We start from the raw sequence: 63,276 nt of genomic DNA, 5'->3' as shown, positions 1-63,276 counted from the left end.
AAATAGATACTAGTGGTAATATATACATGTAAACAGGAGTAATAGTGACCAGTAGCAGGATAAATAGATACTAATTGTAATATATACATGTAAACAGGAGTAATAGTGACCAGTAGCAGGATAAATAGATAGATACTAATGGTAATGGCAGCAGCGTAGGTGTGAGGGGGAGCAGTAGTAGTTAGACATTTATGGCCAGGGGATAGAAGCTGTTTAGAAGTCTATTGGTCCATGTCTCGGGTGGCTGGAGTCTTTGGCAATTTTTCAGGCCTTTTCTCAGACACGGCCTGGCATGTACGTCCTGGATGGGAGCTCACCCCCAGTGATGCACTGGGCCGTCTGCATCACCCTCTGTTGGGCCTTCCGGTCGAAGGCGGTGCAGTTGCCATACCAGATGGTGATACAACCAGTCAGGATGCTCTCGATGTTGCAGCTGTAAAAGTTCCTACGGATCTGTTAACACACATTCTTCAAGGACCTTGATGACTGCATAGTGTTTCCTTTAAAGACATTGGTTTAGAACCAGGACATTATCCTGGGTGAGAGCTTTAGAATGGGCTTTGGTCAGAGACATGGTTTTTCTCATCTGGAGGGTCACATGACAATAAAAAATGCTTTAGGTAATGAAGCCTGATCTGAGTGTCCCATAATGTAGCTGCCTGATTTTTAATATCATGTCTATCCCATGTCCTGGCTATCTCATGTCTGTCCCATGTCCTGGCTATCTCATGTCTATCCCATGTCCTGGCTATCTCATGTCTGTCCCATGTCCTGGCTATCTCATGTCTATCCCATGTCCTGGCTATCTCATGTCTATCCCATGTCCTGGCTATCTCATGTCTGTCCCATGTCCTGGCTATCTCATGTCTATCCCATGTCCTGGCTATCTCATGTCTGTCCCATGTCCTGGCTATCTCATGTCTATCCCATGTCCTGGCTATCTCATGTCTATCCCATGTCCTGGCTATCTCATGTTTGTCCCATGTCCTGGATATCTCATGTCTGTCCCATGTCCTGTCTATATCATGTCTGTCCCATGTCCTGGCTCTCTCATGTCTGTCCCATGTCCTGGCTCTCTCATTTCTGTCCCATGTCCTGGCTCTCTCATGTCTGTCCCATGTCCTGGCTCTCTCATTTCTGTCCCATGTCCTGGCTCTCTCATTTCTGTCCCATGTCCTGGCTCTCTCATGTCTGTCCCATGTCCTGGCTCTCTCATGTCTGTCCCATGTCCTGGCTCTCTCATGTCTGTCCCATGTCCTGGCTCTCTCATGTCTGTCCCATGTCCTGGCTATCTCATGTCTGTCCCATGTCCTGGCTATCTCATGTCTATCCCATGTCCTGGCTATCTCATGTCTGTCCCATGTCCTGGCTATCTCATGTCTGTCCCATGTCCTGTCTATATCATGTCTGTCCCATGTCCTGTCTATATCATGTCTGTCCCATGTCCTGTCTATATCATGTCTGTCCCATGTCCTGTCTATATCATGTCTGTCCCATGTCCTGTCTATATCATGTCTGTCCCATGTCCTGTCTATCTCATGTCTGTCCCATGTCCTGGCTATCTCATGTTTGTCCCATGTCCTGGATATCTCATGTTTGTCCCATGTCCTGGATATCTCATGTCTGTCCCATGTCCTGGCTCTCTCATGTCTGTCCCATGTCCTGGCTCTCTCATTTCTGTCCCATGTCCTGGCTCTCTCATTTCTGTCCCATGTCCTGGCTCTCTCATGTCTGTCCCATGTCCTGGCTCTCTCATGTCTGTCCCATGTCCTGGCTCTCTCATGTCTGTCCCATGTCCTGGCTCTCTCATGTCTGTCCCATGTCCTGGCTTGCTCATGTTTGTCCCATGTCCTGGCTCTCTCATGTCTGTCCCATGTCCTGGCTCTCTCATGTCTGTCCCATGTCCTGGCTCTCTCATGTCTGTCCCATGTCCTGGCTCTCTCATGTCTGTCCCATGTCCTGGCTCTCTCATGTCTGTCCCATGTCCTGGCTCTCTCATGTCTGTCCCATGTCCTGGCTCTCTCATGTCTGTCCCATGTCCTGGCTCTCTCATGTCTGTCCCATGTCCTGGCTCTCTCATGTCTGTCCCATGTCCTGGCTCTCTCATGTCTGTCCCATGTCCTGGCTCTCTCATGTCTGTCCCATGTCCTGGCTCTCTCATGTCTGTCCCATGTCCTGGCTCTCTCATGTCTGTCCCATGTCCTGGCTCTCTCATGTCTGTCCCATGTCCTGGCTCTCTCATGTCTGTCTATAGCATGTGTTTTCCCTTTTTTATGCCATGTCATGCCAGGTTCTATCTGTGTGTCCTGTCTGCGTGTAGAGACATGCCATGTTCTATCTGTGTGTAGAGACATGCCATGTTCTATCTGTGTGTAGAGACATGCCAGGTTCTATCTGTGTGTAGAGACATGCCAGGTTCTATCTGTGTGTCCTGCCTGCGTGTAGAGACATGCCATGTTCTATCTGTGTGTAGAGACATGCCATGTTCTATCTGTGTGTAGAGACATGCCATGTTCTATCTGTGTGAGACATGCCATGTTCTATCTGTGTGTAGAGACATGCCATGTTCTATCTGTGTGTAGAGACATGCCATGTTCTATCTGTGTGTAGAGACATGCCATGTTCTATCTGTGTGTAGAGACATGCCATGTTCTATCTGTGTGTAGAGACATGCCGTGTTCTATCTGTGTGTAGAGACATGCCGTGTTCTATCTGTGTGTAGAGACATGCCGTGTTCTATCTGTGTGTAGAGACATGCCGTGTTCTATCTGTGTGTAGAGACATGCCGTGTTCTATCTGTGTGTAGAGACATGCCGTGTTCCTGTGTGTAGAGACATGCCGTGTTCTATCTGTGTGTAGAGACATGCCGTGTTCTATCTGTGTGTAGAGACATGCCGTGTTCTATCTGTGTGTAGAGACATGCCGTGTTCTATCTGTGTGTAGAGACATGCCGTGTTCTATCTGTGTGTCCTGTCTGCATGTAGAGACATGCCGTGTTCTATCTGTGTGTAGTCTGCATGTAGACATGCCATGTTCTATCTGTGTGTCCTGTCTGTGTGTAAAGACATGCCATGTTCTATCTGTGTGTCCTGTCTGTGTGTAAGACATGCCATGTTCTATCTGTGTGTAAAGACATGCCATGTTCTATCTGTGTGTCCTGTCTGCGTGTAAAGACATGCCATGTTCTATCTGTGTGTCCTGTCTGTGTGTAAAGACATGCCATGTTTTATCTGTGTGTCCTGTCTGTGTGTAAAGACATGCCATGTTCTATCTGTGTGTCCTGTCTGTGTGTAAAGACATGCCATGTTTTATCTATGTGTCCTGTCTGTGTGTAAAGACATGCCATGTTCTATCTGTGTGTCCTGTCTGCGTGTAAAGACATGCCATGTTCTATCTGTGTGTCCTGTCTGCGTGTAAAGACATGCCATGTTCTATCTGTGTGTCCTGTCTGCGTGTAAAGACATGCCATGTTCTATCTGTGTGTCCTGTCTGCATGTAAAGACATGCCATGTTCTATCTGTGTGTCCTGTCTGCGTGTAGAGACATGCCATGTTCTATCTGTGTGTCCTGTCTGCATGTAAAGACATGCCATGTTCTATCTGTGTGTCCTGTCTGTGTGTAGAGACATGCCATGTTCTATCTGTGTGTCCTGTCTGCATGTAAAGACATGCCATGTTCTATCTGTGTGTCCTGTCTGCATGTAAAGACATGCCATGTTCTATCTGTGTGTCCTGTCTGTGTGTAAAGACATGCCATGTTCTATCTGTGTGTCCTGTCTGTGTGTAAAGACATGCCATGTTCTATCTGTGTGTCCTGTCTGTGTGTAAAGACATGCCATGTTCTATCTGTGTGTCCTGTCTGTGTGTAAAGACATGCCATGTTCTATCTGTGTGTCCTGTCTGTGTGTGTAAAGACATGCCATGTTCTATCTGTGTGTCCTGTCTGTGTGTAAAGACATGCCATGTTCTATCTATGTGTCCTGTCTGTGTGTAAAGACATGCCATGTTTTATCTGTGTGTCCTGTCTGTGTGTAAAGACATGCCATGTTCTATCTGTGTGTCCTGTCTGCATGTAAAGACATGCCATGTTCTATCTGTGTGTCCTGTCTGTGTGTAAAGACATGCCATGTTCTATCTGTGTGTCTTGTCTGTGTGTAAAGACATGCCATGTTCCATCTATGTGTCCTGTCTGTGTGTAAAGACATGCCATGTTCTATCTATGTGTCCTGTCTGTGTGTAAAGACATGCCATGTTTTATCTGTGTGTCCTGTCTGTGTGTAAAGACATGCCATGTTCTATCTATGTGTCCTGTCTGCATGTAAAGACATGCCATGTTCTATCTATGTGTCCTGTCTGTGTGTAAAGACATGCCATGTTTTATCTATGTGTCCTGTCTGTGTGTAAAGACATGCCATGTTTTATCTATGTGTCCTGTCTGTGTGTAAAGACATGCAATGTTTTATCTATGTGTCCTGTCTGTGTGTAAAGACATGCCATGTTCTATCTATGTGTCCTGTCTGCATGTAAAGACATGCCATGTTCTATCTATGTGTCCTGTCTGTGTGTAAAGACATGCCATGTTTATTCCACGTGACCTGTTAATCAGACAATGGCCACTAACTCCAATTCGATCAGCTAATCCCTGCCCTGGACAATGGACAGTATGAAGGATGACCACTAGGACACACACACACACTTGCATGAACACACTGACCTCTTTGACACACACCATCAGTAAAAAGATTAGGAGAACCACTGGCAGTGGAAAGATAAAACATGGCATGAGATCATGTGAAGCTGAGAAGGCTGAGGTTGAGCAGACTGAGTATTTCTACATTTAGCAGATGCTAAGTTACATGATTTTTATAGGTTCCATTTTTGTAGCTTTGTTCCAGACAGGTATTCTGTTTGTCTTTGGAAGCAGAATATAAAGGTGAAGAGAAAATAACTAAGAGTCATTTGTGGGCGTGGCGCGATCCAAGAGGAGAGTGTTGCTTACCTCCAGTACTGTGTCAGTCAGAAACCACCTCAAACAGGATATAACTTTATCTCTGACTGAGGCACTTCCTGCAAGCGGCAGCCTTGACATGAAGGACACCAGGTGAGTTAACACATCAGATACGGCAGCTTTTAATCCATTAGGCTGCCCGGGGAGCTCCTGTATCTACAGTTAATATCTCTCTCTCTCTCTCTCCAGGAGATTCATTGTGACCTCTTCCTTGATTCCTAGAAAATAGGATTATCAGTAACTCCTTGTCCTCTCCACTGCAGGAGCCTGTTCAAACCCTCCACTGATGTAAGGAATGGTCATGTACTGTAATGCTTCCTAGCATAGAGGCAATGTGCAACCTTTCATATCTGACCTATGACCTTGCTAGGTCAGACATATCACATGGAGGTGAATGGTGTCCTCTGTCTAATGTCTAGTTTACTCAGGATTAGGTCTGGGAGATGCCCCAGTGTGGTACAGGACAGGTACTGGTGGAGGCATTAGGAGGTTGTGTGTGTCTGAGCATGTGATTTTGGAACTGTTGTCCTTTGCCACTGGCTGACCTGTCAGTGACCCTGGAGGTATTCTAGACTGAGATGAAGACTTCCATCTGGCTCAGTGCTGATTCATGATGAATTCATGTTGAATCTGTCTTAGTGCTGATTCCTGATGAATTCATGATGAATCTGTCTCAGTGCTGATTCTTGATGAATTCATGATGAATCTTCAGATGTACATCACTAGTTATCTAATACTTCCTCATGCCATTCTAGTGGGCACTAGGGATGTAAAATGTGACCTTAGTAAACGGTGCTCTCATCATCTAGTCTCTAACTAAAAGCTGACTAGAACAAAGTGACAGGCAGTCTGGTGGCATGTTGGGGTTGGAATGACTCTCTTCCCTGGGGAACTGACCTCTGACTTTTAAAAATCTTTGACCTCTACCATTCTGGCTGACGTCCGGTGTCCAACCTCTTCCTGTGTACACCACACAAGACTAGTGCAGTGACCTATAAAATGACCTGTGACTGACATCTAACCTCTGACTTTGATCTTTGACCTCCTCTGGTCTAGCGCTGGTGGGGTGTTAAGGATGGGGGAACATCTGGGGAGTGTACTGCTCTATTCTGGGAAAGTGGCCATGCAAATCTAAGTTTCTGTTTCACAGAGCTCTCTCTCTCTGTCACACACAGTCATGCACTTACACACTCAATACTGCTCCACAGATGTGTTAGCCAGCTGTGTGTGTCTGGTTGACCAACCAATCACTGTGGCATACCAACTTTTTTTATAGTCTATGGGACTATTTCACCTGTATCTTCCTGAGGACATTTGTAGACATTGGAGGTTGGAAGAGTTATGATACTAGTTTGTAACCATTGTTTCTGTGAGTTAGTAAAGTGTTTATACTTGGTGATGTCATATAACAAGACCTTTAGTTCTGTGTTCAGTGGACCAGTGATGTGTGTCATTTTGTACAGGAGGTTTTTGTACAGCTCTAAATCACTGTGTGAACACACCTCCACTGTGAAGACTCTGACAGTAGTAAACTGCAGCATCTTCAGCCTGGACTCCACTGATGGTCAGAGTGAAGTCCCTCTCAGACCCACTGCCACTGAATCTAGCAGGAATCCCACCTAGCAGTTGATTTGCGTATATTATCAGGAGTTTGGGAGCTTCTCCAGGTCTCTGTTGATACCAGAACACACCCTCATTTCCATCACTCCATCTGTACACTTTAGGGTTGGTTGTACAGGTCAGAGTGACAGGGTCTCCTGGAGAAAATGTCACTACAGGAGGCTGAGTCACAGTCACCTGACCTCTGGATCCTGCAGAGGAAAAATATAAATGAATGGAGTATTAATAACAGATAATTTATATTTCATAATATTTCATGCAGGGACATTTACTAATTGAGATCCATTTCAATGATTATACAAGGTACTCAACATGTATTTTTCTATTGTAAGAGTTAGAAAACAACAGACCTTTGAGGCAGCAGCAGATCAGTGTCCAGATGAAGATGGTGATCAGAGTCATGGTTGCCGTGGTTTCTGTTGTGTTGATGGACAGATCTCAGTCCTGCAGTCTGAAACTCACAGGGCTATAAACACTCCCAGAGCACTGAAGCATGAGCTGCCAATGCAAAGCACCTCCTCTATGGAAACACCCTACCTCAGGACAGAATAATAAACTGCAAATAATAATCATGTGAATTGCTTTATATTTCTGTTGTTGACAGTAAAATGGCACAATTGTCAATATTGATATTTGTCGTAAATGACAATGTCTTACTCTGCCCATATGCATTCTGATAACATATGACATCATTGAATGAAAAAACATTTTGCAGTGAATTTGGGTGAATTTAGGCTCAAATCAGAGACTTCATTAAATCATAGTATGCTGTATAGGTACATAATGTGCTTAATTATTGTGGTTGTCTCACCTAGCTATCTTAAGATGAATGGACTAAGATGTTCTGGATAAGAATGTCTGCTAATTGAATAAAATGTAATGTAAATGATAAACATATGTATTACTTTGTATTGTATGAATCCTATGAAATGAAATAAAAACTTGATGTAAAAAAACTAGGTGGCAACAAAAGCGTTTTCTGATTGGTTGTATCTTAATCACACTCCTCCCACTCGCTCTTTATTTTCTTCTGGAACAATATGCCCAGCAGCTTAATACAACGCATGGATAATACAACAAACTTTAACCAAACTAAATGTTGTACCTTTATTTTTATTTTTTTTACCCCCCTTTTTCTCCCCAATTTCATCATATCCAATCTCGATCTCGTCTCATCGCTGCAAATCCCCAAACGGGTTCGGGAGAGGTGAATTTCGAGTCATGCATCCTCCAAAACATGACCCGACAAACCACACTCCTAAACACCTGCCAGCTTAACCATTGTGTTGGCGGAAACACCGTTCAGCTGACAATCGAAGTCAGCCTGCAGACACCTGGCCCGCCACAAGGAGTCGCTAGAGCTCGAGGAGCCAAGTAAAGCCCCCCTGGCCAAACCCTCCCCTAACCCGGATGACGCTGGGCCAGTTGTGTGTCGTCCTATGGGACTCCCAGTAGGGTGTGACACAGCCTGGGATCGAGCCTGGGTCTGTAGTGACGCGTGTTTTACGCTTGTTTTATCGCTTGTTTACTTTAACATTTTGGTTTGATTTGTGTTTGTGTAGGCTACACAGACGAAAATCAACAAGTTCAACATGGAACCACTACAACAAAGTTTGTCCACCTTTATAAGCACTATGAGGCTTTTATGAATGTCAATAACGTTGTGACAGATCTCCTAGTTACAGGATACAGAGAAAATATATTGCTTCAGACTCCAGTGATTTAAGGAATGGTAATGTGCTGTAATGCCTGAAACTTTCTGGCATAGAGGCAATGTGCAACCTTTCATATCTGACCTATGACCTTGCTAGGTCAGACATACTTGTAAATGTGTTGTAAATGAGGACTTGTTCTCAACTGGCCTACCTGGTTAAATAAATGTGAAATAAAAATCATTTAAAAAATACAGTGGCTTGCGAAAGTATTCACCCCCCTGGGCATTTTTCCTATTTTATTGCCTTATAACCTGGAATTAAAAATGATTTTGGGGAGTGTATCATTTGATTTACACAACATGCCTAACACTTTGAAGATCAAAATATTTTTATTGTGAAACTATCAAGAAATAAGACAGAAAAACAGAAAACTTGAGTGTTCGTAACTATTCACACCCCCCCCAAAAGTCAATACTTTGTAGAGCCCCTTTTGCAGCAAATACAGCTGCAAGTCCCTTGGGTATGTCTCTATAAGCTTGGCACATCTAGCCCCTGTGATTTTTGCCCATTCTTCAAGGCAAAACTGCTCCAGCTCCTTCAAGTTGGATGGATTCCACTGGTGTACAGCATTCTATAAATCATACCATAGATTGTCAATTGGATTAAGGTCTGGGCTTTCCAAGACATTTAAATGTTTCCCCTTAAACCACTCAAGTGTTGCTTTAGCAGTATGCTTAGGGTCATTGTCCTGCTGGAAGCTGAACCTCCATCCCAGTTTCAAATTGAGGTGGGGGGGCAGAAGGTAGCCTAGTGGTTAGAGCATTGGACTAGTAACTGCAAGCTTGCAAGATCAAATCCCTGAGCTGACAAGGTAAAAATATGTTGTTCTTCCCCTGAACAAGGCAGGGGCTGTTCCTAGGCCATTATTGAAAATAAGAAGTTGTTCTTAACTGACTTGCCTAGTTAAATAAAGGTAATAAAACAATATCTTAAAGACAAACAGATTTCCCTGTATTTAGCGTAATCCAGCATTCCTTCAATTCTGACCAGTTTCCCAGTCCCTGCCAATGAAAAACATCCCCACAGCATGATGATGCCAACACCATGCTTCACTGTGAGGTTGGTGTTCTCAGAGTGATGAGAGGTGTTGGGTTTGCACCAGACAGTGTTTTCCTTGATGGCCATAAAGCTCAATTTTAGTCTCATCTGACACGAGTACCTACTTCCATATGTTTGGGGAGTCTCCCACATGCCTTTTGGCAAACACCAAACGCGTTTTCTCATCTTTTTCTTTAAGAAATGGCTTTTTTTACGGCCATTCTTCCATTAAGCCCAGCTCTGTGGAGTGTACGGTTTAAAGTGGTACTATGGACAGATACTCCAATCTCCGCTATCGAGTTTTGCAGCTCCTTCAGGGTAATCTTTGGTCTCTTTGTTGCCTCTCTGATTAATGCCCTCCTTCCCCGGGTCCGTGGGTTTTGGTGGGCAGCACTCTCTTGGCAGGTTTGTTGTGGTGCCATATTCTTTCCATTTTTTAATAATGGATTTAATGGTGCTCTGTGGGATGTTCAAAGTTTCAGATATTTTTTATAACCCAACCCTGATCTGTACTTCTCCACAACTTTGTCCCTGACCTGTTTGGAGAGCTCCTTGGACTTCATGGTGCCACTTGCTTAGTGGGGTTGCAGACTCTGGGGCCTTTCAGAACAGGTGTGTATATATACTGAGATCATGTGACAGATCATGTGACACTTAGAGTGCACACAGGTGGACTTTATGTAACTAGTTATGTGACTTCTGAAGGTAATTGGTTGCACCAGATCTTATTTAGAGGCTTCAGAGCAAAGGGGGTAAATACATATGAAACTATCACTTTTCAGTTACATTTTTAAAAAACATTTTTGTTTAATTTCACTTCACCAATTTTGTGTATGTCCATTACATGAAATCTAAATAAAAATCTATTTAAATTACAGGTTGTAATGCAACAGAATAGGAAAAACGCCAAGGGGGATGAATACTTTTGCAAGGCACTGTATCACCTGGAGGTGAATGTTGTCCTCTGATGGACGTCTAGTCTAGTCAACTCAGGATTAGGTCTGGGAGATGCCCCAGTGTGGTACAGGACAGGTACTGGTGGAGGCATTAGGAGGTTGTGTCAATGACCCTGGAGGTATTCTAGACTGGGATGAAGGACTTCCATCTTCAGATGTAGATCACTAGTTACTTCCTCATGCCATTCTAGTGGGCACTGGGGATGTACAATTTGACCTTAGAAAATGGTTCTCTTGTCAACTAGTCTCTTTGGCAAGAAAACAGAAAGCTGACTGCAATAAAGTGACAGGCAGTCTGGTGGCATGTTGGGGTTGAACTGACTCTCTGACTTCTGTCTTTTTAATATTTGACCTTTACCAGTCTGGCTGACATCCTGTGTCTAACCTCTTCCTGTGCACAACACACAAGATTGTTGCAGTGACCTATAAAATGACCTGTGGCTGACATCTAACCTCTGACTGATCTTTGACCTCCTCTGGTCTAGTGCTGGTGTGGTGTTAAGGATGTTAAGGATGGGGGAACATCTGGTGAGTGTACTGGTCTATTCTGGGAGAGGGGCCATGCAAATCTAAGTTTCTGTTTCACAGGGCTCTCTCTCTGTCACACACAGTCATGCACTTACACACTCAATACTGCTCCACAGAAGTGTTGGCCAGCTGTGTGTATCTGGTTGGTCAACCAAGCATTGAGGCACACCAAACTTCTTGCTTCACACATGATCTTATGTTGTCATGATAAGGATTTTTCATCCTCAATGGGACTTTTTCACCTTTATCATTCTAATAAGGAGGGATATTTGTGGACATGGGAGGATGAAGAGTTATGAAACTAGTTTGTAAAGACCCTTAGTTCTGTGTTCAGTGGACCAGTGATGTGTGTCATTTTGTACAGGAGGTTTTTGTACGGCTCTAAATCACTGTGTGAACACACCTCCACTGTGACGACTCTGACAGTAGTAAACTGCTGCATCTTCAGCCTGGACTCCACTGATGGTCAGAGTGAAGTCCCTCTCAGACCCACTGCCACTGAATCTAGCAGGAATCCCATCTAGCCGTGTCTTTGCGTATATTATCAGGAGTTTGGGAGCTTCTCCAGGTCTCTGTTGATACTAGAACACAGCTTCATCTCCATCATCCCATCTGTACACTTTAGGATTGGTTGTACAGGTCAGAGTGACAGGGTCTCCTGGAGAAAATGTCACTACAGGAGGCTGAGTCACAGTCACCTGACCTCTGGATCCTGAGGAAGAAAAATATAAATTGATCAACGAGTATGAATAAGTTATGACTTATATTTAATTATATTTTATGAAGGTACATTTATTAATTGAGATCAATTTCAATGATTATACAAGGTACTCAACATGTATTTTTCCATTGTAAGAGTTCTAAAACAACAGACCTTTGAGACAGCAGCAGACCAGTGTCCAGATAAAGATGGTGATCAGAGTCATGGTTGCCGTGGTTTCTGTTGTGTTGACGGACAGCTCTCAGTCCTGCAGTCTGAAACTCACAGGGCTATAAACACTCAGAGCACTGAAGCATGAGCTGCCAATGCAAAGCACCTCCTCTATGGAAACACCCTACCTCAGGACAGATGATGAAACTGTTAATGCAACACAATAACAATATTAAACATGGAAGGAAATAGCTTACCTGAATCTGTGTGAAGGCCTGGAATTGACTACAGTATTTAGTTACATGTAGTTACATTTAGTTACAACTTTATTCATTAAATACTGGTGTATTTCTATTCTACATGGCTGCTTCTTATACTTAGTGAGTTTGTCAGAGATATTACACATCTCCAACATTTATATTTTATAGTCAGGGGGGAATTCAGCAAAAAGTAATAATGTAAAATATCAAACTTAAATGAATACTTAGTGAGTTTGTCAGAGATATTACACATCTCCAACATTTATATTTTATAGTCAGAGCGGAAGTCAGCAAAAAGTAATAATCTAAAATATCAGACTTAAATGAATTTGAAAAGTTATGACCTACACATGCTGTTTTTGACCGACAATCAGTGGTAGGGTTGAATGTGTGTTGTGTAGAGAGTTACTGGTGTGTGTAAAGTGCAGGAGGTTTTTGTACGGCTGTTCAATGAGTCTGTGTCACTGTGGTACACTTTCGGTGGAGGCACCAAACTCATCGTTGACTGTAAGTACAGGAGATTCATCCTTTTTATAATACATTCAATTGAACATTTATAAAGTCACAAAAAGTAATTATTCAGAAAAAGTTGCAGTTTTTAATGTTTAATTTATTTGATTTGTTTAATTTATTTGATTCCGAGTGTGTTTCCACATACCCTAATGATCATTCAAGGACAAAAACCTAATATGCCAAAAAATAATAGCTTGATGTGTTCGATGTCTTTAAATACACAAAAACAGTTCAGCAGCATTGTTAAACATTTTATTTTGTAAGCAAGTAAGTTTCATTTCTGAACTGTACTTTAATGCATCACTGACTGTAGTGTGTGGTGTTGCTTCATCGATGATATTGGAGGGAAGTAAAAGAGTGTGTAATATATATTTATATTTAACTTGCCTTTTTCACAGACTATTTTATACAATACAAATATCATATTTGTATCTTCATATTAAAGCTGCTGAATGTTCTTCAAGGTTCTTGTCCAGTTTAACCCTTACGTGTCATCTCTCCTATCCCCCCTCATCTTCTCTCTCCTAGTGGGTGTGGTACCTCCCTCCCTGACTGTCCTACTTCCCTCCAGTGAGGAGCAGGACCAGGGGAATGTGGCCCTAGTGTGCCTGGCCAACAGGGGCTTCCCGGGGGGCTGGAAGCTGGGTTGGAGGCTGGGGGCCGGGGGGGCCTTGCAGGGCAGCCAGAGTCTGGAGGTCCTGGAGAAGGATGGTCACTACAGCTGGAGCAGCAGCCTCACCCTCCCCACTGACCAGTGGAGGAAGGCTGGCTCAGTCACCTGTGAGGCCTCCCTAAAGGACCAGACCCCCGTCACTCAAACACTGGAGCCACACCACTGCTCCCAGTAGACACCCTGTACACAGAGAACACCTACCTATCTGTCATTCTATCATTCTAGATATCTATCTAGAGCTTCATCTCTGGTCATCAATCTGGGATTCTGCATCTTTAAATCTGTACCTGTGTTTTATTGCTTTTGCTTTTAGATTGGAAATGTTAACAAAATAAAATACTTTGTATTAATGTCAAACAAGGTGTCCCTGATTTGTATTATTTAAAGAAATAGAAGTGAATATCTGTGGACTTGTGGTTAAACAAAGACTAACTGAACATTAGAAGGTTGGTAGGGGGGAGGGGGGATGGGTAGTGAATAGACCCCCTTGGGACAGTGAATATCTGGGGACAGGAGCTGAACCACATCATCTGACCATTATAGACATGGGAGGAGGTTAAGGGATATAGTTGTTAGTTTTGATCATGACTAAACTATTTTGTGAATTTGAGATTAATTTGTGAGTTGTAACCAGATTTTCAGAATGGGGGTAAAGTGGTGGTTATGAATATCAGGGGACAGAGGTGCTCTATTCTGGGAACCACATTATCTGACCATTGGTGGTAAAGTGGTGGTTATTTATGCTTGGTGATGTCATATAACTAGGACCTGAGTTGTGTGTTCAGTGAACCAGTGTTTCATATCATAGTCTGTTGTTCCTCGACACCTGCAGTAGGTCCCAGCTGCAGCAGTACAGTCTCTGTGCAGTCTGACTGAGGAAGGTTTTTGTACGACTCTAAATCACTGTGTGAAGTACTCTGGGGCGCCATAATTACCCATACCATAGTAATCTCCTGTATCTTCAGCTTGGAAATCACTGATTGTAAGAGTGTACTCAGTACCTGATCTACTGCCACTGAATCTAGATGGTGTTCCAGACTAAAGGGTTTTTACTTTATAGATGAGGAGTTTAGGAGCCTGTCCAGGTTTCAGCAGGTACCAGATCATGTCATCATCAATACCGGTTGAACTTGCAACAGCACTGATAGACACGCTGTCTCCCAGATGAACTGACTTAGATTCATCAGCTTGATTCAGGACACGTTGTGCAGATGACGCTGAAATTGAAACAGAAAAATGTAGCTTTGAGTCGTCTTAATAATCCAGATGAAAAGCATTGAAAACATTTTCCATGTCCAAACATGTACAGGCCCATTAAAACCTGCTAAAACCAGTAGACCACAGTGAGAGATGCTGAGAGATTCTAACCTTGGGTCAGGAACCCCAGTATGATCAGCAGTGGAATCAGTGATGTCATCTTCATCATCTTCATCATCATCTGTGGCTCTGAGAAGACGACAGACTGGACCCAATTCTGCAAACACTGCAGTCGTACTGCCAGGACAGATATAATTCATGAAGTGTGAAACTCTCAGGGCTATAAACACTCCCAGAGCACTGAAGAATGAGCTGCCAATGCAAAGCACCTGCTCTATGGAAATACCCTGCCTCAGGACAGATGATGAAACCGTTAATGCAATGACATAAACACAATAATCTTAAACATGGAAGGAAATAGCTTACCTAAATCTGTGGCAGGCCTGTAATTGACCATAGAATTTAGTTACATTTAAGTGTATCCATTCAATACTAGTGTATTGCTATTCTATACTTGATATTCTAGACTTGTGCTAAAATGGCGTCATGCTGAAGTCCAGTTCAGACCATAAATAATGATTGAGGCCTCAGATGGATATAACCGTTTTGCATGGACATTGCCATTGAGGGATTCCACCATTTTGAAGTAGTCAACTAGGTGGGAATTCCTATGGGTTAAGGAATGATCACATAATTCCATCCAGGTCATCAGCCAATGCATTATACTCGTGTAGAAACATTCCATTATGGCAGGTGACAGTAAATTTCCAACCTTGGCTTAACAAGCAAGTTCTCTATATGCAGATGACATACTGCTTTACGTTGCAAATGTTCAGAAATCCCTCCAGCCAATAATGTCTGTTTTCACAGCATTCAGGTCACGGTCTGGTTACAAGATCAACTGGTCTAAAACAGATCTACTACCTCTTAACTCAGCTAAGGGAAGCAACTACCACCCTTTATCCCAGTGAAGAAACAAACCACCTACTTAGACATTACATAACCCCCTCTATTCACACTACTTTCAGGAAGAACTACTAGAAACCTTTCAGAATATCCAGAAATACATAAAAAGATGGTCTGCTATGGCCACTTCTTTGCATGCTAGAATCTCAATGATTAAAATGAATGTCCTCCTTCGTATCAATTTTACGAGTTCCATGTTCCCACTGCCGCCTCCTATAGACTATTGGTCTAAACTTGACTCTGTAATGAAGTTGTTCATTTGGGGGAGAAAGAGACCACATATTGAATATGCAACATTACAGAGAACAAAAGCATCAGGTGGACTTTTTGTTTGGATCCATTATAGCATATTCAGTAAATGTGTGGAAAGCTACAGGGCTCCTGAGTGGCACAGTGGTCTAAGGTGCTGCATCTCAGTGCTAGAGGCGTCACTACAGACACCCTGGTTTGACTCCAGGCTGTATCACATCCGACCTGTGATTGGGAATCCCATTGGGGAGCGCACAATTGGCCCGGGTTTGTCCAGTGTAGGTCATCATTGTAAATAACAATTTGTTCTTTACTGACTTGCCTAATTAAATAAATAAATACAGAGAAACATATGAGATCTAATCTTAAATGGCATTTATACTCTCCAATATGGTGTAATAAAGAATTCTTAGCGTGTAAGAACCCATTTATATCAGATTCTTGACCTTGCTAGGTCAGACATATCACATGGAGGTGAATGGTGTCCTCTGTCTAATGTCTAGTTTACTCAGGATTAGGTCTGGGAGATGCCCCAGTGTGGTACAGGACAGGTACTGGTGGAGGCATTAGGAGGTTATGTGTGTCTGAGCATGTGATTTTGGAACTGTTGTCCTTTGCCACTGGCTGACCTGTCAGTGACCCTGGAGGTATTCTAAACTGAGATGAAGACTTCCATCTGGCTCAGTGCTGATTCATGATGAATTCATGATGAAACTGGCTCAGTGCTGATTCATGATGAATTCACGATGAAACTGGCTCAGTGCTGATTCATGATGAATTCACGATGAAACTGTCTCAGTGCTGATTCATGATGAATTCACAATGAAACTGTCTCAGTGCTGATTCATGATGAATTCACGATGAAACTGGCTCAGTGCTGATCCATGATGAATTCATGATGAATCTGTCTCAGTATTGATTCATGATGAATTAATGTTGAATCTGTCTCAGTGCTGATTCCTGATGAATTCATGATGAAACTGGCTTAGTGCTGATTCCTGATGAATTCCTGATGAAACTGCCTCAGTGCCGATTCCTGATGAATTCCTGATGAATCTGTCTCAGTGCTGATTCCTGATGAATTAATGTTGAATCTGTCTCAGTGCTGATTCATGATGAATTAATGTTGAATCTGGCTCAGTGCTGATTCCTGATGAATTCATGATGAAACTGGTTCCGTGCTGATTCCTGATGAATTAATGTTGAATCTGTCTCAGTACTGATTCCTGATGAATTCATGATGAATCTGTCTCAGTGCTGATTCCTGATGAATTAATGTTGAATCTGTCTCAGTGCTGATTCCTGATGAATTCATGATGAATCTGTTTCAGTGCTGATTCCTGATGAATTCATGATGAATCTGTCTCAGTGCTGATTCCTGATGAATTCATGATGAATCTGTCTCAGTGCTGATTCCTGATGAATTCATGATGAATCTTCAGATGTACATCACTAGTTATCTAATACTTCCTCATGCCATTCTAGTGGGCACTAGGGATGTAAAATGTGACCTTAGTAAATGGTGCTCTCATCATCTAGTCTCTAACTAAAAGCTGACTAGAACAAAGTGACAGGCAGTCTGGTGGCATGTTGGGGTTGGAATGACTCTCTTCCCTGGGGAACTGACCTCTGACTTTTTAAAATCTTTGACCTCTACCAGTCTGGCTGACGTCTGGTGTCCAACCTCTTCCTGTGTACACCACACAAGACTAGTGCAGTGACCTATAAAATGACCTGTGACTGACATCTAACCTCTGACTTTGATCTTTGACCTCCTCTGGTCTAGCGCTGGTGGGGTGTTAAGGATGGGGGAACATCTGGGGAGTGTACTGCTCTATTCTGGGAGAGGGGCCATGCAAATCTAAGTTTCTGTTTCACAGGGCTCTCTCTCTGTCACACAGTCATGCACTTACACACTCAATACTGCTCCACAGATGTGTTAGCCAGCTGTGTGTGTCTGGTTGACCAACCAATCACTGTGGCATACCAACTTTTTTTTATAGTCTATGGGACTATTTCACCTGTATCTTCCTGAGGACATTTGTAGACATTGGAGGTTGGAAGAGTTATGATACTAGTTTGTAACCATTGTTTCTGTGAGTTAGTAAAGTGTTTATACTTGGTGATGTCATATAACAAGACCTTTAGTTCTGTGTTCAGTGGACCAGTGATGTGTGTCATTTTGTACAGGAGGTTTTTGTACAGCTCTAAATCACTGTGTGAACACACCTCCACTGTGAAGACTCTGACAGTAGTAAACTGCTGCATCTACAGCCTGGACTCCACTGATGGTCAGAGTGAAGTCCCTCTCAGACCCACTGCCACTGAATCTAGCAGGAATCCCATCTAGCAGTGTCTTTGCGTATATTATCAGGAGTTTGGGAGCTTCTCCAGGTCTCTGTTGATACCAGAACACACCCTCATTTCCATTACTCCATCTGTACACTTTAGGGTTGGTTGTACAGGTCAGAGTGACAGGGTCTCCTGGAGAAAATGTCACTACAGGAGGCTGAGTCACAGTCACCTGACCTCTGGATCCTGAAGAGGAAAAATATGAATTGATCAACGAGTATAAATAACAGATCATTTATATTTCACAATATTTTATACAGGGATGTTTATTCATTTAGAGCCATTTCAATGATTATACAAGGTACTCAACAATATTTCTCTTTTCCATTGTAAGAGTTATAAAACAACAGACCTTTGAGGCAGCAGCAGACCAGTGTCCAGATAAAGATGGTGATCAGAGTCATGGTTTCCGTGGTTTCTGTTGTGTTGATGGACAGATCTCAGTCCTGCAGTCTGAAACTCACAGGGCTATAAACACTCCCAGAGCACTGAAGCATGAGCTGCCAATGCAAAGCACCTCCTCTATGGAAACACCCTACCTCAGGACAGAATAATAAACTGAAAATAATAATCATGTGAAATGCTTTATATTTCTGTTGTTGACAGTAAAATGGCACAATTGTCAATATTGATATTTGTCGTAAATGACAATGTTTCACTCTGCCCATAATGCAATCTGATAACATATGACATCATTGGAGTTAAAAACATTTGGTTGGAGACATTAAGGAGCTCAAATCAGAGACTTCATTAATCATAGTATGCTGTATAGGTACATAATGTGCTTAATGATTGTGGTTGTCTCACCTAGCTATCTTAAGATGAATGGACTAAGATGCTCTGGATAAGAATGTCTGCTAAATGAATAAAATGTCATGTAATTGTAAATGATAAAACATGAGTATTGCTTGCTACAATATTTCCTATATTAAGAGTGTCAAATACTGTAGTTGTATGTAAAGATGTGTAATGCTTTATGAGTGTAGTAAAGTTGTACAACGCTGTGTGGAGCTGTATGAGTGGTTCTGTTAGTGCAGTGTGTGCTCACTCTTGTGTGAAGGAGGTTGTTGTACGGCGTCTCAACTAGACTGTATCACTGTGGTTCACGTTCGGTGGAGGGACCAAACTGCTGCTGAGAAGTAAGTGTTTTTTCCTTTACTTCAAAATACTACAGAATATATACCAGACATGTTAAGACTCAAACTCTGTCAAGGAAACCCCAATACTAGTATTTATTTCAGAATTCAGGGTTTAGAAGGCAAAATATTAGCTACCGTCTGTGGGAGACTTTCAGTTGTGCAGCCAAGCAACCTGTCTTTGAACAAGTTATTCAAAAGAAACAGGTGTTTTATTCAAAGAGCTAATCAGGTTAAGTTCCCTGCAATGACACGTGAATTACACAGAGAATGTTATTCGTATAACAGAAAAGTTCTGGTCCCTTTCATTGTCTGATATTATTGAAGTGGACTGACTTTAAATGGGCAATCTGTGATTGCTACATACATTTTCTTACATCCGTAGTTCTGTCATGAACTTGAGAGAGGTTCAATTTCTCCAGCCCCATCCCTCAGCTGTTTACCAAAAACAATGGCGGGGTGGCCAATTTGTTGTTGTTTGAACAGCAGACTGACCTTTTAAACGCCTTATTGAAGTAAGGGACATGGAAGGTGCACCACAACACACAGCAGAGTATAAAGTTACTTAATATCTGCTTCCAGCAGTGTTATTGAGCGATAAGATCCTTAATGAATGGGGTCTTTGTCCCTAGTACAGCAAATATAAATGAAAATACATGGATAAAATAAACTCAGCAACAGTGATGTACTTTATTGTACATTGATGTAATTGTTGCTGAGTTGTGAGGTGTTGTGTTCTCTGTGAACCTTAATAAGTTGTGTATTTTATAGAACACTCTATTTCTCTCTCCTCTGGAATGTAACATTAAAACGTTCTCTTCTCTCCAGCTGGTCCTACTGTCAGTCCCACAGTGTCTCTGCTCCCCCCCTCCTCTGAGCAGCTCTCTGGGGGCTCTGCCTCACTGGCCTGCCTGCTGACTGACTACTCCCCTCAGGGGGCGCTGGTGAGCTGGGAGGTGGACGGGCTGGAGGTGAGCCAGGGGGTCGTGACTAGTCCAGAAGAAGAGAAGGAAGGCCTTTACAGACGCAGCAGCATCCTGACACTGAGCAAGGCAGGCTGGGAGCAGGGAGAGCTCTACACCTGCAGGGTCTCCCACTTCCAACACACCCAGGCCTCCCCCCTTCGCAGGAGCCAGTGTCTGGTCTAGGGACTACTGGAGGAGGCCCACAACAGGAGCTCTGTCTGGGGAAGCAGGAGTAGACGAGGCTCTGGTCTGGTCTGGGGCCTGGTTGGAGCGGTAGTAGTGTGTTAGAGTGTTAGAGTAGTGTACTGAGTAAACTCTAGTACTGCTGGGGAGACCACATCCTGGGTAGTAATGTGTATTTTATAGATTACAGGAGACTTCAATGTGTTCTGTACTCAGACTGTTACTGTGATGTTGCTGTCTGTCTCAGTTCTAATAAAGTTGGATTTGGAAAATAACATGATGGATTAGTTGACTAATTTATTTACTGTGACAACAAATGGAAATGTATCTACAGCTAGATCTAATTCTTTGTCATATTTATATTTCTCTTCCTAAGACCAAATGACTATTTGTTGAATGTGTGTTCTGCTTTTTCTGTCTGTCTGTCTGTCTGTCTGTCTGTCTGTCTGTCTGTCTGTCTGTCTGTCTGTCTGTCTGTCTGTCTGTCTGTCTGTCTGTCTGTCTGTCTGTCTGTCTGTCTGTCTGTCTGTCTGTCTGTCTGTCTGTCTGTCTGTCTGTCTGTCTGTCTGTCTGTCTGTCTGTCTGTCTGTCTGTCTGACTGACTGACTGACTGACTGACTGACTGACTGACTGACTGACTGACTGACTGACTGACTGACTGACTGACTGACTGACTCCCTGGGGACAGAACTTCTCGAAACTCTGTGCAGTCTGACTGCGCAAGGTTTTTGTATGACTCTAAAATCACTGTGTGAAGAGCTCTGGAGTGCTATAATCTCATGTATCTTCAGCTCTTCACCAGTGATTGTAAGAGTGTACTCAGTACCTGATCTACTGCCACTGAATCTAGATGGTGTTCCAGACTGAAGGGTTTTTACTTTGTAGATGAGGAGTTTAGGAGCCTGTCCAGATTTCAGCAGGTACCAGCTCATGTCATCACCAATACTGGTTGAACTTGCAACAGCACTGATATAAACACTCTCTCCCAGACGAACAGACATTGGTTTATCATCTTGATTCCGGACACGTTGTGCAGATGACTCTGAACTGGAAACAGTGGGTAATTTGCTTTGAGTAGTCACAATAATCCAAATAAAGGCATTGGAATCATGTTCCATGTGACCATTACACCAGTAGACCACAATGAGATGCTGAGAGTTCCTCACCCTGAGTCAGGAGGAACGCCAGCATGATCAGCATCTTCCTCATCTGTGGCTATAAGAAGACTGACTGGACACAACGATGATAACACTGCAGTCTTAGTGTCAGGAGCAGTGAGGCTCAACAGCTATGCAAAACACCACTCTATGGGCAAACACACCTGCTGGGTGTGAAAGAGAGAGAGGAGACAGAGAGAACTTTTATATCTGTTATTTTGCTGTTAGCTATGAGTCATTCCATTCTAGGGGTCAATTATAGGAGGATAACTAAATCATGTACTAAAGGGTAGGTTCACCACCAAATAAAAACATGTGTCAGACATTATATTACATCCAAAGTGTTGTGTCAAGCTGAGCCCAAATGTTATTTGATTTTAGGATGAAGCTCCCGCTGGTATACCATCCCTCAAATGTTAATAGCCAGGATCCAAAAGACTGCACAAATGAGTAGGCCTACAGGTGATGCCTAGCCTAACAGGAGCCTTACTAACTACTGTACAGTGATGACTCTCATATTTGCAGGTTGATGGTGCCCTCTTGTGCTAAAATGGCATCATGCTGAATTTCAGTTCAGACAGAGAATAAAGTTATTTGTCAAACAGTGGCAGGGTCAGCTGTTTGTAGAATCCAGACTGGCCCTGTAAGCTATTTTATAGCTTTTTTGACATAAATAACTAGATAGGTGTGCAATGACTAGGGCCCTGTGTTTTGGACAATCATGTCACATGACCTGGATTTTAACCTTTGTTTAAAGCTTTTTCATCAAACTGTCCCCTTTTCTTTTTATGCCAGATGGTCCAGCACCATCCTCAAACAATTTATTTCATTTTTGGTCTAATTTTCATTTTTGGAAAAAGCTTCAAATAAATGTTCAAATCTAGGTCACATGACATAGTCCAAAATGCATGACCCTAGCAATAACAGAAAAGTATAAAAGTCACCACTCACCAGATAATAGGAGCATAATGGTTAACTGGACTTTACTGCCGGCAATAAAAATGGAATTTCATCACCTGTTGCTTCAACTAGTTGGCAACAAAGTCGTTTTCTGATTGGTTGTACCTTAATTAAACTCGTCCCTCTCGCTCGTTTGCTTCGCCTGGAATCATATTCCCAACAGCTTGTAGGCGCGCACTAATAATTCGGTGTGTAAATTATTTCATATGTTTAAAGTTTGAACGTTTTTCGCTTGTTAAAAATTGACCGTGATATTTTGGTTGGATTTGTGTTTGTGTAGGCTACGCATCCAAACATCAACAACACGGCGCCACCACAACAATGTTTGCCCAACTTCATAACCGCTATGAGGCTTTGTTGAATAAAAATAACTTTGTGACAGATCTCCTAGCAACGGTGGAGGAGAAAACTGGGATACAGAAGAAATATATCGCTTCAGGTAATAGTTTATATTAAAACCACTTGCAATGTAGGACTTTGCCAGTTGCTTGATTTATAATGCTGCTCTGTCAATGTTGAAACATTGTAACTTCACCCGCTAGTCTAGCCGCTAGTTGACACTTTCTCGTTTTGCAACGTTGGCTGGTTTGGCAAGGTCAGCACATATGACCGTTAATGTGACATGTCAGCAAAATAACCAACCAACCAACCAACCAACCTACCAGCAACCGTTGTAGCTGATAAACGGTAACGCAAACTAGCCCAGTTAGGCCTAACACAAACAAACCACCGAAGACGAACGGTGTGACTAGACCAAATATTGTTTTAACGTGACTTGATGACCTATAGGCCTAGGCTGCCAACAAAATGAATTTTCGACACTCATTTGAGATAGCGAAGGTCAGAGAGGCCTAGACTGCAGTTAATCCACCGTTAGGGGTCGATTTAGCTGCTTCTAATGTCTAGCTAGCAGCTGGTCCCTAGCCACGGGGTGTATATTTACCTCCTACAGAAATACCAACTGCTATGTTGAGATGGCAGATTTTAGGGTGACCTGCTGTCTTCAGTTGAGTTGTACTCCCTTCAGAGGTTGTGCCTGTCTGTTTGTGCCGTAATGCCTACTCATTCACTGACATTGTTGACATTGACAAGAGCACGAGCAGATCTGAGACTAGGCTAGTTCTGTTATGTTGTCCTTTTAGATGTTATTGACACAAGGTCTGCCAGTACTGATGTTAATGGAAATGTCCTGAGAGCAACAACATAATTTTACACTGGGCAGTGATGGACTTTCTGTTTACTACTGAACTAACTGGACCTAATATGCAAAAAAGAGTATGTGTGTGTCAATATACCTTAGAGGTGTGTGCGCCTTGGTCTGGTCAGGTATGAAGTGAAATTCTCTACCCCAGCCCATTAGTCTTCCATCAACGTCAGAGAGGGACTGTCTGCACTACCACTGCCTGTGGAGGGACTCTGATCACATCACCACCATTCAGACGTTGTCCACTGGGCAACCTAAGCTGTTGGGTGGAGGAAGGGGAAGGCACTGGCTAGTCTAGTTTTTTTTACATGTGAATCCATTGTACGTTCGTTGACTGAAACGTTTGAAGGGTTCATTTGACAGACCGTGATGTTCACGGCTGTAGGTTAATGTAGTTGCTAGTTTGTTGGTTTAGGTTAGAGCAGACCAGTATCTGTGGAATCTCACTTCTGTTCCATGGTTCATATTCCACATGGTTACACTAGGTGTCTTATGTACATCAACGTTGAATTTGTCAATGTCAGCGTTTTAATTGTTTCACATGACACCTTGTCCTGTTTATTCATCCAACATCCTGCTCGAACACACACAGAGACGTTTCATTATATGAAGATGCTTTGAAATGTTTCCAGATTGACAGATATCTGGTAAGAATCTCCCTCTGTCTCTAGGTGTGGTCTCTCTGATCAGTCTGTATCTGTTGTTTGGCTATGGAGCCTCTCTCCTCTGTAACCTGATTGGCTTTGTCTACCCAGCGTACCTCTCGTAAGTAGCACCTCAAAACATATCTAACAAGTGGGGTTGTGATGCTCACATCATATGCTCCAGGTGAAGGGTTAAACATAATTTAAATAAATAATTTATTTCCATTCATCACTTGTCCTGTTGTCCAATCAGAATCAAGGCCATAGAGAGTAAGAAGAAAGAGGATGACACTCAGTGGTTGACCTACTGGGTGGTCTACGGATTCTTCAGTGTTGCCGAGGCTTTCTCTGACATCTTCCTCTCCTGGTTCCCCTTCTACTATGCTGGCAAGGTACTTGTGTGTAACATTCAATAAACAGGAGGCCAAAACATCATAGAATCTCCCTCTCGCAATCCCCCTCTCCTACAGTGTTTGTTCCTGCTGTGGTGTATGGCTCCGGTGACGTGGAACGGTTCTGCTATTCTCTACTACCGTGTGGTCCGTCCCGTGTTCCTCAGACACCAGGCCACCCTGGACAGTGTCGTCAACAACCTGAGTGATAAGGCCAAGAACATGGCTGACACTGTCACTAGAGAAGGTGAGGCACAGACACAAGTTAGATTTATATTGTGGAAATGACATTCCCAGCGCCCGACACCTCAGTTTTTCCCCCCAACATAGCCCGAGGCAAATTAATACTGTTAGAGTAATGGTCACCCATGGCGCGTTCAAATGTAAAGTGATTGCACGTTGAGCTAAAAAATGATCCGTGAGAATCTGACTGCTTCAGAAAAGGTATCTGAAGCAGTCGGACTGCTCCAAACTCTAATTCACATGTACAGTACTTAGTTATCCCGCATCTCAGCAATGTAAATCTAGCTGTACGTACACACACGGTCACCAGGTCTGTCAGTCAAACTAATAACTAATGTTTTTCTCTCCAGCTGTCAACCAGGCCCTCAAGAATGACAAGAACCAGTGACAGACCGATGTATGACCACAAGCCTCAGACACCTCGACTACACTAAACACACAGAACCACATCATGTGTACTGTCCCATGATGAAGGAAGGTAATGGATCCTGTCATGTGATCAGTTGCCGGTGACCACCCTGCAGCAAACAGAAAAGGGAAAAGGCATTTTCTGCTTTCTAGTCTGTCTTTTTAAGTCGCATGTATCAATCTTATATGAGATTCCGATAATCCAGGCATTGTAGCATCTGATAATCTGCACAGCATGACTGTTTTTAAAGACTGGTTAGAATGCAACCAGAAGCTTAGGGTAGCCACTACACAATCCATCTGACCTCTAAACAATGTGAATGTCTTCATGTAATCTGAAGCCTACTGCCAGGAAACCCATGTGTGTCGACGTCTGTGAATCAGCGGACTCTCTCTCGACGGAGCCATGTTGACTTCACAAATCCACCCTTAGCCTATTCCCCTTTGACCTACCCCAGGACTAACACACCAGATTCAATAAATCAGATGGTGGGTTAGTGCTGGGCTAGAACAAAAATGTCCCTATATTAATGGATTGGGAAACATGGTACCAGTAGGGCTAATGGAAGTGTCTAGGGAGTAGATGCTAAGGGGTATGTTTGGATGGAGCTGTTCTGAGCTGGGTCATTTCCTACAAAGTAGCCATGTTATTTCAGTCTCTTGTAATTAGTGCATACAGTAGCATGTCTCCACAATGTCTGCAGATCTGTGCCAAAGATCTTTACTCCATCTTGCCTGAACAAAATGAATATTTATGTATGTAAACTGAACTAGAAAGTATTTGTTTGTTTAGTACGGTCTCTTCTCATTATCTTTAATAAATCAAACTGGAACTTGAGTAATGTGCCGTTTGTAATCTGTTCACGCTTTTCCTCAACTGGAGTCTGTTACACCGTGCCTTTTTCAGTTCTTTAGGAATTCTGAAATATGAATTTATTTCAGACTATTTAGGAAAGATGGCTAACACATTGATCCTACTTTGTCATACACCCTATGTTATCAATTCAACTACCACGGAGAAAGGAAAACCAGCAGTACTGCATATGTCAAGGCTGGAGTGGAATAGCCCTGCACCAAGATGTTGAGTTGACCTGTGCACAGTACATTTACTGGTATACAGGAAGTTAAATCATTCGGGTTGCGTTTTGGTGAACGCTCAGGAGTCTGAATGGGATGGCTCTTGTGTCCATGCTGGGAGTGTCATGTCTGACTAAACTGACAGACTGATAATGGCCACACATACACACTGCCACAGGGACTGTGGTGTTTTCTCTGTTTTGTGTAGTAATGTGGGAACCTGGCAAGTCTAAATGCACTTCCTTTAATCAAACCGTAGAGGCCAGACTGGGGGTGATAGACATGCAATGCTCTGCTAACTCATCCTGTACTCTCTCTCCCTTCCTGAGGCTTTTCTCCCCAGCTGTTCACTTACTCTGGAGATTGCCTTTGCTGTCCATGCACACGTGTGTGGTCTTGAGATTCCCTGGGCGACTGGTGTGTAGGCCTAGCAGTACTCTAATTCACTGACGGAGGGAGACAAACACTCTTTACAGGTAGTACAGGCTTTAGTTCCAGCACTGGTCCTGGGGAGATACAGATCAAATCACTATTTATTTAAAGTGCATTTAAACATGTCTTAATACGCTTTACAATCCAAATTATAATGTGAAACAAACTGCAGGCATACAGAGTATACATTGACACAACATGAAGGGGCAAGAGAGTAGGCTACAGGGAAATACATGGGGTTAAGACCGCAGTAAAACAGGGAGTTCAGTAGGGTAGGAGTGACAGCCATGAGAAATGGTGGAGTGATCGCAGGGTAGGACATTGGAGTGGATGGATTGGAGGGGTCTGGTGGGCGGGTCAGTGTGTGGACTGGTGGTTGGATCCTGGACCATTGCATTTTATGTCTGTATCCTGGCTTCCCTAACTTTCTGCCTCTCTCACCATCCCCCGCTTAGGCTCACAGAGTGGTGGCCACCTAAGCGGGGGATGGTGAGAGGCAGAAAGTTGGGGAAGCAAGGATACAGACACAAAATGCTAAAATGTACAGGGTTCAAAGCTTTAGTTCCAGTCCTTGTGACCTGGTCCTGGGGTGCTGCAAACATCACATACTCCATTAGAGATCGCCGATTATGATTTTTCAACACCGATACCGATTATTGGAGGACAAAAAAAAAACGCTGCCAATTTAAAAATATATATATATTTGTAATAATGACAATTACAACAATACTGAATGAACAGTTATTTTAACTTAATACAATACAACAAAATCAATTTAGCCTCATGATGAAACATGTCAAATTTGGTTTAAATAATGCAAAAACAAAGTGTTGGAGAAGAAAGTAAAAGTGCAATATGTGCCATGTAAGAAAGCTAACGTTTAAGTTCCTTGCTCAGAACATGAGAACATATGAAAGCTGGTTGTTCCTTTTAAGATGAGTCTTCAATATTCCCAGGTAAGGTTTTAGGTTGTAGTTATTATAGGAATTATAGGACTATTTCTCTCTATACCATTTGTATTTCATATACCTTTGACTATTGGATGTTCTTATAGGCACTTTAGTATTGCCAGTGTAACAGTATAGCTCCCATCCCTCTCCTCGCCCCTACCTGGGCTCGAACCAGGAACACATCGACAACAGCCACCCTCGAAGCAGCGTTACCCATACAGAGCAAGGGGAACAACTACTCCAAGTCTCAGAGCGAGTGATGTTTGAAATGCTATTAGCGCGCACCCCGCTAACTAGCTAGCCATTTCACATCGGTTACACCAGCCTCATCTCGGGAGTTGATAGGCTTGAAGTCATAAACAGCGCAATGCTTGAAGCACAGTGACGACCTGCTGGCAAAACGCACAAAAGTGCTGTTTGAATGAATGCTTACGAGCCTGCTGGTGCCTACCATCACTCAGACTGCTCTATCAAATCCTAGACTTAATTATAACATAACACACAGAAATACAAGCCTTAGGTCATTAATATGGTCAAATCCGGAAACTCATTTAGAAAACAAAATGTATATTCTTTCAGTGAAATATGGAACCGTTCTGTATTTAATCTATTGGATTGGCATCCCTAAGGCTAAATATTCCTGTTACATTGCACAATCTTCAATGTTATGTCATAATTACGTAATATTCTGGCAAATTAGTTCGCAATGAGCCAGGCGGCCCAAACTATTGCATATACCCTGACTCTGCATGCAATGAACTCGAGAAGTGACACAATTTCACCTGGTAAATATTGCCTGCTAACCTGGATTTCTTTTAACTAAATATGCAGGTTTAAAAATATATACTTCTGTGTATTGATTTTAAGAAAGGCATTGATGTTTATGGTTAGGGACACATTGGAGCAACGACAGTCCTTTTTCGCGAATGCGCACCGCATCGATTATATGCAACGCAGGACATAAATAAACTAGTAATATCATCAACCACATAACTAGTGATTATGATTGATTGATTGTTTTTTGTAATGGATGATCTTCATCAGATGACACTCATAGGACATCATGTTACACAATACATGTATGTTTTGTTCGATAATGTGCATATTTATATCCAAAAATCTCTGTTTACATTGGCGCCTTGCATGCAGTAATGTTTTGATTCCAAAACATCAAGTGATTTTGTAGAAATACTCATAATAAGCATTGATAAAATATAAAAGTGGTATTCACAGAATTAAAGATAGACTTCTTCTAAAAATGCAACCGCTGTGTCAGATTTCAAAAAAACTTTACGGAAAAAACATAATCTGAGAACGGCGCTCAGAGCCCAAAACAAACAGAGGAATATCCACCATTTTGGAATCAACAAAGTTAGAAACAACACCATAAATATTCACTTACCTTTGATGATCTTCATCAGAAGGCCCGCCCAGGAATTCCAGTTTGACAATAAATGACTGATTTGTTCCATAAAGTTTCATCATTTATGTCCAAATAGCCACTTGTTGTTAGCTTGTTCAGCCCAGTAATCCATCTTCATCCAGACAAAAACTTGAAAGTTCCGTTACAGTCCTTTAGAAACATGTCAAACGATGTATGGAATCGATCTTTAGGATGTTTTTAACATAAAACATCAATAATGTTCCAACCGGAGAATGCCTTCAGAAAAGCACAGGAACAAGAGGTAACTCTGTCGGGAGCGCGCGTCATGAGACCAAGGCTCTCTGCCAGACCACTGACTCAAAGAGGTCTCATGAGCCCCTCCTTTATAGTAGAATCCTCAAACCAGTTTCTAAAGACGGTTGACATCTAGTGGAAGCCGTAGTAAGTGCAACTTTATCCATATCTCAATGTGTATTAGGTAGGCCATGCTTTGAAAAGCTACAAACCTCAGATGTCCCACTTCCTGGTTGGATTTTTCTCAGGTTTTCGCCTGCCATATGAGTTCTGTTATACTCACAGACATCATTCAAACACTTTTAGAAACTTCAGTGTTTCCTATCAAATAATAATAATAATATGCATATATTAGCATCGCTATTCATCCAATAGTACGCTATCCATCCAAAAGTGAAAATGCTGCCCCCTATCCCAAAAAGGTTAAATAAAGTTGTAAAAAAAATATAAAAAAATAAAAATTGGCTAAATTGGCGTCCAAAAATACTGATTTTCGATTGTTATGAAAACTTGAAACTAATTAATCGGCCATTCCGATTAATCGGTCGACCTCTACACTCCATGCCAATGTCCACTCAGAATGTGATTCTTTGAATTTTTATGCCAAGATGGCATTCTAGGATCTACATTTTCAAAAGTGTACTGAACTTTGTGTATGGCTGTGGATGATTGGACTCTACCCAAGCAGTTGGCGCCAAAGGACTATTGGGTAACAGTTGAATGGGCTGTGGTTTAAGCATCAACCTCTTTAGCTGGCACCTGAAAGCCTTTACTAACGATACCCAAATATGACAGCTGACTTTAATCTGAAACTGTGCCTTTAGCAAATAAAAAAGCAATAGGCCTTTATGGTTAGGTCTGATCATGCAGTAGGCTTAGCGACCATTTTTGTTTAATATAAGCTATAGGCTATAAATAAGTGGAGAGCATCTTCAGCACCCCTACTTCCTGCGGCTATGGAGGGACATTGGGATGCAGCTAGAAGGGTCCTTTTCTACAGTTTACTGCCAAAACATATTTAGCTGTTAATTCGGCAATCTGACTAAAGTATGACTTCACTTGATATGCTGAAAAACTCATAAAAACTCGGTAATTCACGAAACCGTGCCTGGTCCTGCGTTTTCAGTCGCTAAAACGTTAGGTCTATCCGTGCGTTTCTGTGTGTGTATGAGTGTTGTGTGATGACGCGATGATCCGCAAGCCATAGAGGGATCGATGGAGACTGGTATAGATGGAGACATACCGATAGAGGGAGGGAAGAAAGACATCGTGGCACTAGAACTGTAGTGTATGGGAATATCAAGTAGAGAGAGAAAGAGATAAATATAGCATCAACAACGAGAGAGATAGTGAGAGAGAGAACACGGGCTGTGAATTCGCGGACGACATGAGATTTCTACATGAATAGTATAAAATGCTTTAAAACTAAGCGTTTTGCCTTACAAACGTGTTGTCAGACGACAGCCACTAAAACAGGACTACACATCAAGTCCAGGTATGTAACACTTAACCAGATCCATCTTTTGACAAATCCGTTAGTCTATGTCAGTAAGAGAATGTTGATATTGTGTGGCGTTGCCTCTCTTGGACGGTTACGCACGCGATTCTTGCCTTGGTAAATATGGGGCAGCAGTTTTTTGATTGCAAACCGTTCATGTTATTTCTACCATATGTTAAAATTCATCTGTACATGTATGTTGCTGTTACTGCGTCATAAACTGTGTGAATTATCGTCAGGAATGCGCGAGAGGGAGAGAGTATTCTATGCAGGGATCTAACATGTCTCGTTTTGAGGATTTGGAGGATGTGATGCGCCTGTGAAATTATGCCACCAAAGCGAGATGGCGTTTCTTCTTCCTGTGGTATTTTATGAATGAAAGGGGCAGAGTAGGTTAGCCTGTGATGTCGTATTCTAGACCCGCTGACAACAAACGAGGTCGTTTTTAACTCTTACTTTCCCTATAGCATACCCTGTTTCAAGCCCGCGGTGGACATGCATTATTACACACACACACACACACACACACACACACACACAGACACACACACACACACACAGTAGGCTACATTCCACCAACATGATGGCAACGTGACTCACAGTCTGACTAACAGTAAGCCAATGCTAAACCATTTTTAATCGCTTCATATTTTCAGGGGGTCCATCTGGACAGTGTATGCTTGCCCTATTAACGTTGTGTGTGCTGTTTATGGCAGGCTTTCTTCCATGACTATCCTTGCTGTAAGAGAGAGAGAGTGTGTGTGTGTGTGTGTGTGTGTGTGTGTGTGTGTGTTTGTTTGTTTGTTTGTTTGTTTGTTTGTTTGTTCCCGGTCCTTGTGTTTGTTTGGGTTCATAGTAGGAGGGAGAAAGGAGGAGAGGGGGAGGGATGACAGTAATTCCAGTGATTAAGCTTTGTAGTGTAGCAGATGGTAGTAAAGAGAGATTGGACCATGGCTGTGTGTGTGTTGGTGGGTGTTGGAGGAAATGTGTGTGTCATCTTCCATGCCCATGTTATGGTTGTATCATAACCGTTTGTGGACTGAGCTATGATGAGTGGACACATCAGAGTTAGGGTTAGTAATTGTCCTTACTAAATTGTCCTTACTACTGTCCTTTCTAGCATGGGGATATGGTGACCAGCAAGGGCCTGAGTTTCTGATGTCCTTTCTAAGAATGGCACATGAGTGTCCTGAAAGTATAATAAACACGTTTTTATGAGTGGCACCTATTTCCTTTAATGTTCATGTGATATTTGGCTGCACCTCGGGTCACACTGGTTGAAGTGCTGTCTCTGTTCCTCTCTTGCTGTCTGTCTGTCTGCTCCTCTTCTGCGGTCTGTCTGTCCACTCCTCTCCTGCTGTCTGTCTGTCTGCTTCTCTCCTGCGTGTCCCCCAGATACTGACCAGCAGGAGCATGGATTGTGTATGTCAGGATCAGCATAGTCTACTATCCTACACTGTGTGTGTGTGTGTGTGTGTGTGTGTGTGTGTGTGTGTGTGTGTGTGTGTGTGTGTGTGTGTGTGTGTGTGTGTTGTGTGTGTGTGAAGGAGGCATGCTGCTAAGTTAAGACCTGGGAATTGGGTCAATGCAGACAGTCCAGAAAACAGAGAGGTTAAGCTCAATGATTAGCTGCTAAGCCTAGACCCCTGTAGAGCAATCTGTAACACACACACATGCATAAACACGCTTACAGTCGGGCAAAAAAGTATTTAGTCAGCCACCAATTGTGCAAGTTTTCCCACTTAAACAGATGAGAGAGGCCTGTAATTTTCATCATAGGTACACTTCAACTATGACAGACAAAATGGGAAAAAAATCCAGAAAATCACATTGTAGGATTTTTAATGAATTGATTTGCAAATTATGGTGGAAAATAAGTATTTGGTCAATAACAAAAGTTTATCTCAATACTTTGTTATATACCCTTTGTTGGCAATGACAGAGGTCAAACGTTTTCTGTCTTCACAAGGTTTTCACACACTATTGTTGGTATTTTGGCCCATTCCTCCATGCAGATCTCCTCTAGAGCAGTGATGTTTTGGGGCTGTTGCTGGGCAACACAGACTTTCAACTCCCTCCAAAGATTTTCTATGGGTTTGAGATCTCGAGACTGGCTAGGCAACTCCAGGACCTTGAAATGCTTCTTACGAAGCCACTCCTTCATTGCCCGGGCGGTGTGTTTGGGATCATTGTCATGGTGAAAGACCCCGCCACGTTTCATCTTCAATGCCCTTGCTGATGGAAGGAGGTTTTCACTCAAAATCTCACGATACATGGCCCCATTCATTCTTTCCTTTACACGGATCAGTCGTCCTGGTCCCTTTGCAGAAAAACAGCCCCAAAGCATGATGTTTCCACCCCCATGCTTCACAGTAGGTATGGTGTTCTTTGGATGCAACTCAGCATTCTTTGTCCTCCAAACACGACGAGTTGAGTTTTTACCAAAAAGTATTTTGGTTTCATCTGACCATATGACATTGTCCCAATCTTCTTCTGGATCATCCAAATGCTCTCTAGCAAACTTCAGATGGGCCTGGACATGTACTGGCTTAATCAGGGGAACACGTCTGGCACTGCAGGATTTGAGTCCCTGGCGGCGTAGTGTGTTACTGATGGTAGGCTTTGTTGCTTTGGTCCCAGCTCTCTGCATGTCATTCACTAGGTCCCCCCGTGTGGTTCTGGGATTTTTGCTCACCGTTCTTGTGATCATTTTGACCCCACGGGGTGAGATCTTGCGTGGAGCCCCAGATCGAGGGAGATTATCAGTGGTCTTGTATGTCTTCCATTTCCTAATAATTGCTCCCACAGTTGATTTCTTCAAACCAAGCTGCTTACCTATTGCAGATTCAGTCTTCCCAGCCTGGTGCAGGTCTACAATTTTGTTTCTGGTGTCCTTTGACTGCTCTTTGGTCTTGGCCATAGTGGAGTTTGGAGTGTGACTGTTTGAGGTTGTGGACAGGTGTCTTTTATACTGATAACAAGTTCTAACAGGTTCCATTAATACAGGTAACGAGTGGAGGACAGAGGAGCCTCTTAAAGAAGAAGTTACAGGTCTGTGAGAGCCAGAAATCTTGCTTGTTTGTAGGTGACCAAATACTTATTTTCCACCATAATTTGCAAATAAATTCATAAAAAAATCCTACAATGTGATTTTCTGGATTTTTTTTCCTCATTTTTGTCTGTCATAGTTGAAGTGTACCTATGATGAAAATTACAGGCCTCTCTCATCTTTTTAAGTGGGAGAACTTGCACAATTGGTGGCTGACTAAAGACTTGTTTTTCCCCACTGTATATAAATACATACACACACACACACTAAGCCCATCTTAATGTCGGAGAAATCTGTTGAATTGATGGAATGAAGGGATTGTTGTCTAGAACTGGGATGAAGACAGGTTATGAAGTGGTTTTAAATGTTCTACAAACAAAGCTTTCTAATGTGAAATATATATGCGGGACACCAAGATTTTAATGCTCATTTCCTCTGTTTGCATCACTCTCCATCACACCCATGCATGGACACCCACAGAGAGAACAGATGAAGCATTGAAGCAGTGTGTGACTAGATGTGAACAGGAGAAACCCAGTCAGAGTTTGGTTCCATTCTATACATCTGTATGGAATTGTGCGTGTGTGTGTGTGAGTGAGTGTGTGTGTGAGTGAGTGTGAGTGTGAGTGTGAGAGAGAGAGAGAGAGAGAGAGAGAGAGTCAGCCAAGGGTGTGTGTGGAACTGCATTCATTCATAGGGGCGACTTGCACATACACAAAAAGTTGACAGGTGTGTGTGCGACAGACAGAGAGTCAGTCTCTCAGGAAGCTAACCACTGAGACTGTCAGGCACACACACACGGGAGAAGATGAGAGGAGAGATGAGGAGAAGAGAGAGATGGACAAATGCTGAGTAGAGGAGTATTGGTCTGTGCCAAAGTGATCTCCTAATGTAGAGTTGGCTGGGCTGGTCCAGGCTGGTCCAGATGCATTTACACTATTCATTCATTAAAGCACTCTATCCTTCCATCTCTAATCATCAGAGAAGGGGAGGAAAGAAAGATGGTCCGAGTGAGACAGCCCCATTTGGTAAGAGTGTCATCAATCTCTGTGCCCTAGTGTCAAGGACGGAAGTGTGTGTGTGTGTGTGTGTGTGTGTGTGTGTGTGTGTGTGTGTGTGTGTGTGTGTGTGTGTGTGTGTGTGTGTGTGTGTGTGTGTGTGTGTGTGTGTGTGTGTGTGTGTGTGTGTGTGTGTGTGTGTGTGTGTGTGTGTGTGTGTGCGCGCGGGCACCTTTAGACTGAAATTCCCACATTGGTCCATACATATTAGTATGTCTGCACCTAGTGGTGTTGTTCTAGATTGAAGTGGGATTGTAATTCCAGTGTTGTCATTTGGTGTTAGAGGTCCTTATAACAGGGTTTAGCCCCAGAGCTGTTCAATAATACACACACACACACACACACACACACACACACACACACACACACACACACACACACACACACACACACACACACACACACACACACCAAGAATGCAGAATAGTATTTGAGGAATAGGTTCAAATACAGAAAGATGAGTTGTGGTAAATTAAAGGTAGTTCAAAGCTGTTGTTTCATCAGGGATACCCCCCTGTCAGTACATGTGTCTGTCTCCACCTGGGGTCAGTACATGTGTCTGTCTCCACCTGGAGTCAGTACATGTGTCTGTCTCCACCTGGAGTCAGTACATGTGTCTGTCTCTACCTGGGGTCAGTACATGTGTCTGTCTCCACCTGGGGTCATTACATGTGTCTGTCTCTACCTGGGGTCATTACATGTGTCTGTCTCTACCTGGGGTCAGTACATGTGTCTGTCTCTACCTGGGGTCAGTACATGTGTCTGTCTCCACCTGGGGTCAGTACATGTGTCTGTCTCCACCTGGGGTCAGTACATGTGTCTGTCTCCACCTGGGGTCAGTACATGTGTCTGTCTCCACCTGGGGTCAGTACATGTGTCTGTCTCTACCTGGGGTCAGTACATGTGTCTGTCTCTACCTGGGGTCAGTACATGTGGCTGTCTCTACCTGGGGTCAGTACATGTGTCTGTCTCTACCTGGGGTCAGTACATGTGTCTGTCTCTACCTGGGGTCAGTACATGTGTCTGTCTCTACCTGGAGTCAGTACATGTGTCTGTCTCTACCTGGAGTCAGTACATGTGTCTGTCTCCACCTGGGGTCAGTACATGTGTCTGTCTCTACCTGTGGTCAGTACATGTGTCTGTCTCTACCTGGGGTCAGTACATGTGTCTGTCTCTACCTGGGGTCAGTACATGTGTCTGTCTCTACCTGGGGTCAGTACATGTGTCTGTCTCTACCTGGGGTCAGTACATGTGTCTGTCTCTACCTGGGGTCAGTACATGTGGCTGTCTCTACCTGGAGTCAGTACATGTGGCTGTCTCTACCTGGAGTCAGTACATGTGTCTGTCTCTACCTGGGGTCAGTACATGTGTCTGTCTCTACCTGGAGTCAGTACATGTGTCTGTCTCTACCTGGGGTCAGTACATGTGTCTGTCTCTACCTGGGGTCAGTACATGTGTCTGTCTCTACCTGGAGTCAGTACATGTGTCTGTCTCTACCTGGAGTCAGTACATGCAGTACATAACTCTCTCTTCTCTCTCTCTTCTCTCTGTCTCGTTTTAATACCTGTGCCCAGGCAGTAGGGGGCAGCATGCCTGAGCAGAGTAATGACTACAGGGTGGTGGTGTTTGGAGCGGGGGGAGTGGGGAAGAGCTCCCTGGTCCTACGCTTCGTTAAAGGCACCTTCAGGGACACCTATATTCCCACTGTGGAGGACACCTATCGACAGGTGAGACAGGGACACCTATATTCCCACTGTGGAGGACACCTATCGACAGGTGAGACAGGGAGAGGAGGAGGAGAGGAAGGAAGACCGAGGCTGCATCTGGAACACCCTAATCCCTCTTTAGTCCACTACTTTGACCATGGCCTGAACATAGTGCACTTCAGAGAATAGGGTGCCGTTTCAGACAAAACGATGCACTGACAGGTAATCAGGGATGGGCAGTAGGCCAACTGCTTTATCTGATGTATAGACATAATGACCATATATAGTGTGTCCAGAGGGCTATTTTATCCACTGATCTGATGCACCAAGTCAAATGATACAACTTAGTGATCAAAAGAGCATTGAGTATAAGCAATGTTGTTTTTCAATGAATGACAATGTAATATCCTAATGATACTAATTGTGTGTGTATGTTTGTGTGTGTGTCTACAGGTGATTAGCTGTGATAAGAGTGTGTGTACGCTCCAGATAACTGATACAACAGGCAGTCACCAGTTCCCTGCCATGCAGAGGCTGTCCATATCTAAAGGACATGCCTTCATACTGGTCTACTCTGTAACCAGCAAACAGTCACTGGAGGAACTCAAGCCTATCTACCAACAGGTAGGTGTGTGTGACTGTGTGTGTGTGACTGTGTGGGTGACAGTGTGTTGTAATCTCTCCTTGTGTTCTCCAGGTGATAGCCATAAAGGGGAACATAGAGGCCATCCCCATCATGTTGGTGGGCAACAAGAGTGATGAGACCCAGAGAGAGGTGGAGACTAAAGATGGAGAGGCACAGGTCGGTAACATTAAACATCTGAAATGTTACAAAATAATACATCTGACCTGGGTTCAGTAGAACTACATAATGTCAAATACTTTAAAATATCGATTCAGTTTGGAATAGTGACAAAAGTGCAAACCCCAAGTTAAAAATCCCACCTCAAAGTAGTTGATGTGTATATTTTACCCAGGTCTGGTATTGTCGGGCCGATTACTGTAAAGCGAATTCCCGTTCTACTTTCTCCTGTTAATAACAATAATAAAATGAATCCTATTAATAATCCTACTGTGCGGTCTTCAAGGCGACCACGTGGAAGTGTGCGTTCATGGAGACGTCAGCTAAGACCAACCACAACGTGACCGAGCTGTTCCAGGAGCTGCTCAACCTGGACAAGAAGAGAAACATGAGTCTCAACATCGACGGGAAACGGTCCGGAAAACAGTCCAGAGCTGAGAGACTGAAGGGAAAATGTAGTGTCATGTAGAGAGGAGGAGAGGAGAGAGGGATGGAGGAAGGGAGGAAGGAAGGAAGGAAGGAAGGGAGGAACGGAGGTAACAAGGAAGACAGAAAGTGTGAGGATAGAAGAGAAGGAATGGGAGAGGGAGAGAAAGAGAAGAGAGTGAAGAGACCTCAGGACCACTGGTGGGTTCTATACCTCACCCTCTCCCTATCCTCCTCTCTCATCTCCTGTCTGCCTGACCAGGGTCCTAACCATCCATACAGTCCCACTGTAGTGAAAAGATTTGGGGGGTAGTCTGAACACGACTCGAACCCGCAACCCTGCATCTGTCAGCATCAGTCCAACACCTCAGCCATTACGCCGTGAGGTCCCAACCACTTGGTGAGGTCACTAGATGTTACACTAGGGACACTCCAACATAATGTACATATCCTATGTATACCTGGCCTCCCTCCCTAGCACCTCTGAAAGACACAGACAGTATACCCCACGAACCGTCTCTGTCATCATGCTAAATGGAGAATCCTCTTAACTCCTCATTCAAAATGGCTTCTAAATCATTTCTTGAACTGGAGAAATGTTGAACTTCTGACATCAACAATCCCTCTAAGACTTTAGCTCAGTGTTAAAACAAGGGAAGGGACTTGGAATCCGAGGAAAGAGAACCTGGGGAAGAAAGATGTGGTAGTTGGACTGAAATGTTAAAAAGTCTGCCTGGGACACTTGGTAGTTGGACTGAAATGTTTAAAAGTCTGCCTGGGACACTTGGTAGTTGGACTGACATGTTAAAAAGTCTGCCTGGGACACTTGGTTGGACTGACATGTTAAAAAGTCTGCCTGGGACACTTGGTAGTTGGACTGAAATGTTAAGAAGTCTACCTGGGACACTGGGACACATGTTAAGAAGTCTGGACTGACATGTTAAGAAGTCTGCCTGGGACACTTGGTAGTTGGACTGAAATGTTAAGAAGTCTGCCTGGGACACTTGGTAGTTGGACTGAAATGTTAAGAAGTCTACCTGGGACACTTGGTAGTTGGACTGACATGTTAAGAAGTCTACCTGGGACACTTGGTAGTTGGACTGAAATGTTAAGAAGTCTGCCTGGGACACTTGGTAGTTGGACTGAAATGTTAAGAAGTCTGCCTGGGACACTTGGTAGTTGGACTTTGGTTGGATGGACGATGGAGAGGACTTGGAACATGTGAAGAGGTATTAGAAAAGTTCGTTGTGGGATTTGGACTGGGAATACTGCGGATGATGTCGCTGGGAATGTTTGCGTCGGTTGACTTTGGCCCTTGTTGTTTCATGTGAGGAGCCTTTCTGTTGGCCTTGTGTTTCCCATGCCAAGCTGCTGAATCCTCTTCGTACACAGAGAAGCACAGAGAGGATGGAGTGACGACTCTACTCGACGGAGGGAAGACACTCCATTAGTTTAATGCCATGCAAATACCATCACATTGCACTTAATGTCACACATACACACACAAATATAAATGCACACACACACGCTTTTTGGAGACCAGTGGTCATTCACCAAGTGTATTCCTACATAGTATGTACATGAAAATACATGATAAATGTCATTATATTATTGTCCCAAACACCTCTATTGGTTTATGTAAAGCAATAAGGTTGTTTGTCAAAGTACAGAATATATACTCCAGGTGGAAGTTGCCCCTAACCGCAGATCTAGGATCAGCTTACTCCTCAAATCATAACTAACCATTAGGGGGGAATGCAAAACTGATCTTAGATCAGCATTTATGGACACAGTCATCCTACTTACTATACAGGAGAGCTAAAAGCACAATCATTTGATTGACGTTGTGTTTTTGTTTTACCATGTTCCGTTATCTATCTTGCAGAATAAATGACCAATATATTTTGGACAGAGGTGGAGGAAGGAGGGAGCAGCTCTCCTGTAGTTATTATTCCAGGTGACTTGTAATGTGTACAGTATTGAAACGTGTGTTAAGGTCACCATAAGGCTGTGGATTGGTTATATAGCACGGTATTGTAAGGAAACCGACAAAAAGGTTAAGCTTGCATCCCAAATGGCACCCTATTCCCTATATAGTGCACTACTTTTCTTTATGCTCTGATCTAAAGTACTTCACTAGTAATTCACTATATAGGGTACTATTTAGAACACACTATGTGAGGGAACCCAGATCTAAACTGTCTTTCTGGAATAACACCGTTGGACCCAAAGAAGTAGAAAACACCCCTTCATATATCTCTCTAATAAAGAAGCACGGAATTGATTTGAGTTTCAACCAGGGATTGGAGTTCATTTTCAATTCAGAATATTCATTGAAATTCTGTTCATGAAAGGAAAAATCTGTCATTGAAAAACAATGGGCAAATTGAATAGACTGAATTAGAAAGAGGAAGGTCCCCATCCCCGGTGGCCACTGTGTATAGGGTATTGAGAAGGTACGTTGTGTTGCTATGTGCTGTGTTATACTTATGGCCCAAATGTTTTCCTGACCTCATGCCCTGACCAGGAAAACGCTGATCCCCAGTTGTAGGCTATAGCTAAGGCTCAGGGTTGTTCCTGTTCAGATCACATGCTCAGGAAAAGGTCTTGGATCTGATTAGAAAACAGTGTTCTAGTGCAGTATTACACTAGAACTATAATAAAGTATACAGTCATCTATTATTCAGATCAGATTGACCCACATTTTAGTGAATTATGTGGAACGTTCTACATCAAATAGTATTAAACTAGTATGTTGTGTGTGTGTGTGTGTGTGTGTGTGTGTGTGTGTGTGTGTGTGTGTGTGTGTGTGTGTGTGTGTGTGTGTGTGTGTGTGTGTGTGTGTGTGTGTGTGTGTGTGTGTGTGTGTGTGTGTGTGTGTGTGTGTACAGTGCACTCAACAGTGTTAGTTTGAATCAGCACAGACACCTTTACCCCATCCTCCCACAATATTCAGTGTGTGTGTTAATGCAGTTTTATGAAGTGTCTGTCAGAGGTTCCCTGTGGAGATGACCCACACGTTCTGCATGAGTCAGACTGCTGAGGCTCATGCACACACAAACACACACACACACACACACACACAGACTGTACACAGTACACACACACATAAATACACAGGCATAGCAAGCAGACAGAGAGCAGGCCTCTGTTCCACAGAAACCTCATTATCTGCGTGTCTCATGCGGCACCCTATCCCCTGATGTGATTCTGGTCAAAAGTAGTGCACTACATAGGGAGTAGGGTGTCGTGAGGTTTGCACATTGTCTCTTTTTCTGCACTGCTGTGTCACCCTGTAACCCGTCTGTACTCTTCCTATTAGTTTTACCACTCCCCTTCACTCCACATCTGTATATAGCTGTAAATAGCTATTAGAGTTATATAGCTGGAGGTGGATATAGAGTCTATAGAGGATTTAGGAACGTTAGGGAATGGTGACATCATGGCCCCCTTTGCCCTCTTCATAGGATTGTGGGTAGTGTGGTTCTCTTAGGAGTGAAAAGATAGAGCTGCCAACTGTGATTCCACAGAACATTATTATAATCAGAGAAGGGGTGGGCCCTGAGGAAGATCTCTCACCTCATTGGTTGAACACCTGGTGGATTGGCCAACGCCCAAATGGGCAGAGTCCTCCAGAAATGAACCAATGAGAGGGTTTCTTTTTTCGCGTGTGTAGTTTAGAGTGCTGGATCCTGTCTTGAGATCCACACACAAAACTAGACTTTCCTCACAAATATATCAATAACATGATTTACGTGAAAGTCTGATTTTAGGAATGGGTTCAGAGAGCATTCCTATAATGACTCAGGAATGGACAAAGAGGCTGCTGTATGGCTGAATAAAAACCAAGATCGAAACACACAGAACAGAGCTGATATGATTCTAGAATAGATTACACAAGCCAGATAGTTGTGTCTGTTCTACGTAGTTTCTACCTGAAAAAGCCCCTACAGCCTTTCACTGATGTGTGTTATCAGAAAGTCATGTAGCTGGAAAGAGGGTTGCAGAAGAGAAGTGGCACAAAGGACTATGGGAAGAGTAGTTCATTGAGTGTAGTTAATCAGAAACATGTTCTATAAACTCAAGCCTACCAAGGACACAGTTTGGAATTTTTGCATCACCCAGATCATACTATCAGCCCAGAAACAACTCCTTGCCCCTAGCATTTCAAATATCTGAAGGGACTGGATAGGGGACAGGGTTAACTATTAGGCTTTGGGGAACTTCCGCCATATTGTTTACACTTGTCTGCTCTGCCAAACACAAAACGTGGAAGTGCCTCGAAGTTGTTTCTGGACCGGGCCTCTGAGGGGTGCAATGACTTCTGGGTAGTGTAGTTCTACTAACCTCCATCTCTGTCCTTCCCTCCCTGCATGACCCCAATAAGTGTTCCTACCAGCCAGCATGAGAACCAATAAGGACACAAACTGTGAAATTAACATATTTCTATTTTATTATTATAATTCTTCTGCATTAATAATGGCTTTGGTTTGAAAAGTGTAACTGTTTTTAATCTCTTATTGTTTTTGTAAACATGTTTTTTGTTTGGACCTTTTTTTAACATAATGATCATGTATAGACATTTTATTATTTTATTTTTAATATAGTTATTATTATAATTATTCTAGCTATTTATTCTAGCAATAGTCTTCCTACTATAATGTACTGTGGCAATGCATCCTAACTATAAGATATAAGATATGTATATGAAGAAATTATCATATCGAATCTGCAAAAGGATTTTCCTAATAAAAACAACAGTTAAGAATCTGCCTTTTGTGTGATATTTCCTTTCACAATGTGTGTGAAATGACAGAAAGATGACCTGAAGACTCCCAAAGATAACTGTTGGCTCCTATATTGAACACCTACGATTTTGCTTAGTGGGCTGACATGGTCTTGCATGGTATAGATCAAGGTTTCCCAAACCCGGTCCCTGGCCCCCCATGAGCGCACTTTTAGTTTTTGTCCCAGCACTACACAGCTGATTCAAAGAGTCAAAGCTTGATGATGAGATGGTTATTTGAATCAGCTGTGTAGTGCTATGGCAAAACCCAAAATGTGCACCTTGGGGGTGTATAGGACTGAGTATAGGATACCCTGGTAGATAACCGGGTTAGATACTAGGTCGGTTACGTGGACTGATGGGGCACTCAAGACAACTCGGAACTAGTAAATCTCCGACCTCCAACGTCCAATTTTGGTGAGCTCTGAATGGGAAAAATAATTTGGAAAGATCATCCAACTCGGAATTACAAGTCAGAAACTTCGGCATCATCCTAGAGCCCCGACAGCTCTGACCTGAAGATCACTAACATCACGATTTTTCCCAATCGGAGCTTGTTTCTTTTCAGAGATCCCAGTTGTCTTGAACGCACCATGACAACAGCTCGCAGCCTCATACTGTGTCATACTGTTCTCCACTTCCTGACAGCCTGCCTGCAAAGCAAAGCACGGTCTCTCTTCCTCTATCTGCTTGAGGATTCTTCACCCAATGTGGTTGCTATGGCGACTCAGTGACGGCAACGGTTGCCGCGTCAGAATGTGGTGTGACCCAGGAGATGCGTTACGACAGCCATAGATCTTCTAGGCTGTGTGTGTGTGTGTGTGTGTGTGTGTGTGTGTGTGTGTGTGTGTGTGTGTGTGTGTGTGTGTGTGTGTGTGTGTGTGTGTGTGTGTGTGTGTGTGTGTGTGTGTGTGTGTGTGTGTGTGTCAGGCTGTAATGTAATGTGAAGAGACATGAGGTTAGCAGCCCTCTGTAGGATCTTAATGAGGGTAACACACCCTGATAACACACACACACCCTTCACGTGCCTCCGAGTTTACACAAACAGACACTCTTGATGCCATCCTTGTTAAAGTGTAACTAATTAGCCTCTAACATCACTGACCTAATGCTGTTTACATACAACACACACCATTAACACTGTTTTAACATACAGCATCACAAACACAGTTAACACTGTTTTAACATACAGCATCACAAACACAGTTAACACTGTTTTAACATACAGCATCACAAACACAGTTAACACTGTTTTAACATACAGCATCACAAACACAGTTAACAATGTTTTAACATACAGCATCACAAACACAGTTAACAATGTTTTAACATACAGCATCACAAACACAAACACCGTTAACACTGTTTTAACACACAGCATCACAAACACAGTTAACACTGTTTTAACATACAGCATCACAAACACAGTTAACACTGTTTTAACATACAGCATCACAAACACAGTTAACACTGTTTTAACATACAGCATCACAAACACAAACACAGTTAACACTGTTTTAACATACAGCATCACAAACACAAACACCGTTAACACTGTTTTAACACACAGCATCACAAACACAAACACAGTTAACACTGTTTTAACATACAGCATCACAAACACAAACACCTTTAACACTGTTTTAACATACAGCATCACAAACACAGTTAACACTGTTTTAACATACAGCATCACAAACACAGTTAACACTGTTTTAACATACAGCATCACAAACACAGTTAACACTGTTTTAACATACAGCATCACAAACACAGTTTTTTTAACATACAGCATCACAAACACAAACACCTTTAACACTGTTTTAACATACAGCATCACAAACACCTTTAACACTGTTTTAACATACAGCATCACAAACACAGTTAACACTGTTTTAACATACAGCATCACAAACACAGTTAACACTGTTTTAACATACAGCATCACAAACACCTTTAACACTGTTTTAACATACAGCATCACAAACACCTTTAATACTGTTTTAACATACAGCATCACAAACACATTTGACCCTGTTTTAACATACAGCATCACAAACACAGTTGACCCTGTTTTAACATACAGCATCACAAACACCTTTAACACTGTTTTAACATACAGCATCACAAACACCTTTAACACTGTTTTAACATACAGCATCACAAACACAGTTAACACTGTTTTAACATACAGCATCACAAACACAGTTAACACTGTTTTACATACAGCATCACAAACACCTTTAACACTGTTTTAACATACAGCATCACAAACACATTTGACCCTGTTTTAACATACACCATCACAAACACAGTTGACCCTGTTTTAACATACACCATCACAAACACAGTTGACCCTGTTTTAACATACACCATCAAAAACACAAACACATTTGACCCTGTTTTAACATACACCATCACAAACACAGTTGACCCTGTTTTAACATACACCATCACAAACACAGTTGACCCTGTTTTAACATACACCATCAAAAACACAAACACATTTGACCCTGTTTTAACATACACCATCAAAAACACAAACACAGTTGACCCTGTTTTAACATACAGCATCACAAACACAGTTAACACTGTTTTAACATACAGCATCACAAACACAGTTAACACTGTTTTAACATACAGCATCACAAACACCTTTAACACTGTTTTAACATACAGCATCACAAACACAGTTAACACTGTTTTAACATACAGCATCACAAACACAGTTGACCCTGTTTTAACATACACCATCAAAAACACAAACACATTTGACCCTGTTTTAACATACACCATCACAAACACAGTTAACACTGTTTTAACATACAGCATCACAAACACATTTGACCCTGTTTTAACATACAGCATCCCAAACACAGTTAACACTGTTTTAACATACAGCATCACAAACACATTTGACCCTGTTTTAACATACACCATCAAAAACACAAACACAGTTGACCCTGTTTTAACATACACCATCAAAAACACAAACACAGTTGACCCTGTTTTAATATACACCATCAAAAACACAAACACAGTTGACCCTGTTTTAACATAGAGACTAGAAAACAAACAACACACACACACACGGCCCAGGGTATAATATGGTTAACAGCCATCTCATGGAGAATGGAGTTACTCACAGGCTTTATGAGTCAGAGAGAGAGGTGTGGAGAGTGAACAGGGAGAGAGTGTGTATGTGTCCCTTTAGTCACCACTCATGAGTCATATATTGTATAGAGAGACTATGGCCATTGTGGTTTCAACACATAACTATGACAATGCTCATAGATAACATCACATCATTTTAGCACCTACTGGGGGCTACTGACTAGTAACAGTTCAGGGTGATGGGGAGGATTTTAAACCCAGCTGATTTAACAGAAATACAGTCCTTAGTCTTTTGACCAACTGGGTTTAATGCCGGGTCATCTGCGCGCCACAAGTCTGTGTTCACCCGGTTAGCTAAAGCCTAGGTGGTTTGGCTACTGATCACATGAGCTTGGTTCTCCAAACGACCTCTGTTACATGCTCATATACTGCTAAACTGATCTAGAGTCCAAATGGTACTGTGAGAATACAATTCAGTACTGATCGAGATTCTTAGCGTACTGCAATGTTCTGTAGTTTGTGTTAGTGCTTCAGCTACTGCTCACATCAGAGAGAGGGGGGAGAGAGAGGAAGGGGAGAGGGGGTGCAAGAGGGAGGGAGAGAGAGGAAGGGGAGAGGGGGTGCAAGAGGGAGGGATAGAGAGGAAGGGGAGAGGGGGTGCAAGAGGGAGGGATAGAGAGACAGAGGGAGGGAGAGAGGAAGGGGAGAGGGGGAGCAAGAGGGAGGGAGCAAGAGGGAGGGAGCGAGAGGAAGGGGAGAGGGGTGAGCAAGAGGGAGGGAGAGAGAGACAGAGGGAGGGAGAGAGAGGAAGGGGAGAGGGGGAGCAAGATGGAGGGAGAGAGAGGAAAGGGAGAGGGGGAGCAAGAGGGAGGGAGAGAGAGGAAGGGGAGAGGGGGAGCAAGAGGGAGGGAGAGAGAGACAGAGGGAGGGAGGGGGAGAGAGGGGAGCAAGAGGAAGGGAGAGAGAGTCAGAGGGAGGGATGGGAGAAAGAGAGGAACGAGAGAGAGAGATGGAAGAAAGATGGAGGGAAAAAGAGAAAGGAGAGAGAGACATCAAAGGAGAGGAAATGAAAGCTAAATGTAGCATCAGCATAATTTCACACTTCAGTAGAAATGAGGCCAATGCGGTAAATGCTCTCTCCCTCTCTCTTTCTCCCTCCCTCCCTTGCTCTCTCCCTCTCTCTTTCTCCCTCCCTCCCTCCCTCTCTCCCTCTCTCTTTCTCCCTCCCTCCCTCCCCCCCCTCCCTCCCCTCCCTCCCTCCTCTCTCCCTCTCTCTCTTCTCCCTCCCTCCCTCTCTCTTCTTTCTCCCCTCCCTCCCTCCCTCCCTCCCTCCCCCTCCCTCCCTCCCTCCCTCCCTCCCTCCCTCCCTCCCCTCCCCCTCCTCCCTCCCTCCCTCCCTCCCTCCCTCCCTCTCTCTTTCTCCCTCCCTCCCTCCTCCCTCTCTCTTTCTCCCTCCCTCCCTCCCTCCCTCGCTCTCTCCCTCCTCTCTCCCTCTCTCTTTCTCCCTCCCTCCCTCCCTCCCTCCCCTCCCTCCCTCCCTCCCTCCCTCCCTCCCTCCCTCCCTCCCTCTCCCTCCCTCCCTCCCTCCCTCCCTCCCTCCCTCCCTCCCTCCCTCCCTCCCCTCCCTCCCTCCCTCCCTCCCTCCCTCCCTCCCTCCCTCCCTCCCTCCCTCCCTCACCCTACCCTCTCTCTCTCTCCTCTCCCTGCTATTTTTAGCTCTCTGGTGGATATAAAAAGCCCACTAGAGTGGGAAATGACTATAGACCGCCACTGTATGGGAAACCTTGGCCTGTAGAGCTGTATGTGTGTGTGTGTGTGTGTGTGTGTGTGTGTGTGTGTGTGTGTGTGTGTGTGTGTGTGTGTGTGTGTGTGTGTGTGTGCGTGCGTGCGTGCGTGCGTGCGTGCGTGATCGACTATAGGTGAAAATACGGTGTTCTGTCTACCAACCAAGCCGAGTGTGTAGCTTGTATATCAGTTGGAATGAAGAGTCCTTTCCCTTTGTAAATAACATTGAGTGAGGGCGCCTCCCTGCGTGTATATGTGTTACTGCACCCTGCTGTTTGATCCTGTATCAATTCCGTGTCCAGATGCGTATAGCGGATATATTGAAAGCAGCTCACACTCCGGGCACACACGGGAAAGAGAAAATACTTACATGAATATCTGATGTTCGATATACCTACATAAAGCGCCACAACCGAAATGTTTGTGCAATTGTACAATGCCGATTGGTTTTCGATTTGGAACAAGGGCCATCTTATTGAACTCCCGTAGCCACTGATCTAGGATCTGCTCATCCTCCCCAATTCTAACCTTAACCATTGGCGGGAAAAACGCAAAACTGAACTTAGATCGACGTCTAAGGGCAACTTCATCCTTTTTTATGGTCTGAACCAACCCTTTCGTTTTTCTCAAAGGGGGATATCAAGTTTGTGTGTGAGAGCGCTAGCTGGCTGTCAGAAGTGACGGAGTAACGGAGGGGGGGAATAGGGTGGACAGACACCGCTAGCCAACAGAGAGGGTGGCGTTTGATTCGGTAAAAACCGAGATTGAACGAACGGACTGTGGAACCGACGAAGCTGCCCCTTTAAATCAGGAATACAGCGCATTCGGAGGTGAGTTTGGAAATATCACTCAATTGTATCTGTTTATATCACCTCTTTACAGAACCATGTAATTATTTGCGGTTTATGTGCGCTTGTCTTCCCGATTTTGGTCATGGAAAAGCAGCGCTTAAGGGAAAGAGAGAGTCATCGGTCACGAATTCGGGTTTCCCAAGCCAGGGCGGAGAGAGAGAGGGTGGGGAGGAGAGGAACTGGGGGACAGGGTCTGTGCGAGAAACGTTATCAAAACGTCGGTAGCGCACACTGTAGCTGATAGATCAGAGGGAAGCAGCGATGTCTAAAACAGCTGGATGGTTTGAGGGAAGTGTCAAATTAGCTTACTAGGCTCTTTGCAAGACATGCATTATTTGCAACAGGCGAATAGCTTCCATACGCATTCTAACGACATGTCAACAACCTATTCTCCGGCTGAGATTCGACTATGCAGTAGGCCTATTACCGTAGTTAGTAGGCCTATAAGTGTGTGTGTGTGTGTGTGTGTGTGTGTGTGGTGTGTGGGTGGGTGGGGGGTGGCCGAGGACACACTGTTCCATCCGTCAAAATGCCCGCATTGTGTTTTCAATCGGCAGAACAGGCTTACTGTGGCATGCAGGGGCAACACACACGTATAGACCCATGTAGTCCATTGTTGGGAATTTACGCGTGTCGCGTCAGCTATAGGGTCCATATTGGATGCTCAGCCATTTCATAAGCCGACCAGTGGAATCGCCATGAACTGATAAATTCCGTCAAATTAATACAGTGTATTGTCAAATCATGTTAGCCTGCTAATGTGATGGTCTATACTAGAACACTGCACAAGACACGAGGATACTGTTTCAAACTGGCTATTCGTTGGCCTATAGGCCTGGATATAATTCTGAGGGTCAAAATAATGATCTAGACTGTCAGACAATGCTTCAGGTCACTTACCCTTTGTCTGGGAATGAGAGAATATACCCTCGTCGGGAAAGCTTGAAACTAGCTCTGTGGTAACAGGTGGGCTCAGTGGATAGGCCTACAGCTTCTGAAGTTTTAACGGATATGGCAGCATGTACGACCGTTTTCTTTGCATAGTTAGTAGCTCATACATAATGTACGCACGCACACACACACACACACACACACACACACACACACACACACACACACACACACACACACACACACACACACACACACACAGCCCTAATTAGAGCCATTAATCTCAAGGTCCTGCACAGTAGAGTAATTACAGTAGGACTCCTGAGAGAGAGAGAGAGAGAGAGAGAGAGAGAGAGAGTGAGAGAAAGAGAAAGAGAGAGAGGCTCATCTTTTCTGGTGAATAGTTTGGTACAGTACTTTATTCTACAGCTCTGTGACAACATGAATGTATTGAAACTATGGGAACTTTCTAGCACATGACACAATTAACTTGTTTCTGTGAATCCAAAAGAAATGAAAGACCGTTATTAGTTACTATGTAGTTGAAACGTGTATATGACTGTAAAATAATAGTCACCAAATGTTAAATCTACTGTACCTCCATCACTCCAGTATCCCTGCTCATTGTAAATATGGTATTGGAACTGACCCTGTATATAGTATGTTTACTTACTTATTGTGTTCTTCATATTTCCTCTTATTTCTTGTATGTTTTTTTCTGGTATTACATTGTTATTGATTATTGCATTGTTGGGTTTTGAGTTGGAAAGAAAGGTATTTCACTGTACTGTGTATGTGATATTAATAATGTGAAACTTCTACTCTGCAGGAGGTGAAGGTTTACAGCTGTCCATCTGACCTGAGGTCACAACCCCTCCTGTCCATCTGACCTGAGGTCACAACCACTCCTGTCCATCTGACCTGAGGTCACAACCCCTCCTGTCCATCTGACCTGAGGTCACAACCCCTCCTGTCCATCTGACCTGAGGTTACTGACCTGAGGTCCAACCCCTCCTGTCCATCTGACCTGAGGTCACAACCCCTCCTGTCCATCTGACCTGAGGTCACAACCACTCCTGTCCATCTGACCTGAGGTCACAACCACTCCTGTCCATCTGACCTGAGGTCACAACCACTCCTGTCCATCTGACCTGAGGTCACAACCCCTCCTGTCCATCTGACCTGAGGTCACAACCACTCCTGTCCATCTGACCTGAGGTCACAACCACTCCTGTCCATCTGACCTGAGGTCACAACCACTCCTGTCCATCTGACCTGAGGTCACAACCCCTCCTGTCCATCTGACCTGAGGTCACAACCACTCCTGTCCATCTGACCTGAGGTCCACACCTGACCACTCCTGTCCATCTGACCTGAGGTCACAACCACTCCTGTCCATCTGACCTGAGGTCACAACCACTCCTGTCCATCTGACCTGAGGTTACAACCACTCCTGTCCATCTGACCTGAGGTCACAACCACTCCTGTCCATCAGACCTGAGGTCACAACCACTCCTGTCCATCTGACCTGAGGTCACAACCACTCCTGTCCATCTGACCTGAGGTCACAACCACTCCTGTCCATCTGACCAACTCACCTGGTCAGCCCTTCCCCTGCACACACACACCTGCCCTACCTGGTACACCTGTCTACCAACCCAACACACACCTGCCCTGCCTGGTACACCTGTCTACCAACCCAACACACACCTGCCCTGCCTGGTACACCTGTCTACCAACCCAACACACACCTGTTCTACCTGGTACACCTGTCTACCACCCAACACACCTGCCCTGCCTGGTAAACCTGTCTACCAACCCAACACACCTGCCTGCCTGGTACACCTGACTATCAACCCAACACACACCTCCACTGGAGCAGACTCAATCTGTCCACTAGGTAGGTAGGTGTGTGTGTGTGTGTGTGTGTGTGTGTGTGTGTGTGTGTGTGTGTGTGTGTGTGTGTGTGTGTGTGTGTGTGTGTGTGTGTGTGTGTGTGTGTGTGTGTGTGTGTGTGTGTGTGTGTGTGTGTGTGTGTGTGGTTAAGGACAATAAATGTACAATCAAGCCTGAGAAACAAACATGATGACTGTAGCAGAAAACCACACAAGGGCAGTATAAAGCTGCTTTTAAATGATTTCTTTCTCTTCCCTCCTCCCCTCCCCATAGTGGGGGTGTGTGTATTGATGGATCAGGATGTCAACCAATAATAACATCGCCCAGGCCAGGAAACTGGTGGAACAACTGAGGATCGAGGCAGGGATCGAACGTATTAAGGTGTGTGTCAACGCTAAGGTTTTTATTAGCATGTAAGGAGCAATCCACTGTAACGAGCAATCCACTGTAAGGATCAGTCCACTGTAAGGAGCAGTCCACTGTAAGGATCAGTCCACTGTAACGAGCAATCCACTGTACGGATCAGTCCACTGTAAGAAGCAATCCACTGTACAGTCCACTGAAGTCCACTGTAAGGAGCAGTCCACTGTAAGGAGCAGTCCACTGTAAGGATCAGTCCACTGTAACGAGCAATCCACTGTACGGATCAGTCCACTGTAAGGATCAGTCCACTGTAAGGATCAGTCCACTATAAGGATAAATCCACTGTAACGAGCAATCCACTGTAAGGATCAGTCCACTGTAAGGATCAGTCCACCATAAGGATAAATCCACTGTAACGAGCAATCCACTGTAAGGATCAGTCCACTGTAAGGATCAGTCCACTATAAGGATAAATCCACTGTAACGAGCAATCCACTGTAAGGATCAGTCCACTGTAAGAAGCAATCCACTGTAAGGATCAGTCCACTGTAAGAAGCAATCCACTGTAAGGAGCAATCCACTGTTGCCAAAGCATCACAATATCCCTCTACCTGCCTCCTCTCTCTCTCTACCCCTCGAATCTTTCTCTCTCTATCCTATCCGTCCTCTCTCCCTCTCCCCCCTCCTCTGTCCCCTCCCCTTCTCTCTCTCATCCTGCCGCTCTCTCTCTCTCCAGGTTTCTAAGGCAGCAGCAGACCTGATGAGTTACTGTGAGCAGCACGCCCGTAACGATCCGCTCCTCGTTGGCATCCCAACGTCAGAAAACCCTTTCAAAGACAAGAAACCCTGCATCATCCTATAGCTGCACACTCGTCTCTGCCCATCAGACACACACACACCTGCCTGTACACACACTCCCACCGACTGACTCTGCAGCAGCCAACAAGGCCCAGCTCTGTCAGGCTATACAACACACACACACACACACACACACACACACACACACACACACACACACACACACACACACACACACACACATATATATATATATAAACGTAAACACAGAAATGAAATAGCCACTCTGGAGAAGCGCGAAGCGCCATACTCAATAGCCACAGCTAGGGGGCGGTGTCTGTGTTTACAGACCACATTGCCACATTAGTGATATTAGCCCTGAGTTGTGTCTCTGTGGTGCTGAGGGTAAGCCTGCACTAACATGCAGCCCTACCTGATACTGGTTACTGACTCACCCACAGAGATAGTGACACTCAAGTGGAGATGGCAGATTTACTTCAAAAAGGGATTAGGACAATTATCTTAATAGGAATCCACAGTCGCCTACATGAAGTTATAGGCTGATGTATAGCATGTATTTTAGTGAATCAATGATTTATTGATTCATTGATTAATCGATTGACTGATAGCATGTATCTCTGGGTGCTGTGGAATGATGGGTGTAAGGTACATGAGGGTAAGGAGTGAGGTGGAGGGTGTATGTGTGACCAATCTGGTGTAAAACCTGGGTCGTCCATGTGATGCAAGATGTGTTAGCCCTGTCAGCTAAAGCCTAGCCATTAGCCGTGGAAGCTAATACAAGTCTTCAGGTCCCAGGCATGGTTACCCATCACTAAAGCACCGTGGCTATACGCGGTGTGTTTGTTAGCCATATAGTGGCTGACTTGCCACTGACTTGCTAAGTATCACAATGGGGATGGCCCCGTCCTGAAACCTTGGGTCAACGGTAATGTCAGTGTTTCCACAAGACATTGTGTTTTTGTGAACATAGCATTGTAAACACTGAGCAGGTTGGTACATGCTGCATATGTACCCACTGGGTTTAAACCCGGATCATCTGCAATGCCACAAGACTGTGTTAGCCCACTGAGCTAAAGTATAGGCTACATACTCCCCCACTCTAGCGACGGTTATCGATCAAAAGTGTTTCTGCTTTGATTTTGATTTCTTGGTCAGTGGGTTTTCTATAGGCCAAAACTCCAGCTGTGTCGTCTTGTGGAGTAAGTTGCTCATAGACACTGATCTAAGATCAGTCTTGTGTTTTCCCTCTAATGGTAAAGGTTAGGATTTAGGGAGGGTCATCTGATACTAGATCTGTGTCTAAAAGGCTGCCACAGGCAGCCTAATTCAGATCTTTGTCCACTAATTGGTATTTTGACCAATCAGATCAGCTCTTTTTCCAATAATTGGGCAAAAGATCCGAATTGTGCTGCCTGTGTAAACGAAGCCTAATGAAACTTTTATCTTGAGTATTGCCAAGTACTGAGAGGTTAACTGTGTTCAAGTTTTTAACACCAGAAGTATATATATATGTTTTTTTATTAATTATTGTTTCGATATTTTGTCCATTTATTGCCATACACTTAGCAGATACTGTAGGTTTCCATTCACTTCTTAACTTTACACTTGAGGCAAAAGTTTACCTTAACCACAGATCTAGGATCAGATTATCATCCCCAATCTTAACTTGAACCATAAGGGGGTGTACAAATATCTTATCCTATATCAGTGGTTATAGAATTCACTAGTTCTGCCAATGAGAGCAAGCATCACATTATGGGCTTTGCTTATTGGCTCATCATGTGTTTTATTGAGGAACAAGAGCCAATTACAAAGTGTTGTCCCGTCTCCCCACCTCCACAGACCCATTTCTCTACTCCCAAACCAAACTTGATTGTAAAAAATTTAAAAGATGCTAGAGAAAATAAAAATAAAAGTGTATAAACTTTCTTTAAGTGCAGAAGTGATACGTTTTGAGAGTAGCTTTTTGGGGTTTGGTTTGAGTTTCTTTCTAAATGGAAGCAGGTCAGTCGAGTATTATTATCGAACTGTACAGTGTTTGTAAGATAAAACTTAGGCCAGAAATCAATCAAAGTGCATCAAACTTTTTCCATAAAAAAAGCGCTTTAATTGAATGTCAGCCTGTTGCAGAATCTTTTCTGTGGACGTTCCATTTTTGCGTAAATGTTTCCCTTCTGTCAGAATTTAGTCTGTTTGTTTCCTCATTCAGCTTGGGACAGGTTCACACACACATACACACACACTCACACGCTCACACACACGCACACTCACACACGCACACGCTCACACACACACGCCCACTCACACGCTCACACACACACACACACACACACACACACACACACACACACACACACACACACACACACACACACACACACACACACACACACACACACAATCCCCTAGTGACTAAATGGGGAGCCAACCACATCTACAAAGCATGGCCGTATTCGTAGCATAGCGTCTTATACACAGGCACAGCTCTGTGAGAAACAAACCTGAACCATTAAAACACTGTCTCTCTCTCTCTCTCACACACACACACACACACACACACACACACACACACACACACACACACACACACACACACACACACACACACACACATTTTCCTAATGTCTTTTACAATTGATTATCTGAGGGACAATCTTGCTATTTCTTAATTCATTCATTCCATGGACAGTTATGCTTGATTGATTGATTGGTTGATTGATGGTTTGCCTTGTTGTGGTGTATTGTGTTGTATGCTGGTTAGGACCAGGAGTTTTACCTGGTCAAGTCACATGGTCAGGAACAACATTCTAGCCCTAGACTTAAGAATAGTTGAGAGTATTTGAGTGAACAGTCTTAAAAGAGGACACAAAGCTCTAGAATGGAAGTCTTGTGGTGCTCCCATTCCCACATCATTCACTATAGCTGATCTAGGTCCGTTTCAAGTTTTCTCCCCCTAAAGATTGTCAGGATTTGGGGAATGGAATCTGATCCTAGATCTTACCCAGAGCAGAACGCTAGAACCCTAAAACTAATTTCTGTCCCTAGACACTGGTCTCGGGTCAGTTTTACCTGGACTCATCATTGTGTTTTAATCTCCTGTGTATGCATATACAGTATGTATCTCTGGTAACACTTTGTTTTACAGTCTCCTTTAAGTTAACTTGGTATTTGCTTATGAATAACATGGTAAAAACATGTGTTTCGTTGCAAGCGAGGACTATTTGGTCCCAGGTTGAAAGTCCCCATTGTTACCACAATGTGTTCCTTCCGGCTGGGACAGGACTGTAAAGTCAAGCATTACCGTATCTTTTTGCCTTGATTAATTGTGAATGATCAGTTATAGATTATGAAGGAAATGTAATATCTATTTTTTGTATCTGGTCGCTCTGATGTGCCATAACTCATGTTTTCTTGCACACTGTTCATATTTTACAGTTAAATACTTTACTGTTCATATTTTACAGTTAAATAATTTACTGTTCATATTTTACAGTTAAATACTTTACTGTTAAGACTTTACTGTTCATATTTTACAGTTAAATACTTTACTGTTAAGACTTTACTGTTCATATTTTACAGTTAAATACTTTACTGTTCAGACTTTACTGTTCATATTTTACAGTTAAATACTTTACTGTTAAGACTTTACTGTTCATATTTTACAGTTAAATACTTTCCTGTTTAGACTTTACTGTTCATATTTTACAGTTAAATACTTTACTGTTAAGACTTTACAGTTAAATACTTTACTGTTAAGACTTTACTGTTCATATTTTACAGTTAAATACTTTACTGTTCATATTTTACAGTTAAATACTTTACTGTTCATATTTTACAGTTAAATACTTTACTGTTCATATTTTACAGTTAAATACTTTACTGTTCATATTTTACAGTTAAATACTTTACTGTTAAGACTTTACTGTTCATATTTTTGTGGATATTGCTGTTAAAAAAAGATGATGTTGAAAAGTAGACAACAGTAATAAAAAATATGATAATAACGCCTGTGTTGTTCTGACCTGCTCCTTATCTTCTTACACACACACACACACACACACACACACACACACACACACACACACACACACACACACACACACACACACACACACACACACACACACACACACACACACACAAAAAAAAACAACAGGTAATTTGAAAGTGACCATAGAAGCTTCTCTAGCCTCAGATAGAATTTCAACTCATTGTCAATGAAATAGCATTATGTTTTGTTTCTAAGCCATCTTCTACCCTACTGTAGAAGCCCCCGATTTCCTGACATGACTTGTGGAGGGAAGACTACAGGCCGTGTAAGGTGCAGTCCCTCCCCCGGGGCTGTACGTTGTAGTATGCTGCTAAAATAACCGCACCCACCTGGCGTGCCAGCAGAGCTCCATCAATCTCACACTACCCGTCCTTTCCCGTATTTGAGTAAAAGCAGGTTGAGTGAGTCAAAGTACATGTCTATTTTAAGAAAAGATAAGCCACACCTACTGTACGCCTTTTTTATGGTGGCGCAGCAACGACCTGGATTTTGTGGTCGATTATGTTGTGATTTGCATTATAAGGAGTTATATTTCCACGATCATCAGTTACAAACGGTAAGAACTTCATCACCATCATGACAAGTCTAAAGAAAGCGCTTCAAATAAGCAATTCTAACAGATATCTGTGGGGCAGCGTCTGTGGAAATATGACAGGTTGTTGTCTTCTCTTTATATGCCTTTCGCTCATTCCTCGGTGCGTGTCTATACAGCGAGGTGAGGTTCATCAGTATGATGGGTTTCTGTTACTATTTATTGCTGGTCTTTCTACCTCAGTTCCTTGGAGACGTCATGAGTGTTGTGAAGTCCAGTCTGTCAGTAGGACAGGAGAAGAAGCTGCTGTCTCTGTTCGGCCATGTCAGACTCCACCTGCTCTACAAAGGTTTGTCGGAACAATGGACTTCATTTTAATGGAATCTTTATTTTCATGATATTTTATGGGATTAATTTTATTCTCAGGCCAGATACCTGCAATGCAGGCAGAACAAAGTGATTGGTTCAGTAAAAGGTAATAAAGTACTTTTCTATTATATTTTGTTCTGCTCAAAGCCAGTGTCCATGGCTACATGAATATAGCCTTCCACAGCCGCTGTGATGGCCAGGGACCCACCGTACTTGTGGCCTACAACAAGGCTGGGTTTGTTTTCGGAGGTTACATCAGTAAGGACTACGCCCAGACTGGACAGGTGATCAACGATGATAAGGCCTTTCTCTACAGCATCACTGACCAGAGAGAAAAGCCACTGCGTGTGTCCAGTACCGATGGCCAGTATGGTTTCACAGACGGAGCCTATGGTCTTAATGTTGGTGCCATGTGGTTTCTTAATAATAGCACCGCTACAGTTCAAATTGTTGCAGGGAACAGCTACACCTTTGAAGCAGAAGAGATGCATGGCAATGACCTGCAGCTGACAGAGTGTGAGGTGTACAGAGTGGAAGGTGAGTGGTCCTTTATAGCCCCTACTCCCTAGGCATATCTGAAACGATTGGATACATGTAACCAATATGGCAAAATATTCTAACCAGTCAGAAGGCCAGGTTAAGCAATTAGTGTATTGATTAAATCCGATTGTTTTGTTGTTTGTCTCAATTTCTGGCAGAGTGTGTAGGCCTTCTGGAGACTCCTTGGAGGAAAATTGACTTGGAAGGATATGGGTATGTTAACTCTCAAAAGCGGTACAAAAATCATAATACTGTGCAACTAGTGATGCATCTAGTACCACTTCTGCTGTTCCAGTGAACAGACTTAAATTAATGAATCCAGTCTGTCACCCATCTCTCTCTCTTCCTTTCTCCATCCATCTCTATCATTAACAGCACCAAGGAACGCCTGATGGACTATATCAAGAACTATAAGCCTGAGGTAAAGTCTGTGGTCCAGGTCAGAGTTCTGCTGGTGGGTCCGGTCGGGGCCGGCAAGTCCAGCTTCTTCAACTCCATCAACTCTGTCTTCAAAGGACATGTTACCGGGCAGGCTAACACCGGCAGCGCTGGCACCAGCCTCACCACACAGGTACAGTACTATGTTTGTGCGCACATGATTGTGTGTGGCTTAAAGATACAGGCCGGGATCTTAAAGGGCAGGCCGCCACTTTTCACACCATATTCATTATCTCCAGCACCATATCAGTGTCTACTTATGGGAAAACGGCGTGTTTCTATAATCTATGGTTAAAAAGATAAAATAAATGTTCTACAAAAAATACTTCTCTGTGATGAGTTTTGTGTTTGAGTTTTGTGTATGAAAATCACTGTTTATTTTTTTAATTTTTTACTTTTGATGATGTCATTGGGTAGAACTTTATTCAATTTATAATTTTTTCGTTTTTTTTATAGAATTTTAAAACATACACTCTATCTGCAGTGAAGCTGCTCGACATTTACATTACGTTCAGCCATCTAGCAGGCACGCCCATCCAGAGTGGCCCACAGGAGCAACCAGGGTCAAGCACCCCGTCCAATGGCACATCGACAGATCTCCCACCAAGTCGAATCAGAGACCCGAACCAATGATCTCTAGGTCATCGGCCCAAGTTCCCATCTCCCAGGCCACAAACCATCCAAGATCCCCCCCATAGTTCTACCCTCAAACATCCAAGACCCCCCCACCCCTACACTGTCCCCTCCTGAAACCCACCCCAACCAACGTCCCCCTCCAACCGAAAACCACCACCCAACCAACAAAAGAGAAAAAACAATTAAAACAGAACAATTATATAGAACAAGTATACATTTTTAACTTTATATTTTTTTCTACAAAACAAAGAAATGTGTTGTTTTCACATTGCGCTGGAGATAATGAACATGAGGTTGAAAATTCGTGGAATTGCCCTTTAAGCACTTACAAAACATATTGTACAAAATGGAATCCATAACATATCATACGAAATGGAATCCATAACATATCTTACAAAATGGATGATGTAGTACACAATTGCGCCTAATGTTCGGGGACCCGTTTTGGCTCGTGAGCACCACTTTCAAAACTACTGGCTGAAATTAGACAAAACCTCTGGAGCCTCACTATTGTACAGGACTTGACATTCTAACTCTCTCTCTCTCTCTGTAGTTCCGTACCTACAGCATCAAGGCAGAGCAGGGTGGGAAGGCTCTCCCTCTGGTCCTGTGTGACACCATGGGTCTGGAGGAAGGACCCAGCGCAGGGCTGGATATAGACGACATCAACAGTATCCTGAAGGGCCACGTACAGGACCGGTACCAGGTGAGTAAAACTGGCAAATGATAGCAGTGGGGGAAGATACATTTCTATTCATTCTATCAACAAGAGGATTTCATGTGTTTGATACCAATCATTCCAGTCATTACAATGAGCCTGTCCTCTGACTTAAAGTAGCACCAGCCTCACGGTAGGGAAAGCTTGTGCTTGATAGTACAGTAGCAGAAGCAGTAGTATATATATCTTGGGGGCTGATGTCCTGTTTCTCTCCCCCAGTTCAACCCGTCCATGTCTGTCCAGACGGATGGTGTTGGGTTCTGTAAGTCGCCCATCCTGAAGGACACGATCCACTGTGTGGTCTACGTACTGGATGCCTGCAAGGTCACTCTGCTCTCTGCTAAAATGGTGGACAAGCTCGCCGCCATCCGCAAGGGGATCAACAAGGTGGGTAAGGAAGGAAATGAGTGTGCGTGTGTGTTTACGTGTCTGTGCGTGTCTGTGTGTGTGTGTTAACATGTGTGTGTTGTGTAAGGTTGGGGAGTAACAGATTACATGTATTCCGTTACATGTAAGGGATTACAAAAACAGCTAACTGTAATCTGTTACATTACCAGCAAAAATATTGTAATCAGATTACAGATACTTTTGAAAACTAGATGATTACTTCAATGATTACTTTTACATTCAGAAAGGATGTTTGCGAAAAATATATATTATACTCCTCTCTGTTTTCTCAATGACATTCAAATCAGCATTGAAAAAAGGCGCAAGTTTAAGTCTGTTCCACCTGAGCAAGTCTGACCATAAATCAGAGACCACTATGATGACACACCAAATGGGTTTGATGGATCACGGGATAAGAGCAGGAATGGGCTTTTCTAGGCTATAGTCCAAGCTGTGTCTTCCAATGGTGCGACTGCTGTCAGCATCCAAAGATGATCCAACTTGAATAAACACTTGGAGGTAAGGACGACAGCAGTGGTGTCGTCTACTGCAAACGGATATCACTTATTATTGATATCTACACAGCGCATTGATGTGAATCACACTGCTGCTCTCTCATTTAGCTATTTGCACCTGACGTGTTGTGGTTGTTGTGGATGGCTGTTCACAAATCTAAACGTATTTTTGAACCCAGAAATTGTTCAATTCAAGAAGTTTAAGCTGCCTACCCATTCATTGTTTTTGAAACCAGTGGACAGCCAGTGAAAAATGCTCTCTTGCAACAGCTGCACAGTGCGGATCCCAGCCTATGGAATAAAAGTGGGTCTTTTATTGCTTAATCTAATTCATGCTGATAAAAAATGAACACATGCTCAAACTCGTATGTATTTGATAGACTTAAAGGGGGAATCTGTAGTTGCTACATCCATTTTTGGACTTGTAAATTATATACATATTAATGTAAAGATATCATTTAATCATATTATTATATGTAGTAGAAAGCGATGGGTTAGAAGAAGCCTACATAACCAACCCATAAAGTAAAATGTAACATCCATATATGGCCAGCAAACTTTAACATTGATTTATCCTGCAATTGTTGTCGTTCAATTGGTAACATAAATTTTTGTCTTCTTCTAATGCCTCTTAAGGGCAAAGTCATTTAAAAGTAACGCAATGTAATTTGAGTAATCCAAAAGTTACATTACTGATTACAATTTTGGACAAGTAACTAGTAACTAACGGATTACATTTAGAAAGTAACTACCCAACCCTGGTGTTGTGTCACTAGGTGTTGCCCAGCTGGTCCTGCTTACTAAGGTGGATGAGGCCTGTCCTCTAGTGAGAGAAGACCTGACCAACATCTACCTCAGCCACTACATAGAGAGGATGGTGAGTGCATGGCTGAGTCTGGAACCCTATTCTCACATAGTACACCATGTTTATTTAACTACAACCTTGTGTGTGTGTGTGTGTGTTTCAGACCCGCGAGGTGAGTGTGTGTCTGGATGTGTCTGGGTGTGTGTGTGTGTGTTTCAGACCCACGAGGTGAGTGTGTGTCTGGGTGTGTGTGTGTGTTTGTTTCAGACCCGTGAGGTGAGTGTGTGTCTGGGTGTGTGTGTGTGTGTGTGTGTTCAGACCCGCGAGGTGAGTGTGTGTCTGGATATGTCTGGGTGTGTGTGTGTGTGTGTTTCAGACCCGCGAGGTGAGTGTGTGTCTGGGTGTGTGTGTGTTTGTTTCAGACCCGTGAGGTGTGTGTGTGTGTTTCAGACATGTGAGGTGAGTGTGTGTCTGGGTGTGTCCCAGTCCTGTGTCCTGCCAGTGAAGAACTACAGTCGTGTGTGTGTGTGTTTTGTTTCAGACCCGTGAGGAGAGTGTGTGTCTGGGTGTGTGTGTTTGTTTCAGACCCATGAGGTGTGTGTGTGTGTGTGTTTCAGACACGTGAGGTGAGTGTGTGTCTGGGTGTGTCCCAGTCCTGTGTCCTGCCAGTGAAGAACTACAGTCGTGTGTGTGTGTGTTTGTTTCAGACCCGTGAGGTGAGTGTGTGTCTGGGTGTGTCCCAGTCCTGTGTCCTGCCAGTGAAGAACTACAGTCGTGTGTGTGTGTGTTTGTTTCAGACCCGTGAGGTGAGTGTGTGTCTGGGTGTGTCCCAGTCCTGTGTCCTGCCAGTGAAGAACTACAGTCGTGAGTTTGAGCTGGACGTCCACACAGACATCCTCCTGCTCACTGCCGTGGTCCAGATGCTTCGCTACTCTAACAACTACTTTGATGACATCTATCAGGATGGAGAACAGTCTGAGTGACTAGGGGTGTGTGTGTGTGATACTGATCTGAAGTCAGTTTTGGGTTTACCTTCTAGTGGGTACGCTTAGGATTAAGGGGAATACACTGATCCTGGATGTGTTAAAATAGCAACTTTTAGTTACGGCTTTATAAACATTTTTATCTTAATTCTCTGAGGCGATTCCATTCTGACTTTTCCCAGTTACGATTTACACTGAGTATAGCAAACATTAGGAACACCTTGCTAATATTGATGTCGTTTGCGTGGAGGACTTTTCTTGATACACACGGGAAACTGTTGAGTGTGAAAAACGCAGCAGTGTTTCAGTTCTTGACACAAACCGGTGTGCCTGCCACCTAGTACCATACCCTGTTCAAAGGCACTTAAGTATTTTGTCTTGCCCACAATCTGAATGGCACACATACACAATACATGTCTCAAGGTTTAACAATCTATCTTTAACCTGTGTCCTCCCCTTCATCGGCAAAGATTGAAGTGGATTTAACAAGTGACATCAATAAGGGATCATAGCTTTCACCCGGCTTCACCTGGTCAGTCTGTCATGGAAAGAGGTGTTCTTAATGTTTTGTCCACTTAGTGTACTGTATATTGTAATTAGATACAATATGTGTATGTCGTATTGTAAGGTTGTCTACCAACACTTCTCTGTAGAGTCTGTACTGCTATTGGTCAGATAAGACATTCAACTGTATACTGCTCATTGTACTTTGTTCAATACAGCATTTTCATAGAAAAGAACTAAATGCGGAATAAATATCTGTTGCATATCTAGGGCCTGACTCACTCACACTTGCTCTACAGTTGTCCAAACTTTAAGAAAGA

At 43.4% G+C, this 63,276-nt stretch overlaps 4 protein-coding genes, 2 long non-coding RNA genes and 3 gene segments (V, D, J or C); 7 read left to right on the top strand and 2 right to left on the bottom strand.

Moving 5' to 3' along the window:
* Positions 1 to 6,477: 6,477 nt before the first annotated feature.
* LOC121846190 lies at positions 6,478 to 7,088 on the bottom strand. The segment is given in 2 exon segments: positions 6,478 to 6,818; positions 6,978 to 7,088. Coding segments are annotated over 2 exon segments (378 nt in total).
* Positions 7,089 to 11,973: 4,885 nt separating this feature from the next.
* On the top strand, positions 11,974 to 13,538 carry LOC112255128. The segment is given in 3 exon segments: positions 11,974 to 12,000; positions 12,397 to 12,502; positions 13,037 to 13,538. Coding segments are annotated over 3 exon segments (453 nt in total).
* A 4,312-nt stretch (positions 13,539 to 17,850) lies between these two features.
* LOC112253680 lies at positions 17,851 to 18,468 on the bottom strand. The segment is given in 2 exon segments: positions 17,851 to 18,191; positions 18,358 to 18,468. Coding segments are annotated over 2 exon segments (378 nt in total).
* Positions 18,469 to 18,591: 123 nt separating this feature from the next.
* On the top strand, positions 18,592 to 20,564 carry LOC112253681. The gene is made up of 2 exons (XR_002954059.2): positions 18,592 to 19,144; positions 19,970 to 20,564. It is a non-coding gene; the product is annotated as an uncharacterized LOC112253681 (long non-coding RNA).
* A 1,856-nt stretch (positions 20,565 to 22,420) lies between these two features.
* Positions 22,421 to 26,135, top strand: LOC112253683 (receptor expression-enhancing protein 6). Of its 2 annotated transcripts, XM_024425619.2 has the most exons (6): positions 22,421 to 22,594; positions 22,687 to 22,845; positions 24,282 to 24,375; positions 24,508 to 24,646; positions 24,725 to 24,893; positions 25,240 to 26,135. In XM_024425619.2, the coding sequence occupies exons 2-6, from the start codon at positions 22,728 to 22,730 to the stop codon at positions 25,275 to 25,277; spliced, it is 558 nt and encodes a 185-aa protein (XP_024281387.1). In that variant the 5' UTR covers positions 22,421 to 22,594; positions 22,687 to 22,727; the 3' UTR covers positions 25,278 to 26,135. The 2 variants fall into 2 exon arrangements, with proteins under 2 accessions (XP_024281387.1, XP_024281388.1); XM_024425620.2 differs by lacking the exon at positions 22,421 to 22,594 and having other exon boundaries at positions 22,610 to 22,845.
* A 4,266-nt stretch (positions 26,136 to 30,401) lies between these two features.
* On the top strand, positions 30,402 to 38,829 carry LOC112255129 (GTP-binding protein Di-Ras1). Its single transcript, XM_042319551.1, has 5 exons — positions 30,402 to 30,929; positions 36,614 to 36,766; positions 37,199 to 37,369; positions 37,443 to 37,547; positions 37,834 to 38,829. Exons 2-5 carry the CDS (start codon positions 36,629 to 36,631, stop codon positions 38,014 to 38,016), a joined length of 597 nt encoding a protein of 198 aa, XP_042175485.1. The 5' UTR covers positions 30,402 to 30,929; positions 36,614 to 36,628; the 3' UTR covers positions 38,017 to 38,829.
* A 9,176-nt stretch (positions 38,830 to 48,005) lies between these two features.
* Positions 48,006 to 51,258, top strand: LOC121846188. 2 transcript variants are annotated; one of them, XR_006083103.1, is made up of 4 exons: positions 48,006 to 48,488; positions 50,230 to 50,388; positions 50,433 to 50,742; positions 50,841 to 51,258. It is a non-coding gene; the product is annotated as an uncharacterized LOC121846188 (long non-coding RNA). The 2 variants fall into 2 exon arrangements; XR_006083102.1 differs by having other exon boundaries at positions 50,779 to 50,841.
* A 195-nt stretch (positions 51,259 to 51,453) lies between these two features.
* Positions 51,454 to 56,482, top strand: LOC121846187 (guanine nucleotide-binding protein G(I)/G(S)/G(O) subunit gamma-7). Its single transcript, XM_042319527.1, has 2 exons — positions 51,454 to 51,677; positions 52,396 to 56,482. Exons 1-2 carry the CDS (start codon positions 51,597 to 51,599, stop codon positions 52,519 to 52,521), a joined length of 207 nt encoding a protein of 68 aa, XP_042175461.1. The 5' UTR covers positions 51,454 to 51,596; the 3' UTR covers positions 52,522 to 56,482.
* A 445-nt stretch (positions 56,483 to 56,927) lies between these two features.
* On the top strand, positions 56,928 to 63,225 carry LOC112255401 (interferon-induced protein 44-like). 6 transcript variants are annotated; one of them, XR_002954245.2, is made up of 9 exons: positions 56,928 to 57,085; positions 57,305 to 57,410; positions 57,578 to 57,967; positions 58,129 to 58,183; positions 58,346 to 58,541; positions 59,598 to 59,750; positions 59,982 to 60,149; positions 61,441 to 61,541; positions 62,267 to 62,404. XR_002954245.2 is itself a non-coding variant. In XM_024428386.2 (9 exons), the coding sequence occupies exons 1-9, from the start codon at positions 56,945 to 56,947 to the stop codon at positions 62,450 to 62,452; spliced, it is 1,500 nt and encodes a 499-aa protein (XP_024284154.2). In that variant the 5' UTR covers positions 56,928 to 56,944; the 3' UTR covers positions 62,453 to 63,225. The 6 variants fall into 6 exon arrangements, 2 of the variants coding, with proteins under 2 accessions (XP_024284154.2, XP_042175482.1); XR_006083106.1 differs by lacking the exon at positions 62,267 to 62,404 and adding an exon at positions 62,177 to 62,246; XR_006083107.1 differs by lacking the exon at positions 62,267 to 62,404 and adding an exon at positions 62,087 to 62,146.
* The last annotated feature ends 51 nt before the right edge of the window (positions 63,226 to 63,276 follow it).

This window comes from Oncorhynchus tshawytscha, unplaced genomic scaffold (assembly GCF_018296145.1).
Source record: "Oncorhynchus tshawytscha isolate Ot180627B unplaced genomic scaffold, Otsh_v2.0 Un_scaffold_1528_pilon_pilon, whole genome shotgun sequence".
Lineage (NCBI taxonomy): Eukaryota > Metazoa > Chordata > Actinopteri > Salmoniformes > Salmonidae > Oncorhynchus > Oncorhynchus tshawytscha.
The sequence above is the reverse complement of the archived record's forward strand: the minus strand, read 5'-3'. Positions and strand labels throughout refer to the sequence as shown.

Bases quoted from the DNA above. Each gene is read 5' to 3' on its own strand.
- LOC121846187 (XM_042319527.1), top strand. From the start codon at position 51,597: ATGTCAACCAATAATAACATCGCCCAGGCCAGGAAACTGGTGGAACAA. The intron at 51,678-52,395 runs GTGTGTGTCAAC...CTCTCTCTCCAG, and splicing joins CAGGGATCGAACGTATTAAG to GTTTCTAAGGCAGCAGCAGA.
- LOC112255129 (XM_042319551.1), top strand. From the start codon at position 36,629: ATGCCTGAGCAGAGTAATGACTACAGGGTGGTGGTGTTTGGAGCGGGG. The intron at 36,767-37,198 runs GTGAGACAGGGA...GTGTGTCTACAG, and splicing joins TGGAGGACACCTATCGACAG to GTGATTAGCTGTGATAAGAG. The intron at 37,370-37,442 runs GTAGGTGTGTGT...TGTGTTCTCCAG, and splicing joins TCAAGCCTATCTACCAACAG to GTGATAGCCATAAAGGGGAA.
- LOC112253683 (XM_024425619.2), top strand. From the start codon at position 22,728: ATGTTTGCCCAACTTCATAACCGCTATGAGGCTTTGTTGAATAAAAAT. The intron at 22,846-24,281 runs GTAATAGTTTAT...CTCTGTCTCTAG, and splicing joins GAAGAAATATATCGCTTCAG to GTGTGGTCTCTCTGATCAGT. The intron at 24,376-24,507 runs GTAAGTAGCACC...TTGTCCAATCAG, and splicing joins GTCTACCCAGCGTACCTCTC to AATCAAGGCCATAGAGAGTA.
- LOC112255401 (XM_024428386.2), top strand. From the start codon at position 56,945: ATGTCTATTTTAAGAAAAGATAAGCCACACCTACTGTACGCCTTTTTT. The intron at 58,184-58,345 runs GTATGTTAACTC...TATCATTAACAG, and splicing joins ATTGACTTGGAAGGATATGG to CACCAAGGAACGCCTGATGG. The intron at 59,751-59,981 runs GTGAGTAAAACT...TCTCTCCCCCAG, and splicing joins ACGTACAGGACCGGTACCAG to TTCAACCCGTCCATGTCTGT.